We start from the raw sequence: 72,089 nt of genomic DNA, 5'->3' as shown, positions 1-72,089 counted from the left end.
GATTCCCGAGACTTCCTAGATTACTATGTTTATTCATTAATATATATATATATATATATATATATATATATATATATATATATTTTACTTATATAAGGAAAAACAATAAGCAAGAAAGACATAATTCACCCCATAGAGAAACATGACGCAAAAATCCGAGAAAACATGCAAGAGTGGAAAACGTGAATTATGTTAAACGTGGACTTAGGATCCGGTACTTACAGCCACACACTCTATAGGGAGGGCCCAGTTACCTTAATGGTGCACTCACTAATATCTGGAAATGAAAAGAATGCACCAAACACAACAAATTGAGTCATTTATAGTCAGATACTCGAGACTTTACTAAACATATGTATGAACATGTAGTTTATCATATATCAAAAACCAAAATAGTTGTGGATCATTCCATAAATAAATATCACAGAAAACATATCCAAACACAATCAAACACCAAGATTTCCTATGACGCAACCTAGTGAAATGAAAGCGAAGTCGGATAACCCTATAACGTAACCTAGCATGCACCTTCTTTTTCATTTTTGAACGAGAGGGTGTTCTAGTGAATAAGTGTGGAAAAGTAAATGGTTGTGGAGAATATGGTGGATATGGATAAGTTGTAGAAGGAAAGCATGGAAAAAATGAGGATATGGGTTTAGCACAAAACTCATTCATAGTGTAGGTAGGGACTGTTTCAAGTCTGAAAATGAAGGTGTCAAATGCTTGGTTCTTCTGAAGTATTTGTTTACTAGGTGGATTTAAAAAATTATGAACCACAGAAGAAACAAAAGGATCGAGTGCAAACTCGAGATTCCTTTGAAAGGGTGGAAGGAGGGGAGTCGAGGTGGATGTTGTGCAAAGTAGTTCTTGATAGGGTGAATCATCACCTGCTCTAAGAAACTCCTTGAATTCCTCATCTAGATTGGTCATATCCACATTACTATGGTAGTTGATAAGAGCCTAAAACTGTAGTTTTAACCCTTTAACAGTCATACTTTTAGACCAATTATGTGAATAATAATTAAGAGTTAACACTGATTACGTGTTTTTATGCATTCCAGGCTTCAAAGTCCATTATGTGCAGAAATGTGCCACTTTAGCGAGATAAAGGAGCAAAGGTCGGTTACTAAGGAATTCCGTGATTAAAGGCCAAGTTTGGAGAAGACAAAGCCTTTCTAAAAGCCCGGTCAAAAGCTGAAAAGTCGACGCGGGCAGAAACAGTGCACAAAGTCAACAGAACTTCCGAAGACCATATCTTTGGACTTAGACCTCGGAATGAGGCCTACCTTATGTCAAAACGACCGGCTCGGAAAGAGCTTTCCAATGGTCTAATCCTTGATCCAATCAGAGGAGCAGAAGTAGACGAAAAGTCTGTTGAAGCCAAGTACAGCTGAAGAGGCCTTTTTGGACTGAAAGAATTGGGTTTTGGGCCTGATTCTCTGGCCCAAAACATGGCTCCAAGCCCATGCATGATTTTTGGATCTGAATGTATAAAACCAAAAGCTTGGTAGTTAGTTAATGGTAGATAGTTAGACCTAGATTAGATTTAGATTAGTTAGCCTCCATTAATGAATTCTAGATCTAGTTTTTCATGTAGATTAATTAAGTTTAGTTCCATTTCAATTATTGTATTAGATTAAACCTTTGAATCTTGTTCTTCATTTTGATTAGATCAATAAAGTAGTATTTTTTATCAATTTCGATTTTGTCATTTCCATTCCTAGATCTAATTTCAATTCCCTCGCCTTTATTTCATTTGAGTCATTAAATTAGATTTCATTATTGTTTAATTAAGTAAATTTCAATTCTTTATATCATGTTTAGTTTAAATGTAATCGAAATGATTGCTTAATGATTCTCGCTAAACCTCCATTAGAGGGGTTGAGAAGCCTTGATGAAAGCTTGATTCGAATATCGTAGAATGATCGCCGTAATTTCCTTTCTACTCTAGAAACGATTAGTTCACCATGAGAATGGGTTTAATCGTTCACATGCTAGTTATGAATTGGTAGGAATGCCATGTGTAATTAGGGATTAGGAATAACCACTTGTTCTGAGAAGCAGTTCAATTCGGATTACGACGATTCGTCGTTAATAGGATTAAGTTGAGTTAAGGTGGAATCAATCTCCCACTAACTCCTTATCATCGAATCAACGTAGCATTCCCTTAGTTATTCCCATAGTCGACTAGTTGCATTTTTGTGGGTAGTTGCATCGTAGTCTAGTTGCCTCATTCGTAAATCTCTCATTAGACTTTAAGTTTAGAGTACTTACACTTGAGAACATAGCATACGGAAGGACTAGGAGTGGAACGAATCACTCTACTCCACTATATCTCATTGGATTGAGAGTAGAATCTTTGATAAATATAGGCACGTAAATTAGTTTTAGTTTACTTACGTTTTGAGTTTTATCGTTCATTTCGTAGGTAAACTATTCATTTTATGTTTTATCAAATGGCGCCGCTGGGTTTGATAAAATAGGTACATTCTATCATAAAATCAACCAAAAAGATACTGGGTTTGAATTAGAATCAAGGATATGAGTTGTTTCCGTTTTCGGGTTTGGAAATTTTAGGATTTCTGGAAACTGCCGTAATTAGTTTTGGCAACTTCCCGATATATTTTAGCAACTTTAAACCTATATAAACTTGATACAATCTATCCTCACAACTCACATTACACCTAAACTCCATCACTCACCTTTCACTCCCGCGATTCCCTCGTTTCGGCTCATTTTCCGAAGTTACGAACTCGAAAGACTCAAGGCCCTCTACAGAGCGCTTTTTCGGCGATATTTTTTTCTGAGTTTTTGTCGAAGCGCCGCTCGGCGCTTAAGCTGAGCGACCAGCAAAAACACGGAAATTTCAATTTCTTCAGACCACATCGACCGCGCTTCTATCGAGCGCTTTTCGGCGCCGACTTCCGTGGACCAGAAAATTTCCAGCTTTTCGCGCGTAGTATCCGGATCATTCGCAGCTATTCCAAAGCATAATTTTGAGATGACATCTCCAACATTGATACCGAACAGTCTTTGAAGATTTGTTCCAAAGCACTACTTATGGTGCTTGGTTTCGTGGCGTTCACATTCGTTTGGCCGGAGCCGCTTATGGTAAGACCGGATGCACTTTATTCTCCCGACTCTAGCATCTTATTTTTACGATAACTGCATTTTTTCTTTGAAAGACCAGATGGAGAACAAGTGTTATCCATCAACATTGATAATAAACCAATGGAAATTACCGGGTTCTTGCTAGCATTTGTTCTTGGATCAAGCTGCCCCGCTGAAATACAAGACCCATGGTACTATTGGGTCGATAATATGTATGTCTACACTTATGAGTTTTGCATGAGTCGTATGGCGGGCATTTTCCGTGATTGAGGACCAAGGGGAATATAACGTCGCGCTTTGGTAGCTTTGTCCATGAACATAGGAACTGTTATGTTTTGGATCATGCTAAACATTTTAGGGGAATGGCGTTTTCTTCGTGAATGATGCCACTTGCGCGTCTTCCTTGCTTTAGCCACGGACGACGTATGTGTCATGACCTTCCCGAACCTTGATGTCTAGTTTAGCTCGATCCCATAGCATGAGGCATAAAGTACCTTCTTATGCCCGTTCTAGTTTCTCGTGATTATGCTATGTTTCTTTCCTGTTTTTGTACCAATTCACGGATTGGATTACGGCCGATTAATCGCATGACGACCCACCAATAGTATTATTTGATCTTTCCGTGCAATGACTTGGCAAGTGTGGAGGATACAACCTCATCTGGTTGCACCCTACACCCCGTCAGACCAAGTGGCTCTTAATAGGTTAACAATCATAGATGATAAATGGCGGGAAGCCTGGCAAATTATCATTAAATGGCAGGACGCGAAGGAACCTCACTTCTTTATGAAAGAAGAGAATGAGGAAGATGACGAGTAATGCGAGGAATAAGGTAAGTTTTCATTCTAGTTAGTGTCATCTTAGTTAACCCCATTATGTCCCAAGCAATTTCATTCTTGTTAACCCCATAATGGGTAGAACTCGTATAGAGTTGTGTCAGTTTTTATTTCCTATATTAGTACGTTCTAACCTTGTTTTTTGAGGATGTTCCCCGATTTCCACGAGCTTCAATGGTATTTTTCCTACCCTCTTTATTTAAATGCTTTGAGGACAACGCATGCTTCTTGTTTGGGGGGGGCATAGAAACACGTGTAATTAAGGCATCTGTTAGGATATAGATAGAGTTAATATGCATTTTTTTTTCTAAGTTAAAATTTTAAAAATTCAAAAATATAAATAAATAAGTTCATGCTATACACTTAGGAATAGTGGTATTGTTTTCCTTCTCTATGCTCTTAACAATCTAGAAGTCTCACGTAGCTTTTGCATTAGAATAATTGTTAGAAACTTAGGTTAATATGTAGGTAATAATCTTTGCATCTATCTATAAATATATTACATGAGTATCTATGATTGTTAGCGAGAAGTTTCTAAAATCTAGGCTAGAGTACTTATTCTACAAATCCTGTGAGAATATAGCCTAAAGCCTTATATGAAATGAAAACATTTGAGAAATGACACAAGGGAGAAGTAAAATCCGGATAGAGATATCACACGTCCACTTGCTTGATCACTATGCCATATCCTAAAAAGCGAGAATTTAGGCCCTCTTTGGATCGATATAGCCAAATTCAAACCTATGAATTATTTTCCGCTAATTAAGCCCCTCGAGCCTTTCTTTAGCCTTCCATAAACCACAAATCCTTTACCCTGTTACAAAAACAAAACAAAATAAAAAAAAAAAATCAACCCACCCAATTTAGAATAAGTCTGAGAATAGAATGAGGAAGAAATAAGAAGAGAAAAACCTGTGTAAACAAAAGTTAGTTAATTGCTTCAGAAAATAAAGAAAAGAAGTTTCCATCCAAGGAAAACAAAAATAGAAATAGAAATAAAATAAAAACTCCAAAAATAGAATAAAGGGAGTCAAAAGCCAAAGGAAAAAAAAAAAAAAAAAAAAAAAAGAAAAAAAGAAAAAAAATATGGCTAAGGATGGAAATAACAAGGTTTTCTCTAGTTACATAATATGAAGACTCTATTATCTCAGACTTGTCCTTTTTGAATATCCATTTCCTTCTTTCTTAAACCATCTCCTAATCCCCGTAACACCTAATAAAGACCTCTAGCTCAATTAGGAATAGGTTAGTGTGATAGTAAGTGGCAGATGTGTTTGATCGACTCCGGCTTCCTTGTTGTCATTGAGGTTGTAAGGTAAAGTGTGCCCACTACGCACTAGAGTAGAGAAACTTGAGTGGAAAAATCAGAGTGTTGTATCTTGACTATTATTGTGAGAACCTACTTAAGGACGCTATTCCGAGTTTCAGAAACGGACCTGCTAGACATTTCATAGTATTACTCATTGTATATATGTTTATTATAGATGATTGAGTATTATGCATATATTAGCTTAGGTTTGTGACTTGGTTATTCTTGTTCATAGCTAGTGAGATGTATAGATAGTTTGGAGCATGAATAAGGAAACAATAGTTTTATTTCTTAGTCGTTGTAGTATAGATGAAGTTTGTGAGTACCTTCACTAGAAAACTCTCACGAGGCTATAACTCGTCCACTAGGGAATTCCTAGTGGTTTAAGGCCTTGTTGCATATGGTCAATGCAATCGCACTCAGCGAAACGAGAGTAGTTAGAACTCCATTTTTGGTCACTTATTCTAATTTCTCATCTTTGCTTGAGGACAAGCAAAATTCTGTTTGGGGGTGGTTTGATAAGAGCCCAAAACTGTAGTTTTAACGCTTTAACAGTCATACTTTTAGACCAATTATGTGAGTAATAATTAAGAGTTAATAATCGACATTTGTTTTTATGCATTTCAGGCTTCAAAGTCCATTATGTGCAGAAATGTGCCACTTTAGCGAGATAAAAGAGCAAAGGTCGGTTACTAAGGAATTCCGTGATTAAAGGCCAAGTTTTGAGAAGACAAAGCCTTTCTAAAAGCCCAGTCAAAAGCTGAAAAGTCGACGCGGGCAGAAACAGTGCACAAAGTCAACAGAACTTCCGAAGGCCATATCTTTGGACTCAGACCTCGGAATGAGGCCTACCTTATGTCAAAACGACCGGCTCGGAAAGAGCTTTCCAATGGTCTAAGTCTTGATCCAATCAGAGGAGCATAAGTGGACAAAAAGTCTGTTGAAGCCAACTGCAGCTGAAAAGGCCTTTTGAATTTGAAGACTGGGTTTGGGCGATTCTCTGGCCCAAAACATGGCTCCAAGCCCATGCACGATTTTTGGATCTGAATGTATAAAAACAAAAGCTTGGTAGTTAGTTAATGGTAGATAGTTAGACCTAGATTAGATTTAGATTAGTTAGCCTCCATTAATGAATTCTAGATCTAGTTTTTCATGTAGATTAATTAAGTTTAGTTCCATTTCAATTATTGTATTAGATTAAACCTTTGAATCTTGTTCTTCATTTTGATTAGATCAATAAAGTAGTATTTTTTTATCAATTTCGATTTTGTCATTTCCATTCCTAGATCTAATTTCAATTCACTGTCTTTATTTCATTTGAGTCATTAAATTAGATTTCATTATTGTTTAATTAAGTAAATTTCAATTCTTTATATCATGTTTAGTTTAAATGTAATTGGAAATGTTTATGTAATGATTCTCGGCTAAACCTCCATTAGAGGGGTTGAGAAGCCTTGATGAAAGCTTGATTCGAATATCGTAGAATCGCCGTAATTTCCTTTTCCACTCTAGAAATGATTAGTTCACCATGAGAATGGGTTTAATCGCTCACATGCTAGTTATGAATTGGTAGGAATGTCATGTGTAATTAGGGGATTAGGAAGAACCACTTGTTCTGCTGAAGCGATTCAATTCGGATTCTGACGATTAAAGTCGTTAATAGGATTAAGTCGAGTTAAGGTGGAATCAATCTCCCTCTAACTCCTTATCATCGAATCAACGTAGCATTCCCTTAGTTATTCCCATAGTCGACTAGTTGCATTTTTGTGGGTAGTTGCATCGTAGTCTAGTTGCCTCATTCATAAATCTCTCATTAGACTTTAAGTTTAGAGTACTTACACTTGAGAACATAGCATACGGAAGGACTAGGAGTGGAACAAATCACTCTACTCCACTATATCTCATAGGATTGAGAGTAGAATCTTTGATAAATATAGGCACGTAAATTAGTTTTAGTTTACTTACGTTTTGAGTTTTATCGTTCATTTCGTAGGTAAACTATTCTTTTATGTTTTATCAGTAGTCCACAATATCTTTGAGAAAGTCATCTATCTCGTCCTCATCCATAATATGTGTATCGACTAGTGTAGGGATGAAAATGTTGGAGTCTGAACTTCCAAAGGAAAGAAATTTGGGCATATGATTATCAGGGAACGTGTTGTTGAAATAATCTCGAGCGAAGCTCTCGATCATGCTAACCTCTCCATCCATAGACGAATCGGGTAAATGTGTCTTTGTTTTAAAAACATTTACTTCAACAGCAAGATGGCTAAAAGACATGGACATTGAACCATCGCGGCAATTAATGAGCGCATTGGCAGTTGCCAGGAAAGGACGCCCTAAGATGATTGGGACAGAGTCGTTAGCGACTTCTGTATCGAGGATTACAAAATCAGCCGGATAGTAGAAATCCTGAATTTTTACCAGCACATTTTCGACCACACCCTTAGGATACTTAATAGACCGATCAGCTAATTGCAACGTCATTTTAGTGGGTTGCATCTCGTCTAGACCTATTTGTTTATACAAATAAAATGGGAGTAAGTTAACACTAGCCCCCAGGTCTAATAACGCTGTCGTCGTATAAGAATCTCCTAAGGTGCATTGTACAGTAGGACGACCAGGATCCTTGTACTTAACAATTCCATTATGTTCAGATAGAGTTGGGAATTGTTCTGTTAAAAAGGCATCTTTTGGTATATTGGTCTTACGCCTAGTAGTACACAACTCCTTAAGAAACTTAGCATGGTGTGGTAGCTTTTTAATAGCTTCGAGGAAGGGAAGGTTTATAGTTAGATTCTTGAAAACGTCCCTAATCTCCTCATAATTAGTATCCCTATTTAACATGGCTAATTTTTATGGAAACGGTGACTTCTGTCTATATTTAGCAATGGTATCACCTGGATGTTTAACCTTGGCTTTCTGTTTCTTAGGTTGTGTTGTAACTGGTACCTCTATAGTGGTAGGTTCTTCAGTTTCTATTTCGGTATCTAGTAAAATAGCAGGTGTAGGGGCTACTGGTGGGGTAACTATAGGCATAGTTACTTTGTTATCAACCACTCTGCCAGAACGGAGTGGTGATGTCCTTTAGCTCACCTACATTTTCATATTCATTACTAGTATTATCGGTTACCTCAAAGGCTGTGTTTGTTGTTTTAGGATTAGGTATTGCGTGACCTGGAAACACACCTTTGGGTTGGGCTTTATCTTGGGCCAACTGTTGGCTTAAATTATTAACGGATTGTAGAAGCTGTTGGTTAGATTGAGCCATGGTTTGGAAAAGTTTTTGGCTCACTTGTATGAAGGTGTCAAGATGATCCGGTTGTGTGGGTGTAGTAGTCACGGGTGGTGTGACTGGAACTATCTCGCGTGAATTATTTATGGACAGATTTTGATAGTTATTATTTACCGGGACGATACCTCTATTAGCATTATAATTATTATAACTACCTTGACCTTGTACTTGACCTTGTCGAGGTTGCACTTGGTTGTTGTAATTATTAAAATTACCCTGACCCTGTCCTTGTCGTGGTGGAGCTTGGATAAAACTGTGCGTTGGCCTAACATATTGATTATTGTACCCTGGAGGTGTGACGTGTTGGTTATTTCTCCAACCGAAGTTAGGATTTTGTCTCCAAGGGGCGTTAGGTTCACTATTAATAGAACAAGCCTGTTCATAGGCTATAGGACAGTGGAAGTCGGGATGCTCAGGGCTCCAATAGAAACTACATGGATTTGAATTTACATTCATGACGGGGATAGGCTTTTGTTGAACAGAAATGGCCTCTACCTTTTTAGTGAGTGATTCGATTAAAGTTTTAAGCTCGGGATCGTGTTTAATTTCAAACATACCGGTGGCCTTAACTGTATTAGAAGAACTAGCGGAGCGGTGGATATTGTCACTACCCCCCCAGTTGTTATTTCGCTTCGTTTGATCCTCTAAAAATTTATAAGCCTCCGAGGCTCCTTTACTTAAGAAACTACCCCCATTCATTATGTTAAGGACTTCTTTATAGTGGTGTAGAAGTCCTTTGAAAAAGGCACAAACTAACGTGTCTTTCGCTAAGTTATGATGTGGACACTCTATAAGGAGATCGGTGAAGCGATTCCAAGCCTCAAAAATGATTCATGAGGATTTTGTCGAAAGAAATGAATCTTGGAAAGCATCTCATCCGTCTTTAGGGGTGGGTAAAAATGTTCCATAAACAGCTGAACAAGATTAGACCACGAGTCCACAAAATTAGGAGTTTGGGCAGTTAACCAAGACGCCGCCTTATCGGCTAAGGTGAAAGGGAATACCCTTAGTTTAATTTGTTCCGCACCAACCGTAGGATGATGGAATGTTGTAAGGACTTGTTCAATCCTATGCATGTGCTGATAAGGTTTTTCATGGTCTAAACTATGAAAAACGGGTAACAAATTAAAATATTTGGGGGATTCGAAATCCCCAATCGGTCCGCTAGAACGATGCAAGATTTGGGGCTATCGCTCAAGGCTTTATAAAAGTCCGAGAGAGGAGTCTCTCCTTCGTCGGGCATTGTGTCAGGTAGAGTATGTGGAATAGTAGCTAGAGGTGTAGTAGGTGGTATACTAGATAGAATTGTTTGTTGACGTTGTTGTGTAATTACGTTCGGTGTTTTTGTTCGACCAAACCTTAATCGCATACAAGGTTAAGACCAAACTTAGCTAAACACGTCAACACTCCAAACAATCCAGATATACTAGTATAAACCTCTAACAGGAGATACGAGGTGTGGAAGAAAGGAATACCTGGTTTCGTCCTTGCTTCGCTTATGAATAGCGTCTTGTTTATGCGTGTTCAGTGTATATAACTAGTTAGAACACTGAAAAACTTGAAAATAAAAGTTCGAATCAAACCTGTGGAAATCCGGCAAAATTCAGCTCAGGGCGCGGGTCACGCTCCGTGTAACTTCAAGTTACAGTGTTTTAGGGCGGATCGCGCTCGAGATGGGGGCGAGTCGCGCTCAAGGTTCTAGGCGTTTGAAGCGCGCGCCTTCGCTTTGAAGCGTGATCGGCTCGTATTTTTTCGCGGAACTTTTCAATGCTGAAACGGACAACCACAGTATGAATCAAACAAGGGTGGGTGGGTTTAATGGGACTTTAAGAAAAGTACTTATACTACGAAAACAATGCGAAAGTGAAACTAAGATGGCAGCAGCGCCATTTGATAAAACATAAAAATGATAGTTTACCTACGAAATGAACGATAAAACTCAAAACGTAAGTAAACTAAAACTATCTTATGTGCCTATATTTATCAAAGATTTCTACTCTCAATCCTATGAGATATAGTGGAGTAGATGATTCGTTCCACTCCTAGTCCTTCCGCATGCTGTGTTTTCTAACCTAATTACTCTACTCTAAGTCTAATGAGAGATTTACGAAATGGCAACTAGACTACAATGCAACTACCCACAAGATGCAACTAGTCGACTATTAGAACAACTATGGAATGCTACGTCGATTCTATGATAAGGAATTGAGGGAGATTGATTCCACCTTAACTCGACTTAATCCTACTAATCCATCTAATCGTCAGTAATCCAATTGAACTACTTCGCAGAACAATCTGGTTACTCCTAATCCCTAATTACACATGGCATTTCTACCAATTCATAACTAGCTTGTGAACGATTACACCCATTCTCATGGTGAACTAATCATTTCTAGAGTGGAAAGGAAATTACGTCAACTCTACGATAATCGGGATCAAGCTTTCATCAAGGCTTCTCAACCCCCTCATATGGAGGTTTAGCCGAGAATCATCACGCTATCATTCCCAATGGAATTCAAACAAGACATGATATAAAGATTTGAACTTTACTTGTTTAAACTCAATTCAAAACTACTCATGCAATAATTGAATTAAACTAATATTGACAAATAATTGAATCTACGAATTGAAACTAAACAATTAATGGAAATGAAACTAGATTATGGAGAACACTATTTTATTAATCTAATGAATAATAAAACTATGATTCAAATACTAAATTAAGAATCTAACTAATCTAGGTCTAGCTTTCTACGTAATAAGGGAATTTAGATCTAAACAATTGTAAATGACAAGAATCGAAATTGACAAACTAGCTATTTTATTTATCAAACTAATGAAGAACAATTATTCTAAAGATTAATCTAAAACAATAATTGGAATTGAACTAAACTTAATTTTATTAAATGAAAACTAGATCTAGAATTATCTATAGTTTTAGGTCTAACTAGCTACCATTAACAAAGAGCTAAACTTTTGTTTTTATATCTTTTCAGATCCAAAAATCGTGCATGGGCTTGGAGCCATGTTTTGGGCCAGAGAATCAGGCCCAAAACCCAATTCTTTCAGTCCAAAAAGGCCTCTTCAGCTGCAGTTGGCTTCAACAGACTTTTCGTCCACTTCTGCTCCTCTGATTGGGTCAAAGATTAGACCATTGGAAAGCTCTTTCGGAGCCGGTCGTTTTGACGTAAGGTAGGCCTAATTCCGAGGTCTGAGTCCAAAGATATGGTCTTTGGAAGTTCTGTTGACTTTGTGCACTATTTCTGCCCGCGTGGACTTTGACTTTTCATCTTTTGACCGGGCTTTACAGATGCTTTGTCTTCTTGAAAATTGTCCTTTAATCACAGAACTCCTTAGCAACCGACCTTTGCTCCTTCATCTCGCGAAAGTGGCACATTTCTGCACATAATGGACTTTGAAGCCTGAAAAGCATAAAAACACGTAATAAGTATTAACTCTTAATTATTACTCACATAATTGGTCTAAAAGTATGACTGTTACAGGGTTAAAACTACAGTTTTGGGCTCTTATCATGTAATCCAATTTGTTGTGAAATATTGTTGAATGATACATAAAGGAAAAGTCATATAAGTTGACATTATTATTGGAACCTCTTATACTTATCGTGGTAAGTGTCATTGTTATCTTTTTTCCCCACATGCATTAGTTGTAGGATTTGACTACACCAGAGTCACTACACTAGAATTTAAGAATTAGGACACACTCTTGGAACTATATACCCCATCTCTAATTAGGAACAATAATTGCCGTCTTAAATTGTTTGAACCCCCCGTCTTCGCTTTTTAGGTTGACTTAGGATTACTTTGGTTGACTGAATGACATTAGTTTTCGTCCCAAATCAGAGACTAGACATTGCGTGCTTTTCCAATTCGGTGACCGTCGTAGATGATTTTCAGAGAGAAAGTGATTCACTTGTCTTTTTCGCACTCAACATTTCGTGAATATTTGACTACCCCGCCCATTATTTCTTTCTTTCACTAACCCTAGTATAAGAAGAAAGTGAGGATTTGGTGGGAGGGCTCTGACAGTAAATCTTTGGTGGTAGTGGTTTGAGTGTTTGATAGTTGATAAGAGCCCAAAACTGTAGTTTTAACCCCTTAACAATCGTACTTTTAGACCAATTATGTGAATAATAAGTAAGAGTTAATATTGATTACGTGTTTTTATGCATTTCAGGCTTCAAAGTCCATTATGTGTAGAAATGTGCCACTTTAGCGAGATAAAGGAGCAAAGGTCGGTTGCTAATGAGTTCTATGATTAAAGGCCAATTTTCAAGAAGGAAAAGCCTTTGTAAAGCCCGGTCAAAAGCTGAAAAGTCAAAGTCCACGCGGGCAGAAACAGTGCACAAAGTCAGCAGAACTTCCGAAGACCATATCTTTGGACTCAGACCTCGGAATTAGGCCTACCTTATGTCAAAACGACCGGCTCGAAAAGAGCTTTCCAATGGTCTAAGTCTTGGCCTAATAAGAAGAGCAAAAGTGGACGAAACATCTGTTGAAGCCAACTACAGCTGAAGAGCCCATTTTAGACTAAAGAAATTGGGTTTTGGGCCCGATTTTCCGGCCCAAAACATGGCTCCAAGCCCATACACGATTTTTGGATCTGAAAGTATAAAAACAAAAGCTTGACTCTTTGTTAATGGCAGTTAGGTTAGGAAGCTAATGTTAATGGAGTTTAGGGTTCGAAAAAGATAGATCTAGATTAGTTTTTAGATCTAGATCTAGTTTTTTTACATTCATTCAATTAGTTAGTTTAGAATTATATTTTAGTTTTTAGAATAAAATATTAGTTCTTCATTTCAATTTAGATTATTGCTTAAATTCTTATTTAGATTTAGTTGTCTTAAATTCATAATTAGTTATTCACAATCTTAGTTCTAAATTAGTTTTAATTTCAGTTAATTTAATTATGTCTTATTGTTATTATTGTTCTTGTGTTGGGAATGGTAGTATAGAAATTTCACATCAAATCATTACTCTCACCATTGTTCCTTTTGGGTTTGATTAGTTGAATTCAATTTAAGTCTAGAGAGTTAAGAGTGGATGAATCCTTACTCATTATATTGCATGATTATGTTTTGAGAGTAAGAAGAATTGATTTAAACGTAAGAACGGTAGGATTACGTATTAGTGTTGTTAACATTAATATTTAGGATTCTATTATTTTTATGGGTTATCAATAGTAAGAGCTTCAAATCTCTCTCAAAATCGGCAAGAGCTTCATCTCTCTCTCTCAAGTTTTGGAAACCCACACACACTCTCTCTCTCGTCAATTTTCGTTTTTGTTAGAACCCCAATTTCTAGTCAAGGGTTGTGCAAATTTCTTAAATTTTTAGGTTTCTTATTTTCGCTTCAAATTTTGCTGTAGATCGGAGAAATTTCGGAGAAGATGGACAACAAAAATGTAATCGTCTGCAACAATGGCACCGGGGTAATAATAATAATTTTTTTGATATGGTTAGTGTTTATTACTTTGATGAATTAGATAGTTTCATATTTGTAAAGGCAGTTTGATCAAAATGTTTGCTTTTGGTTTTGATTAGTGGTGAAATTGCTTGTTTTGGAGGTTTTATGTGTTTGATTGGTCAAGTTTTAGGTGAAAGTGTGTTTTTTTATGTATTTTTTAGGCTGTCCCTTGTGATGGTGTTTCTGGTTAGATATTGATATTCTGTTAGCATGTTAAAACATGAAACCTATTTGCAGTTCAATAGTTTTTGTTCTTCTGGAGTTATTTAGTAAATGTATTTGGTTATTTGAATGCTAGTTTAATCAAAATGTGATGAAGTGACCATGAATTGTGAAGTTGTTAAATTTAGGATACATAAATAAATGAATTTATTCCAAAATTAACATAACGCCATTTGGTAGTACTACTAAATTAACATGATCTTTTTAATAATGGGATTGTTCAGAATTGGGATGATATGGGCCATGTTTGGGATCATGCATGTTTCAATGAACTAAAAGTAAATCCTTTCATTGGTCCTGACACTCTTTTATTGTGAAAGATTATAGGATTGGTTCTTATATATATATATATATATATATATATATATATATATATATATATATATATATATATATATATATATATATATTTTTTACAGATAGATCCAACAGAATGTAAGATTTTACTAACTGACCCACCTCTTAATCTTTCAAAGAATCGTGAAAAAATGGTTTAACGGTTTATCTTTAGACCAAACATCTCAGATTAGTGCAGTAGCTGGTCCAGAGTCAAGATACCTGCCCTGTTGTGGTTTTATATTTGTCAATCTTGTTCTGTTGGGTGTGTGTGGTGTGTGGTGTGTGTGTTTTTATTTTCAATATGCAAACTTAAGGTAATGTGATTATGTGAGCAGTGATTAGCTACTAATGCATGTCTAGCATATTGCGTACGAATAATTTCATCTAGTGGTGTCTTGACTGCTGCAGCTAATAACTTGTTGCATATTACATGTTTAGCGTATTCCTAACTGCTGCAGCTAATAACAGAAACTGAAAGCTTACCTGCATTTGTTTCTCTGTTTCTCTTTTAGCTAATCCATATATCCTATATAAGTTTTTTCCACCTGAAACTGAAGAAACTCTAAATGCCCCTGCTGTAGCAGCTTTGAAACTAGAGCAGATGGGTCTTGTGACAAAGAATGAATGGGTGATGGTGGGTACAATGCTTTTTGCAGTTTCATTGTGGATCTTTGGGTGAGTTTTCAGCTCCCTACTTTACGATTCTATTGCTCGTCGTGACAACATCTTTATAAACATGCATGGTTGACAATCGGATTAGTGTGTATTTGACTTTTTAAGCAATACAAGCGAGAAGCAAAAATAAGGAACGAAGTGTCAGGCTGCTGACATGTATATTTGGACCTTGTTATGTGCATGAACTTAGTGTAGACTCCCTAGAAAATCGAGTGTCTTTATTTGTTATTTAATTTTTGTGCTCCTGAAACTTAATGGTAATAAGCTTTGGCTTGGAAGTAGCCTGAGTTCGAACACATCATGGTTATTTAAATACCCTTGGAAGCATTGGCTTGGAATTTAAAAGATGAAGCTGACTTTCGGTTCACAGAAGGATCTCATTTTTGTATGAACCATAGAACTGGTAGTTATTATTCATGTGACTAAAATGATGCTATGATCTTATTCATAGCTTGCTAAAGATCCTGCTAATCCTCCCTTCCGAACTGATATAAGAATAAGCGAGTCAGACACACAACTTTTGAAAAATATTATATTCTGAGGTATTATATCTTTTTTCACTTTCGTGTTTTTATTTTCCCTCCCCTACTCAAAACTGTGTTGGATTTTTTTAATGGGAATCTCTTGTAAACAGGACACTAAGTTGCAAAAGCTATCGATGATAAATCCAGGAGGAAGATTGTGTTGTTAGAGATGTGGAGGAAGAGTATTAGGAGGCAGCTACCTTGCCTGTTCGGATATTCGCGAAACGTACTGAAGTTGCTATGTTTGCAACCAATCACATATGGGTAAGTATAAATTTTTATTTATGATTCTAAGCACAAATTCTGGGATTTGTGTCTCACATTATCTCAAATGGACTGATCAGTCATGGGATTTGAAACTTTCTATTCGATTAAAAAAAACTCTTCAACCATTAGATATCTATGATTCACTTTCAATGGAGTGATGTTCTATCATTTCTGTTTGTTGTGGGACGAGATGAGTGTAGACCACCGGTCGGTTCTTGTTAGAGAAGGTTGAGAGACCAAGAGATGAAGCTAGAAAAACTGCTAAAAAGTATGGAGTTATTGGAGTCTGGAGATACTGTAAGAGACTCTATGAACAGTTAATTGGAGGTATGAAGTTCATTTTTCTTTTTCTTTTTCTCCGTAAGTTTTTTTTTTTTTTTTTATACTCTACTGTTTTTGCATCTAAAAGTTAGCTAGTATAGGGAATCAAATCATATTTATTAACATTAATTACAGAAATCAATTTAATCACCCATTGTATGTTTGTCTGCTATACCTTTGTTTAGTTTAAGTTTATTAAAATTAATTTTGATTCTTATAATTAGTTTCTATAGTCAAGCATGTCAATGTATACAATTGAAGTCGAGGGACAGTATATGGCGTGTCCATGTAACATATGTTACGGTTTGTGTTGTGTAGTTAAGAATTTAGTTTGTAACACACTTGGGCATTATTTGGATTTCTCAATTGCAGATTTGTATATGTGTTCGACTGTTCGGCAAGAAATAAGAAAATTTATGTTTTCAACGCACAACAAGAATTAATATGCCTATTGTTTTGACGTGGGACTTAAATTTTTGTTTATAAACTTTGTGAAGGAATGAGTATATTTATATTTTAAGAAAAATGAATTGGTAATTGTAGGCATGGGAGTGTTTATATTTTAGGTTATGTAGTTGCTTATAAAATGTGTACCTAAGTTGGGTATTTACTGGGATTAATCTGCGACTAATGTTTATGAAACCAATGTTTTGTTTCATGTAAAGGAAAAACCATGGAGAACAAAGTATGAGCTGCTGTCAGTTGTAATCCAAATGTTTTTAGGTTAGTGGTTGTTTTTTAGGTTAAGTATTTAGGAGTGAAATATAATCTATTAGAGGAAAATTAGGCAATACTTTGCAACTTCGAAGGGGCAGCTTAGTTTTGATGTTCTTTGCCTTTGTCATTGACTTATTTGAGTGGGCTTTATAGACAGAGCACGAGTAGATCCCTGTTTGAATAGAATAAATAGAAGATTCCCAACATTATGTCAAATCATTGTTCTCTCTGCAAAGTCTTGCATTGTATTAAGCATGCCTAAAATGAAAAGAAATTTACCCAACCAATTATCTTATAGCAAATGTTGATATAGATTCGAAATTAATTTGGAACATTCATATAGAATACATAATTGTTTTCGGTGGTTGCTAACTTGTCCGGTTACAAATTTACAATGTTCAAGTGCCTTAATATGCTCATTGTGCTACTATTTTGTATTTAAGTGTTGGCTCATTTCCTATGCACATCTTGCAATGTTCATTTCCTTCCAAGTTTTTTTTCGTATCTTTCAACTACTAAATGATGTTGTGTTCATAAGCTTTGCTGTTAGGGCAGTTGCATATGTTTGCTTTATCATAATAAGCTAAAAGTATGTTACCTTCCCAATTTGCTCTGTTGGGCATACTTAGGTTTTCTTTTTTTATTCTTGTAAGCTGATTGATTTATTTTTTGCAGAAATCTTTGAAGAAAGAACATTTCTTATGGCAATTGTTGAACAATTGAAAAGGATATGGAGAAGGTGAACGAGGACCTTGAAGCCGAAACGAGGAGTCGCAAAGATGTTTTGAAGGAGCAAAAAGACTATGAACTTGAAGAAAGTTCTAAAAGAAGGGAACAAGCTGAATACCTAAAAGAGATCACGTTGCGCAGTAACGGAGTAGAAGCAAGCAACTTAATGTATGATCAAATCTGTCGTTGTTTGCATATTTATGGCATTCTTTGCATGTTTTCCACATATTGTAATGTACCGGCCATATTATTTGGTCGCATTTCCACAGATTGCATTGTTACTGTTGTTGTGTGGTCTCTGATAGTTCTGTAGACAATGGTTGTTAGTAGAGGAGAAACAAAATATGAGAAATTATTTTTTTTTATCAGCAGTAACCCATCAGCAACGGTTTATAACCGTTACAAACGATTTTTAAATTAATTTTTTTTTTAAATTAACTAACAACTTTGCAACGCTTAAGAACCGTTGGTAATTTTTTAACAAATTACTAACGCTTAAAAACAGTTGCAAAGGTTTTAAATTTGTCTACGGGATAGTTATAAAAAGCGTTACAAATTATTATTGCAACGGTTAATAACCGTTGGAAATTTCTGTTTGCAACGCTTATTAACCGTTGCAAAAATTTCCAACACTTTACTCACGCCATATTTGCAACACTTAAAAAGCATTGCGAAAATTATTAGCAACGGTTTTTTGCCGTTGCAAATAGCCTGTTATGGTGTAGTGTTAGGCTAACGCCAAACCACGTAAATCTCGTCTCCACTTCTATTGGTTATTCATTTTGCATTGGTAAGTATTTTAATTGATTTGTTTTTGTTAATTTCTATCATCACATTCAATCTTCTTTGTCCAATTGTCACACTTCCACATTCATTTCGTAACAGATTCTTCATCTGAAAAAGTATATATATTCATCTCGTAGCCGTTGGATCTTGCAACTGGGGTATCACTAATATTGCTAGAGGAGTTTGGAATTATTTTTGCTTGTCTGTGTTTGGAGTTAATCTTAGTGAAGTTGTTGCTGTGAAACAAGCTATGTCTCACTAGCATTTCATCTCGCGTAGAATGCACTCTACTTTCATTTGTGTTTTTCAATTTGACTTCATTTCAACTCGCGTAGAATGCACTCCGCATTCCTCAAAACACTCTTTATATATAGAGAGTATTATCCAGATGAGGAGTAAACACCGTTACTTCCCACTCCACTTTTGTGAGGATACAGGGCCATTGGACTCAGCCTAATAGAATACTCTTTTTTTCTTTTTTCTTTTTTCAGAGAAACGGCCCATACGACAATATTGAGTTTTAAGTTTGGTTTTAGTTAGGGGTCGGCATATAATTATGGCTCAATGATAGTTTTTGTTCGATAACATTTCTGCTCTCCACTTGATGATTTTGGGCAAAAACATGTCTCCATTTTGATTGACCACTTTTCTTTTTTCTTTCACTATTCATCTCTCTCCACCAATTTTTGGGAATCAAATTTAACTACAGAAAATAGACGATTCAGATTTTAGTAACGAATTTACATGCAAATAAGTGTATACATATTTTAATATACATGCATAATGGTGTGTATGTGTGATATACACATGCATAGTAGTGTTTGCATGCGTGTTATACACATATGTAATGATGTTTTCATGTTTGTTATACAAATGCATAATGGTGTGTGCATGTTTATATACACATACATAGCGGTGTTTGCATGTGTGTCAGACCATTACTCTCAAATCCCAACTTAAAAATATCATCAACGACAACAATATTGAAATTGAGATAAATCACACGGTTGATTAACATAAGATTCGAACATTTGAAGAAGAAATTCAATTGTTGTTCAATTGCTTGTCGAACCAGTGTCGAAATCGACTAAATTATTCTTCAATCAACAATAACCTAGCTAGAATTCGAAAGTGAAAAAGTATATTGCAAAGTGAGAAGAGTGTTTTTCATGAGAGAATAAGATATTTTCTTACATCTTAAACACTAATCACAATACACAAATCAACTAGCTCAAACATGAAAACAACTATATCTCAAAAAAAAATTACAAGTTTATAGTTGAAGGTTTTTTTTTTTTTTTTCCAAGATGGAGAAGAAGGTAGATGTTTGTCAAGAGAGAATAAAGAATTGATCGATAGAAGTGGAATAGAAATTTGGAGAATAAGAGTTTGCTCACATGAAAATTAGGTTGAGTCTAAAAAATATCAATTTATATTATGTTAGGAAGAGAAAGTTATTATTGGAAAAAAATAAGACAAAAATATAAATTTTTGTCCTTGTCCTATAACAATAATTACTAACACTGGCATATTGATTTGTCCTGGAACCAAAAATAAAAATACAAGAAATTGGTCCCAAGGCCCAATTTCGGGGAAAAGGAAGTCTAGAGGACACTGTTTTTTGTGAGTAACTCACAAGGACAAATTTTGGAGAAAAGTAACTCACGAACCCACTATTTCAAAATTAGGAACCCTCAAGGACAAAATAAGTTGGCCCGGCCTTTTTATATTTTTTTAAATACCAGTTATACCCTTCCGTGAAAATAACCCTCAAGGACAAATAGCTCGGATTTAAAATAAATATTTTCTGATTTTACCCTTTCTGTCATTTTACTATGAACAATGAGTGTTCATACCTTCTGCTGGTGTATGAACAATGATTGTTCATATCTAAATAGGTGAATGTACCTTATACAATATATTGATGTATGAACATTGAATATTCATACCCAAAGGACTATGAACATTCAATGTTCATACCCAATCAATGTTCATACCCAAAGACTATGAACATCGAATGTTCATACCCAAAGGACTATGAACATTGAATGTTCCAAGGACTATGACCATTGAATGTTCATACCCAAAGGACTATAAACATTCAATGTTCATACCTACCAATTGAAAAAAAAATTAAAAATAGTCATGAACAATGATTGTTCATGTTTGATGTATGAACACTGTTGATGTATGAACAGTGATTTTTCATACTCCCAAATAGGTATGAACAATCCATGTTCATAACTGGATCAATATTCATACCTATTCGATCATTGTTCATAACTCCAATAGATATGAACACTCATTGTTCATAGCTAATGTTCGTAATTGGGAGTATGAACAATGAGTGTTCACACCTGCTTAAAGGTATGAACAATGATTGTTAATACTAAATACACCGGGTCATTTTGTCTGGGCCGGGTCGTTAATTATTTCGTGTCAGGGGTATACTTGACATTTTATTTATCCGATCCGTTTTTTATTTCGCGTCAAGGGTATACTTGACCTTTCATCTGCCCAATCCTTGTGAGTTACGAAAAATAAAAGGTGTCCTTGAGAGTCACTCCTTTATAAAATAACCCCGTACTACAACCATAACTATTCGTGAACCTAATTTTGTGTTTTTTTTAGAGAATTAACTGTATGACACGTGCGCACCAATTACATTTTGTGGAGAGAGGGACGTCGAAGACTCCAGGGGCATAACACATTAACACGTCTTGTGTTAGTTGTGTTAATATTTTAAGAGCATCAAATTTTAAATATCCAATTTAAAAATGTCACAAGAACCACTTTAAAATATAGTATAGTATAAGCACGAGTATGCGAACCGTGCTACGCATCGGTGTTTTTTCAAATCTTTAAACCTGTCAGTTATAATTTAAAAAATAATATAAAAACATTAAGAGGGGTTGAATATAATTTGAGTGACGTGAATGAGGTTTTCTAAATTATTTTAAATAATATGAAATTAATTCTAATTTCAATAAAGTGAGAGAGTTTTTGGTAAATTGTTTAAAAAGGAGGGAGCTGATTAGAATAATCGAGTGAGCGGGAGCGAACGATCTTGGGAGAAGGGGGTATTCGGATAAAAACAACTTGTCGCGTTTTTGTGCATGCGTCCTCATTATCGCACTTTACAATTTCTCTTCACTTTCACTCGTTCTCTCTCGCCGGGCACTCCTTACCTATTTCTCTTTCTCTCTCCAAGAACTCACGCTCTCTTGTCTTTCTCTCACTTGATAACTCCTCACTCTCTCTCAGATCGGATCTGTGCGCCTTTTTTTTCATTTTCTCTTCTCAACTCCACTCATTTCTCATCTCAACCACTTTTGTCCTTTTTATTATTGTTCATGTTTCTCCCTTTACACCTTAGCTATTTTATTGTCTCGCAACCCACCATCTGCTCCCAAAAGGTAATCAACTGACTTTTTCTCTTTTGTTTCGTTCTTGGGGTCCCCTTTACCCCCTAATTATTTATTCGCCACAAATTGGTCCCCCCTTTGTGTTTGTTACCACATTTGCCAAGTTTACGTTGCTCAAGACGGCGACAACTACTATTTTTACAGATATTTTTTCTTCCTTTGCTTTTGTGGAATATGTTTTACCCCTTAATTGTTTATTCAACACAAATTGGTCCCCCCTTTGCGTTGGTTGATACATTTTCCATGTTTAGGTTGCTCAAGACAGTGGCAAATATTATTTTTACGGGGATTTTTTTTTTCCTTCGCTTTTGTGGAATATGCTGATTTTGCGACTTTGCGCCTCACCAAGGACTTCAGTTGAGAGAAATGAGGAGTTGGGATGTTTAGCTGGGGTTTTAGAATGAGTTAGGGATAACTTTGCGCTCGCCAAGTTTATTGGTATTTGCCAATTTTAGGTTGCTCAAGACGGTGGCAAATATTATTTTTACGGGGATTTTTTTTTCCTTCGCTTTTGTGGAATATGCTGATTTTGCGACTTTGCACTCGCCAAGGACTTCAGTTGAGAGAAATGAGGAGTTGGGATGTTTAGCTGGGGTTTTAGAAGGAGTTGTGGATAATATTTGTACTTTTGATATGTCGTCTACTGGTGGTTCGAAGATTTTAAATGGGTATAGACCGGCTTTTGATGAGTTATCTTCTCGAATGGGCCACGGGTATTTAATGAGCTAGAACTACCATAGTTGATGAGCTCCTGAGTTAGAGTCATAGCTCGAATAAGTGAAGGATCCTCCTATCTTTTGTAAGCTCGAAGTTTTATCTTTGAAAGGAAATGCCCGTAGTGTAAGGTAGTGTAAGCCTTTGTTTATGCCGACTCCTAAAGGTATGGGTGTTATGGCTAAACCAACAGGCAGTGGGAACTCCTGAATTGAGGCTTCCTGTCTTACTTAATATGTTATATCTTTCCTGTGCTCGGGTTAGAGACCTTTTGCCTTGAGAAAAGCAGTTTCTTTGTCCGGACTGCGGTTTTAGAAGGAGTTGGGGATAATATTTGTACTTTTGATATGTCGTCTACGGGTGGTTCGAAGATTCTGAATGGGTATAGACCGGCTTTTGATGCCATGGCAGTTAAGACAGTTAAGGAACTTTGGTATTTGCCAAGTTTAGGTTGCTCAAGACGGTGGCAAATATTATTTTTACGGGGATTTTTTTTTTCCTTCGCTTTTGTGGAATATGCTGATTTTGCGACTTTGCGCTCGCCAAGGACTTCATTTGAGATAAATGAAGAGTTGGGATGTTTAGCTGGGGTTTTAGAAGGAGTTAGGGATAACTTTGCGCTCGCCAAGTTTATTGGGGATTTTTTTTTTCTTTCGCTTTTGTGGAATATGCTGATTTTGAATGGGTATAGACCGGCTTTTGATCTCGCCAAGGACTTCAGTTGAGATAAATGAGGAGTTGGGATGTTTAGCTGGGGTTTTAGAAGGAGTTGGGGATAATATTTGTACTTTTGATATGTCGTCTACAGGTGGTTCGAAGATTTTAAATGGGTATAGACCGGCTTTTGATGAGTTATGTTCTCGAATGGGCCACGGGTATTTAATGAGCTAGAACTACCATAGTTGATGAGCTCCTGAGTTAGAGTCATAGCTCGAATAAGTGAAGGATCCTCCTATACTGTAAGCTCTGAGTTTTATCTTTGAAAGGAAATGCCCGTAGTGTAAGGTAGTGTAAGCCTTTGTTTATGCCGACTTCCTAAAGGTATGGGTGTTATGGCTAATCCAGCAGGCAGTGGGAACTCCTGAATTGAGGCTTCCTGTCTTCCTTAATATGTTATATATGCCATGGCAGTTAAGACAGTTAAGGAACTTTGGTATTTGCCAAGTTTAGGTTGCTCAAGACGGTGGCAAATATTATTTTTACGCGGATTTTTTTTTTCCTTCACTTTTGTGGAATATGCTGATTTTGCGTCTTTGCGCTCACCAAGGACTTCATTTGAGATAAATGAAGAGTTGGGATGTTTAGCTGGGGTTTTAGAAGGAGTTAGGGATAACTTTGCGCTCGCCAAGTTTATTGGGGATTTTTTTTCTTTTTAAACTTTTGTGGAATATCTTTGATTTTGAATGGGTATAGACCGCTTTTGATCTCGCCAAGGACTTCAGTTGAGATAAATGAGGAGTTGGGATGTTTAGCTGGGGTTTTAGAAGGAGTTGGGGATAATATTTGTACTTTTGATATGTCGTCTACGGGTGGTTCGAAGATTTTAAATGGGTATAGACCGGCTTTTGATGAGTTATGTTCTCGAATGGGCCACGGGTATTTAATGAGCTAGAACTACCATAGTTGATGAGCTCCTGAGTTAGAGTCATAGCTCGAATAAGTGAAGGATCCTCCTATACTATAAGCTCTGAGTTTTATCTTTGAAAGGAAATGCCCGTAGTGTAAGGTAGTGTAAGCCTTTGTTTATGCCGACTCCCTAAAGGTATGGGTGTTATGGCTAAACCAGTGAGTGATGGGAACTCCTGAATTGAGGCTTCCTGTCTTACTTAATATGTTATATCTTTCCTGTGCTCGGGTTAGAGACCTTTTGCCTTGAGAAAAGCAGTTTCTTTGTCCGGACTGGGGTGCTAGAGATTTCGTTTTGAATAGACAACATCTTCTTACTATCTCCTATTTCCTTGTTCTTTTCTGGTAGCCGCTGAGCCAAGGGGAGTTAACGCAGCTACCTTTTCTAGTACCAGCACGGGGAGAACCTGTTCCTCAAACTAGTTCCTATCACCTGTGTCTACCCTAAGATCCCGTTCCTGTACGGGAGTGGAAGTGAGAAAAGAAGGGGTGGTCGTAGATCAAAGGAAAGAAAAAGAAAAGAAGAAAGATATTTCTATGAGCCTGCCTGTAAAAAGAGATAAAGGGGCGGCTATCTAGCGGGAGTCGTGGCGGTTGTATGCCACGAGGTCCCTATGGACATGGGGACAAGTGAATCATCGCTTTTGGGCGCAGGCAGCCCATTGCATTCCATCGTCTCGTATTGTACTGTACCGTATAAGACCAGATAATCAATTGAGAGATTTAGAGAATTCTCTAATTCTATATTTGTATATTGATAGGGATCCCCATTCATTCCTGGATTCCCGTCACTACGGATTGATTGTACCTACCTAACTACACGGTAGTGGTCTAGGGAGCACAATTGCTAGAGCACGGGAGAATTAAGAGTAATGATTTCAGCAAGAGCCGCCGGGCGGACTACTCTAGTGAGTCTAGTGACTACTAGAGTAGAGTAAAAAGGTATGGTAGCAGCCTTTCCCCTAACAAGCCTCGGGATCTCCCCAGAAACCCCATGATGTGGTAAAGGGAGGATATTAGGGAAGCGGTGAGTGGAGATTCCCCTGCTGGGAGAGCGGATGAGGGGAGACCTTCACGTCCGGTTCGGAGGGCGAGGATATCCCGACCCTACTATCATTATGCCTTTGCAATGTTACTTGGTTCAACTCCATTTGTGACCTTTTCTCAGATGTGGGACTCTCTATCTTCTTGGGTAGATAATCGATCGTCTTTCATTTTTATAGCGAGTCGCTTTTATAATAATAAGTCAAGTCAAGAATAATAATCGAATGGAGGAGCTTGCGGGATGGCTTGGTAAGCAAGCAACCGCCATGTAGGCCAACTCCCCTTTCTCTTCTTTTTTTTATATAACTTTGAGCCACATCTTGCAGCAATCCTATTTGAAAATTCAATTTGCGTTACTGAGTTTTCTCCTAAATCACTTTCCAACCTTCCAAAATTCTCGTGGGAAGTGCCTGTTGATGAGTTAGAAAGAAGAAAATATCTTAGACATCTTTGCACATACACTTACAATTGACCCTTCTATAGCTCTTGACGATTTTTAAGAATTGGTGTACACATTGCTGATGTGTCATATTTTGTTTTACCGGATACTCCATTCATCAAAACTTATCGTTATTTTGTTATTGTCGTTTTCTTTGTTTTGCAGCAGGGAATAGGTATAAATGAAATCCTAGATGCCATTGTTAAAAAGGTTCCACCACCCCCTAATACAGCTGATAATCCTCTAAGGGGTCTAATATTCAATAGGTAATGTAAATATATTAACTTTAGTTATTTGACGTTAGCAGAGTATCTTTTCTCTTTTCTGCTGCATTCTTTGATATTTTGTTCCATAGTTATTTATGTTCGGTTCCTTGTAGTGCTATCTATCGTGAACCAAGCACTAATATTATAAGATAACACTTGTTATTAATGAAAAAGTAGAAAAAATAGCTGTAAATTCAGAAGAATGAAAAACAATATGCCATATTAATGAATTTGCTAAAGCATAAATAAATTAAGTTACCTTCTCCTCCCCCCCCCCCCCCCAAGCTTATATACTTGATGGATACTCAATTTCTCATTGAGTGACTCGTAGCACCATAATGTCTTAAGTTACATTTGGTATAGAAATCGGTTTTAAATGATGTTAAGATTTTTGAAGCTAGAGTTTCTGTACGATATAAGTCAGGCTTGTAGCTGCAGTTGAAAGATTTGCAGGAAAAAACTGGTTGGGCTTGTCCCACCAAGGGAAGCCCTACCCCCCGCTTATTTCTTGATTTGTTACCGGCAAATGGCGTAGGGGGAGTCCCCCCTCCCCCCCCCCCACCCCACCCCCACCCCCCGATTATTTCTTGATTTGTTATCGGAGTAGGGGGAGTGCCACCCCCACCCATGCAACAATGTCAGACTTTATACGAACTGTCGCTATCGGGGTTCAACATTTATACCCACTACCCGTAAATTTACCATGTCATGTCCCAATAATTGTTCTTTAATTTCTTTTTTATATATCATTCGTCCATGTTCGTTCTTTAATTGTTAACTTTTTTATATATCATTTGTCCATGTTCTTTAATTGTTAACTTTTTGATATATCATTCGTCCATATTCTACCATGTCATGTCCCAATAACCAAATAGGAGGGATGCAAGTAGACTTACGGCTAGTGGGTTACACCGCTAGGCCCGATGTCGAAAGCCCCAACCACATCACCAACTAAAGATCCATTAGTGTTTACACTTGTGGGAAGGTTTGAAGATGTGGAACCAAGCCTTATTAGATGCATAAACCAAAACTCATATGTAGAATTACTTGCTTGTCTTGTGGAACTTTATTATTTCACAATACTATTTTATTAATATAAGTATATATTGCAAAACAAAATAGATCCATTCCCTTTTAATTTATAATCGAAGATTAAGTTTTTCATAAAATATTTATTTTTATAGTCATTAGACATTTAATATAATCAACGTAGATTAATATTTTTATAAAGCAAAACCCTAATTATTTGAATATGCTTAATAATTCTTGTCTAAACGATCAAGTTTTTCATAAAATATTGATTTTTTATGAAAACATGTAGTACAATCAATATATGTAAATTTGTTTCATATTCTCATTGAACTATTTTATTTCTATAGGAGGAGGTGGACAACTTGATAATGAATACCAAAGTGCCTAATAAAAGTTTATTAGAAATCATTAAAGATGATTGGGATGATGGTGATTGGATGGATTGGAGGCAAAAGAGTGGTATGGGAAACACACTAAGTTTAGCTAAAGTCAAAATCAATTGGGCTTTCATAGAAGCACTAGTTAGATGTTGGGAGCCAAATGACATGGTTTTCAAATTTGGCTCCCATCAACTTTGTCCTACACTAGAAGAATGTTCTCATCTTCTTGGAATGACTCTCGAAGGAAGCCCTGCTTTTCCCCATCTAAAAGAAAGCTATGTAAAGGAGCTTGTCAATTTCCTACATGTCTCTAAAAAAACGCTTGAAAAGGACAAAAATGGACAAGTGAAAACTTGCTCTCTTGATTTCCTTATTGCTAGACACTTAAATATCGGTGATCCAAACAATAAAAAAGTGGCATTGGGGCGTGCCAATTCAATAGACTTAGCAATTGTAGGACATATTCTTTTTCCAAATAACACCAACAAGATTGATGCCTCCTTATGCAAAATTATTCAAGAAGTTAGAACTGGAAGCGTTACTATCGTACCTATGATATTAGCAGAACTTCTCATAGGTTTGACCAATTGTGTTAGAAATAGACATACAAAGCTTTCTGGATGTATTCCACTTCTTCAAGTTTGGGCATATGAGCACTTATCAAATTCTTTGGTGAAAATGAAAAATGTTGAAGATCGAAGATATAATCTTATCAAGACAAGCATTAGTAAGCGCCCTCGTACAATCCTTGCAGATGAAGAAGCATGGTACACAAGCTTAAATTCTTTGAAGACCGAGGACATCAAGTGGGAATGTGATTGGCCCTTGTGTAAAAGCAATATTTATCTACATATTCCAGGTCGACAAAGTCTTGTACTTGTTGGCCTTCATGGCTCCACTCCATATGTGCGTCTTCGAGTACTTCATCAATTTGGGTGTGTTGATCCATTCAATCCAACCACTAGTGATCTTGAAGATGACCGTGTTGATTTTACTTCATTCTCTGTGAAGAAAGAAATTAGTTATGTCAAGACATGGGAACAAAGTCGGCAATCTATTTCTGGGTTTGTCCAAAACAATACTTCTACCATAAGTGAACTAAATCAACTTAGTCCAAAACGTAGCAGAGAATTTGGTGGAGATTGCATTATACCTCCACCTCCACCTGAGAGATTGAATGATTGAGAATCTGAACTTGTTTACAGCAAATGCATGCATGTAAGTTGGTTGATTGTACTTATATAGTCATATTTATTTGAAAATGTATTTTAACTTTATTACTCAACCCTTTTTCAAACAATTTACAAACAAAACAATTTTTTTTAATTAATAAGTATTAATCATTTGCGAGTCCACTAGCCGTTTCCATTACAATATATTCCCAAAGCTAATCATTATTTGGTTTGTCCTTGTAGGATCAGTTATGTTGGTCTTTTTTGGTTCTAAGTCTTTATGTTTCTTGGAAAAATTTGAGTCGAAAGAGGTATGTCTTCATTCGAATTTGTTAATGATGTAAACCTTTTGATAGCTATGGGACTCGAAAATATTTATTTAATTTGTGTTTTTGGTAATGGCTTTGTACGAGGTGCTTGGATGATCTGGCATTAGTCGAGACATTCAAGTTCTTTGCTGTACTAAGTCCTAATGTTGCAGTGATCTCATTTTTTAAACTAGTTATTTAACTGCTCTGGCATTCGTCGAGACAGTTAAGTAGATGGGTTAATCAATGAAATGTATTCAAATTCTCATTTATCAAGTTCTTTGTTGTACTAAGTCCTAGTGTTGCTGGCATTTGTCGAGACGATTAAATAGATGGATTATTGAATGAAAATGAGAAGTATATTGTTTTAAATTTTCAGGTTATGACAGATTTTAGGTTTATGAAATGTCGAAAATACAGAGGAGGCTCTGTCCAAATTTTTCATAGAAGTCACGTATTTTAGGTATATATTTATTCGAGTTTTGGGGCGATAAGGTAACCATTATTTCTTACCTTCCTTGCAGGATCAGTTATGTTGGTTCTAAGTCTTTATGTTTCTTGGAAAAATTTGAGCGTCCAGTGGTATGTCTTCATTCGAATTTGATTTGCTCCTTGGTCAAATTTGTACGAATGATTGGGACTACCATATAATTCATGCATTTTTCATATAATTCATGCGCTAAAAATTCTTAACTCCTTTTTATACATTAGTTAGTATTAATGTATTTATACGTCATGTAACAATAGTACAAAGTTCACTGTTTTTTTTAGATATCACAAAATAAGTTATCATATTTATATTTCATATGTTGCAATTTTTTAACATTTAGGACCCACCGTGGTTGGGCTTGATAGATTATACAATAGGAGTAGAGACAACATTTTCTTTGTTTAGTTAGGTTACATGAAAATCAATACTACTTGGCATTTCGCAACTATACCATATTGAGGTCATGTTATTATTATCCGTTTACTAAACTTTTCCCTTAGTTAATTTCCCATTAGATAAAAGGAATAAAAACTATAAGCAAAACATAAAACTTTTTAATGGTCCAATTTGCCAAATATGTAGGTATTACAATTGAACTGACGGAAGAAGGGTTGCCACTCGTCTCTCCTTTTCTCGTCTCGGTGTTTGAATACCCAATGGAAGTGGTGGAAGGAGGTTTACTAGTACAAGTACACCAAGCAAATAGGTTTTTTGGTCAATTCTATACTCGTCGTAGTCGGCATCGAGTTGATAGGTTTTTTGGTCGATTTTATAGTCGCCGAATCGGCGTATCCACTACCAACTACTTTCGGCGGCGTCTTCATAATCATCGACCACGTGCCTCTTTTGCCCAATTTTCAGCGGACATCGAGATTAAACTGTATAGCAGATGAAATTTCATATCCAACCACTCGAAGACGTGCAGTTCGACCTAGACGTACTTCTTTTGTCTCCTTTATTATGCCAGAAACTCCTTTTCGGAATCTAAGGGTGGTGGCAGCTCAACCTGAGAATTCTATGAATATTCAGAGGAAACATGAACAGTCGGAATCCTCTATAGGTAATCAGAGAGTTGGAGCTCAACCTGGGAATTATATGCATATTCAAAGGATACATGATCGGCCAGAATGCTCTAGAGGTAATCAAAGGGTTGGAGATGATGAAGAAATCTCTTCGCAAAGGGAGAGGGTGGATGATCTAGATGAAAATTGCCCGCTCAGGAAGTGGATTCGTAATATGAGAAATGCAACTCAACCTGAAAATTCTATGTTTATTCAGAGGATACTAGGTCAAGAACAAAGTTTGTTACAAAGTCAGAGACTGGAAATTAGAAGAGGTGAAAATTCTGCTAGACGTAAAAGAGCACGTTCAAAACTAACAAATGAGCAACGTACTGTTATTCAAGATATTGACACCTCTCATCGAAAGCGAGCACGGGAAAATCAGACAATTGAGCAACGTTCTTTGTGCCGAGATATTGATACCTCCCGACGCAAGCGAGCACGAACTGGTCAAACCTTTGACCAACAACGTGTTCGGCGTCGTCTAGATAATGATCGAAGAAACTATTCCAACCAAAATGAAACGGCAGAGGTACATCGTTTCAAACTAGCTTTACATAGAGCTCGTCGAAGACTAATAGTTGAAAATCAAGACCCTGTTGAATGGGCTGTTCATAATGCACTACGTGCGTTTTATAGAAATGTAGCTCTTCGCAGAATTGCTCACCAAAGATTTTCTTGCAAAATAGTTGCTCTTTCCCGCAGGATAGTTACTCGACATGGACAAGTTCCACAACCACAATCCCATGTACAATTGAGTATTGGAGATAACAATAGATGTGAAGTGACTATTCAAACACAAATTGTGAATGATTGCTTACCTTTTACCAATGCGCAAGTTTTCCGAAAATCATGCAACGATATTGTATGGTTAAGTTGTCCAGAATGCAAACGAAGATTCCCTGATTTAAAGATATCTTCAGGTATTTGTTCTTCTTGCAAGTCTATGGTTAAGTTGTCTAGAATGCCAAAGAAGATTCCCTTATTTGAATTTTTATGCAGGTATGTGTTCTTCTTGCAAGTCAGATAAGCGAGGGAACCACCAAGCAAGCATGTTCAGTGTGGATAACTCAATGCATCCTGGTATTGTGCCTCTAGAATTGGCTCGTTTGACAGATTTAGAAAGAATTCTTATTGCTAGGGTGCACCCAATGATGTCTGTATATCGTGTGAAAGGTCAACAATACAAATATGGTGGTAATGTGATAAACTTTGCACAAGATGTCAATGCAATTGCAACCGTTTTGCCATACAAGCCTGCTGATTTATCTGCAATACTAGTTGTTAATAGGGGCGGGACACATACAAACAAGGAGTTTAGTGTTAAATTAGATGAGTTTGTACGAAGCATTAGTTTGGTTGAAAAAATATCATCGCACTATGGTGATATAATTATTGATGACGGAACTCTAGAAAGACTTCCAGTAGATGGGATATCGGAAGACATCCCAAGTGCGGGAGAAAGTTTGGGAGATCTTAACAATGGAGACAAAACAATGCAAATGCAGACAGATGAGTATGAAGGACCACCCGAGCTACATAACCAAGATTTCCACATTGATGATTTTCATGTTGCTGGTACTATTGCTATTTTTCCGCAACCTAATCAACAAGCATGTCTCTTAAGGGCATTGCAAGTTACAAATGCAGATCAGACACATGTGCATATGCCTTTCACTACAGAGATCATTAATGAGTTTTCAACTCCCGGATACATTGCTATGGCTTTTCCAACCTTGTTTCTTTGCGGCAATGCTGATTTGAGGCAAACTCGTCAAAGGAAAGTAAACCCGTTGCAATACTTTCAATATTTGATGAAGTATGATGATGGTCGTTTTGCCAAAGATTCAAGATTTCGGTATTTTGCATGGAACTCTTTATCCAGGTGGCGCGCACTTGCATTAGGTGATGTTTTCGTGAGAAAGAATCCAGGAGATGCAGAGTTGTCAATACAAGATATTCGAGATATGATTTCATCTGGTGACAAACAACTAGTTAGTTGCATTTCTTACTTTGCAAGGAATATACGTGGTACTCGTGCTTTTTGGTTTACAAGGTTGAAAGAGTTAACAGCCATGGTGAAACAGTTAGGTCCGCCAACGATATTCTTCACACTCAGTCTTTGTGACATGCAATGGCGAACTCTTTCACATTTTGGATCCATCTAATGCACTTGAAAGGTTGTCTCATTTTAATGTTGAATGATGGTGTTGTACATCATTTTAATATATCTTAGCTCTGAGTTAGGAATTATTTGAGGATCTTTATAGGTATGACATGTTGAATTATCTCGACTTACGGGTTGTCTCCTTTAGAAAAAAAGGAAGGGGCGTGCAAGGTTAGTTAACGAAAATCCAAGTGTCGCCGCATGGTTCTTTTCGGGCCGGGGTATCCAATTTCTTTTCGAGAATATTTAAGCAATGAGTTTTACGTGGTTGATCATTGGTACCGGTTTGAGTGGCGTAATCGTGGCGATGGTCATATTCATGGATTTCTTTGGCTAAGAGGTGCTCCGGATGTTAGTGGGATAGGTACAAGTCACAGAGGTTAGATCAAATGTCATTGAATATTTTGATAGGCTTGTTTCCACTGTAAATCCAGATCCTAGCATGGATAAAAATATACAAGAGCATCCTTGTGCGCGTGCTTTGCCACTTGAGTTGAATCTTGATACAGACGAAAATGACTATGCTTTATTGGTTAATTGGGTCATGCGACATAGCATATGTGGAAGTCATTGCTTACGTTTACATAAAACAACAAAACAGATGGGATGCCGCTTTAGATATCCATTTGATGTACTTGATAAGTCGAAGATTGTTGAAGAACCGCCTAACAGTAATATGTTCCGGTTTATAGGGCGTCGGAATGATGAGTTAGTCTGCTCCCATAATAGAAAAATTCTACAGACATGGCGTGCAAACATTGATTGGTCGCCCGTCCTTTCGGTCTGATCGTAGTAAATTACATTGTTAAGTATGCTTCAAAATCTGAGCTTGCATCAAAGAGTTTCACGAAACTTTACGAAAATTGTTGAAGATCTTAAATTAGTCCATGTCAGAATGCAAAATCTGCTTTCAAGCGATTGCTTATGAAAAGTGTATCTGAAAGAGATATTTCTGCCCAAGAAGTATGTCATTTGTTAATGGGGTACCCATTGGTACAATCATCAAGGAAGTTTGTCCTTTTAAATGTAAGTGAAAAGAGCATGTTAACATCAACTTTATGTCGTAGAAGAGGGGACGAAGACGAAGAGATTGTTGGAACAGACCCAAGCTTTGTAGGAAAATATATGCAGCGACCTCCTTGCTATGAAAATACATCTCTCCTCGATATGGCGAAAAGACACTACTTTAATCGGAAGGGTTGGCACACTTCTCGAGTTAGTGCAATTGTGCGTTTGGTTCCACAACTGGATGGTGACATCCTACCAAACACTGAAAAATGGGAATCATTTTGTCGTCAACAAGTCTTGATTCATCACCATTTTCGGAGTCTAGAAGAAGCAAAAGGGGATTTCATACTATGGTCAGAAAGGTACATTGACTTGGGCTTCGGAGAACACCAATCAGTAATTCTTCCTGAACCTATTGATGAAGAATTCGAAGATGATATTGAGATAGAGAATGATATGGAAGACCTATTTCGAGATGAATGGATGATGGCAGCAGCAATGGGGCCCTTGTTTGTCCCTGGGGAGAATGTCGAATTAGGAAGGCGAGACTTTGATACTTCATACAATTGGGCTAAAGGTTTATATCGATATCCAAACATGGAGAGTGAAAGAAAATTTGTGCATACTTTGCGCAGTGGAGAAGAAGTTAACGTTGAACCTCTTATTGTAACCCTTGATGAACTGTCTCATGAACAAAGAGTGGCACATGATATGGTTATTCGAGCACTAGAATGTCGAGCGTGCATTCGTATGATAGTTTGTGGTGGTGCAGGCACAGGGAAATCCACTCTCATAAATGCAATTGTGCATTCAATTAATGGATTTTTTAGATCAGCCAAAGCAGTACATGTCATGGCTCCAACTGGAGTCGCTGCTTTTAATGTTGGAGGTGCAACCATACACCATGAACTCGCCATTAGAACTGAACAAAGAACTGAACGAAATGTTTCAAAAAAATTTAAATCTTTTGAAGGTGATCAATGTCAGCGTATGCAAGAAGACTTTAAAGACACCAAACTCATCATTATTGATGAATATAGTATGGTCGGAACATCTATGCTTGCGAATATTGACCGTCGTTGTCGAGATATTTTTGGGCCTAACGAGCCATTTGGTAATGTCTCCATTCTCCTTGTTGGTGATATCGTCGCCACCTCCTGTATGCGATAGAGCATTGTATAAAGGAGGTGGGAGTCCTCAGCAACTATACGGTGGACTTATGTACTCTTTTTTTGATAAATGTGTTCGGTTATCTCATATATTTCGACAAGCAGGGGATAGGCAAGCATTGTTCCGGGAAGCATTAATAAGACTTAGTGATGGAACATCCACGATCGATGATTGGAAATTATTTCTGACTAGAGACTTTTCCTTGCTTAGTGCGGAAGAAATTAACACCTTCAAATATGCTTTGCGTCTATTTCCGACCAAACAAGCTGCATATGATTACAATCTCAATCGACTAATTGAGCTTGGAAAATCTGTTGCTCGAATTTTATCAAAAAATAATTGTGAGACCGCTTCCAGGGCTTTGTCTGATGATGCGAAAGGCTTGGAAAAAGTTTTGTGTTTATCAGTTGGTGCACGTGTTATGCTTCGATCAAACCTTGCCACACACAATGGTCTGGTTAATGGTGCAATGGGCATTATTGTGGACATTGTCTATGCAAATGGTTGCAAATCACCAAAAGATATTCCTCTTGCGGTCATGGTTGACTTTGATAACTATCGTGGTCCTAAGTTCCGTCCAGATTCCAATATAATACCAATTGCTCCACAAACAACTCATTGGAAGACAAATGATACTTCATGCCAAAGAACTCAGATTCCTCTAGTTTTGTGTTGGGCTATAACAATTCATAAAAGTCAAGGGCTCACTCTTAATCAGGCTGTGGTAGATATTGGTGAAAGAGAAAGCCTCGGTTTGACATTTGTTGCTTTGTCACGTACCAGAAAGTTGTGTGATCTGGCATTTAGCCCTATGTTTACTTTAGATAGACTGCAAAGAATTGGAAGATGTGCTGGTCTTAAAGGCCGATTGCAAGAGAAAAGCCGTTTGCTTCACATGTCCACTACAAACATTAGTTGAAACTACACTTATCTTGAGATTTTGTTTATATTCTCGGTATGTTAATTCGTGATTACATCTTATAGTTGATTCATTTGTATATACCTTTAAACATCTATAAAGTTAGACAAAATATGTTTCTTATAATATCATAATTGAATCTTAAGTGGGAGGTCGCACATATTGGTTTTCCATAGTTTGACACTTACTAATGTGTTTCATAATGATTCTTATTATCTTTTTTTTTATTTCCTAATGTAGGGACTCGGCAAATACCAACCATGAAGAACATTTTTTAACACTTGCTAGTGTATCTCGTCTGTTCCTACTGGACTTTGATTCACCTCCACCCGCATCTTCTTTAAGCTTGGTTACTAGTGTAAATCTGCACCATATATGTTTAGGTGCAACTGTATAGTGAAAGCTATGTAATAAAACAATCTGTAAAGTCTTATGCGTATTTTGTTGTATGTATTATGTTTTTGAACTTAAATTATGTAATTTGTTATATATTTTTGTTTTGGGATGATGTTTTGTAAAAGTTGAAAGCAGGTATGACGTGGAGATGTGATTTAATGTTGAAATTACAAAGGGGGCTCTGTCAAAATTTTGGATGATGTTGTACATTTTAGTTTGTTGTATGTATTATGTTTTTGGATGGTGTTTTACAGGTATAACGTGGAGATATGATTTAATGTTGAAATTACAAAAGAGGTTATGTCAAAATTTTGGATATTTTGAAAAGAATCGGGTATTATAGATTATTCATAACATAGTCCGAAAAAAAAAAAAAAAAAAAAAACTAAGAAGTAATGATGTGAAATCCAATTGAATTTTTTCATTTGCGAAGACAAAATATTAAATTTATAGCCACAAAATTGCATACTACACTACCAATACAATGACCACATTAATAATTGGTGAGAATGTTAAAGGGATTTGGGACATGATAAAATAAAATTGTCTCATTATGTATAGCTGGGTTTAATTATGCCAAAGTGGCACTCTGGACTTATGATTGTTTTTCTAATTTCAAAGCGTTTGAGTAATAGGATTACATGGTTGGACTAATTTTAATAGAACATAGTATTTCAATATTTTAACTGAACATGGGAACTTTGCCTAATCTTTAATCTGAAAATTTTAAATTTTTTTCGAAGTCTTTATAAAACAATTTATAATTAACGAAATGCTATGCTCCGCTCACGCCCTCACTGCATAGCAGTATACTAGTTAAGGGAGGTGGAGGGGTCCAGAGTTGGTCAGGAATCAGGACTTTACACTTAAACAGAGAAATTAAAAACGTTGTGAAGATGATGAGTTGTGATTGAGAAATGGTGGTCTCTCGTAGTGAAGACGATGTTGTCATTGCAGGCCTTGGAGTACCACTTCTTGGAGATACCAATTCCAATGTTGTAGTAGAAGGGGTGGTGGACTACAAAGGACATGCAGTGAGTGATAGATCAAAGTACGGTGGATGGAAATCTGCTTCTTTTGTTATAGGCATTGAGATTGCGGAGAGGTTTGCTTATTACGGAATCTCTTCAAATCTCATAACATACCTCACTGGTCCTCTTAACCAATCCACTGTCAATGCCGCGAAAAATGTCAACGTTTGGAGTGGCGTTGGGCATATTCTCCCTCTCCTTGGAGCTTTCGTTGCTGATTCGTATCTTGGTAGATATAGAACAATCGTCTTTTCTTCACTGTTCTATGTGCTGGTTGGTCTCTCTTTCTCTGTCTCTAATTTCCTACTTAAGCTTTTCTTCAGCCAAATTTGATGAAATTAAGTTTCTGTTTGTGAAAGTCATGCTTAGTTCAGTTAGTTGACCTTTGGCGGGTAAGGTTGGTTACTCAGGTTGGGCTTGGCGAGCCCAAGTTGCAGCTCTTGAAACAGAACAATCCCTATTTTTTTGTTCTGTTTTTCCTTTTTATTTGCACTTTCAAATCCTTTCCAAATTTCGTTATTGGACTAGTGTGACCATTAACATCATTTAGGTTGCATCTACTTAACACTAAAGGTAATAATCATGGAGAATACTATCTTTTTTTTTTCATAAAATTAATTGCATGATTAACAGGGCCTTGCATTATTAACCCTATCAACAATTATTCCTAAAGAAAGATCACCAGACTGCCCGGACATTGAGAAGAACAGCTCTTGCAAATCTCCTTCTTCTTTCCAAGTCGTGTTCTTCTTCTTTTCGTTGTATGTTGTAGCCATTGGACTGGCAGGACATAAATCTTGTGTGCAGGCTTTTGGTGCTGATCAATTCGATGGAAGAGACCCTGTGGAGAACAAGTCCAAGAGCTCATTCTTTAACTGGTGGTATTTTGGTTTGTGTGCTGGTGCTACCATTTCTCTCTTTATAATAAACTATATCGAAGAAAACTTGAACTGGGGTCTTGGGTTTGGTATCCCGTGCTTTTTTATGGCAGTGGCACTTCTTGTTTTCTTATTGGGAACGAAGACTTATCGATACAGTTTCAAAGATGATAAAAGAAGCCCGTTTGTGAGACTTGCTCAGGTGTTCGTTGCAGCAGCAAGGAATTGGAGATCCAGTCCTTCCTCTTCTACTGCATTAGAGCAAGCCAAACCAACTTCTCATAATAATCACCAATTCAAGTAAGAATCACTTTTATATGATTATTTTTCTTACTACTTATCCAGCTGTGTATGTATTAATTGTATAATTATCACAACACGGTTTTCACTTGCGAAAATACTGAATTCAGTTAGGCTACAACCTAAACAATTTTTGGCACCTGGAAGGTCAACAAACTACTTAATAAACCTAAATAAATTTCTATGGCAGGTTTCTTGACAAAGCAATGACTTCAGAGTTTATCATTTCAGATGATCTAAGGAATGATTGGGAAGTTTGTAGCACCAGTCAGGTAGAGGAAGCAAAGGCAGTGTTGCGGTTGGTTCCAATATGGGCTATATAACACCCCGTGTTTTTATTATACGTATTTTTCTATTTAATTAATTAATTTAATTGTTTATTTTAAAAATTCGTCGGATTGGACTCGGGATACGTGGGCTTGGTTTTGGGCCCGAGTCAGTGTTGGGCTTGGGTTTCGGACCCAAGTATATAAACACATTGTTCTAGAGAATAGGGTTTGAGAAGAGAATAAAATATAAAAAATGGAGGCACAGAAAGAAACCGGGTTTGTCTTTGAGAGGTAGAGCACAACGATTCGGGCTAGGAAAAGTTTTATTCGAGATCTAGCCGGGTTCGAGCGCGCTAAAAGGTGAGTAGAGAATGCCTCAATTCATTTAAACATGAAATTTCTTACTCTTTACAAAGATGTTTTGGGTTTACCGACAAAGTTATACCGCTATCGGTTTTACGCTTTCTTGCTCATGTTAAGTTTCGTGTTTACTCCCCTATGTATCTATGTAGAGGAATTGGAGAATACCTATTGTGTTCACATGATAAATTTTATATGGTTTAACCTAGCTGTTATCGTTGGTTCGAGATTGTCGACATTGTCGACGAAAAATCTGCCCCAATCCTTTGAAATAAAACGAATACATAATTTGTTTTGATTACTGTAAGTGGAACTAGATAAGTATCTATCGTTTCTTTGATTGGTATTGACGGCAATTTGTTGGTGTCGTCGATTTGACTGTCGAAGCTCATCACACAGACGTTAATGGCAAACACACCCGGGCGTCTTCCAAAGAAAATTCAATTCAAACCGATTCGGTTGTTTTGTGTTGGTTGTTGAGGTATGTTTGAATGTTGGTAGTTTGTGGGGGGTTGAAGCTTTGAACATATGTTAATGGCGATCGGATCTGTGATTTGAAAGCGATTTCGAAAACTAAGAATTTGGGGTTTCTTGAGGAATTAAAGTTTTGGGGTTTTACATCCTAACCAATTTCGGTTGGTTAGTTTTGGGTGGTGTGTGAAGGCTTTTGGGTGGCCGGAAATTTGGGTTGAAGTGCTGGAGAAGAAGAAGGGGATCGGCCATTACTCCTGATGCTTTGGTTGGGCTTCATTTGAGTTGGGCCGGACCACACCAGTTTGATCACTTTGGGTCGGTTTCTTATTTTTTTGTGGGCTTAAGTTTTGTGGGCTTAAGTTATTTTGGGGCTTAGGTTCTTATGTGGGATTAAGTTATTTGTTTTGACTTTAGACTTTTGGGCCTCGATTTTGGGCCTTGGTTTTTGGGGCTGGTCCATAGTATTTTAAGTGGATCTTCAAGTTGGGCCAAACCAGTGTATGGGCCGGGTTAAGGCTTAAGTTATTGAACCCGGGTCGGCTTTTAGATAAATCGGTTTGGGACTGGGTTGACCCTTAGCGTGGTCGACTTTGACCCGAGTTGACTTTTGACCGTGGTTGACTTTGACCAATTGACCCATTTGATATTTTAACTTCGGTTTATGATTCGGTTTTATTAGGATAGGTCTAGGGCTTTTAGCATGCTTGGCCTTAGGCTAGGACCTTTATATATAATGCGTGTAATGCGTATTAAATATTATGTGATTTTGCAAGATTTTATGATATGCAACGCTATAACACTTAGACATCAATCTAATTAATAACGCCAGCGTAAACCAAAAATACATTTATCAAGATACTCATTCGCTCTTTGAAATAATATATACAATAAAGTTCAATAATGCGTAAACAATTTACCGCACTCTTTTAGAACTCTCCACGCCTCAAGTTTTGGATTTGAGTTTTATGACTGTTGATGTCATATGTTAGGTGGGCATTTATTGAATGTGTCATAAATGGCCCGTTAGGCGTTATATATGGGTATTCATTGAATGTGCCATGAATGACCGGGTATTCATTAAATGTGCCATAAATGACCGTGATTGTTTGGATCCGCCCTAGAGAGGAACTAAGGTATTAAGCCTTGCGGGTTAGTTGTATTTTTTTATTATGCGAAAGTGTTTGGGTTACTTTTTGAATACATAGGATATCTATATACGCTATATGCAAGTTATAACTTTCTTTTCGGAGAGGTAGGACTTAATAACATTTTGTGCAGGGGGACGGTCCCTACCCTTATACAAACCGATGAATATCGGTAAGTTTTAATTCCGGTATTTAGATATTAAAACGAGATATTAGAATGAGTTAAGATAATAGAAGTTTTGCTTAGGAAGAACTATGCCGGTTGAGATGACGGAACTACCTGTCTTCCAAGCTGAGAATGATTAGGTTATGATAGAGTTAAAGTGTTAGTTGGATAAGAAAAGTTTTGAAATGGTTTTATGTGGTTAATCTACTCATACCAAAGAAATTCCATTTTGTCAATCCATGTTTGCTTTGTTTTGGCAACGTGGGTGTGTTCTTGGGAACATAGGTGGAAGGCAGTGGAACCGCGGAGTGTGATTGGGATTCTTGCCTGGAGCAGTCCGGAAGTTTATTCTATTAGGTCTGTTTTTTTTTTTGGAAGTATGTAATAACATAGTTTCCTTTTCATATGGAATGAGAATACGATGTTGAGGACCTGTTATTCTTAGAATTTTATATTGATGATTTTTGAATGGAAGAGAGATTTTTGGAGATTATTTTTGTTGTTAAGATTCTTTATGATGTGGGTTTTAGGTTTTGACATGTGTTGTATCCACCCCGTCATAGCCTGGATTTTTAGACAATTGAACCAAGTGATGTTTGAGATATTTATATTTCAAATATTCATTTTTTTTAATTGTTTAGAAAATCGGGCTGTGACATTTTGGTATCAGAGCCTAGGTTAGCCTAGATTTGGAAGGTCTAGGTGATCCTCGGAATGTGGTGATTGGTTGGGTGTGTTTGAGTTTAAGATGTTTGGAGTACTAATAGAAGTCCGTTTTGTTTTAAGGTGATGGCTGGAGATGACAATGACGTTACTGGTACTGGAAGTAATACCATATCTGCTGATTTGGGATCAATATTAACTCAGTTGGTGCAAACTATTCAGAGGGGTCAACATGCTAATCTAGGAGATCCTTTTGCTAAGAGAAACAAGGATTTTGTTACTTTAGGAGGCCAGAAGTTCAAGGGAGAGAAAGGGCCATTGATGCTTTGAGAAATGGGTTACTATGTGTGAGTCCGTGGTTTGCTAAGATGCAACTCACCGAGGTGCGTATGGAGTTGGCTTCTCACCGCCTGGAGGGTCACTTTATTTTGGTGGAGGTCTATCAAGGATAATGTGGATGTTGGAAATATGACTTGGGAGGATTTCCAAGTAAGATTTGAGGAAGGTTTGTTCCTAATCTTTGTTAAGAGCAATTAACCGAGGAATTCTTTCATCCGACCCAAGGGGGGAAACTGCTACGAGATGCGACTAAGTTCAATGAACTATCAAGGTATGCTCCCTATCTAGTGGATACCCAAGTAAAGAAGAACCAGAAGTTCATCCGTGGACTAGAGCCATGTCTATCGAGTTATTTGATACCCTTTGATTCAGAAACTTTTGATCGCGTGTTAGATTTGGCATTAAGATATGAACAATTGGATAATAAACCCAGAGATGAGAAGATTAAAGAGAATGCCCCAAAACAAGCCAGTTTACACCTTATTTCTAGTCAGCCACGTCAAGGGCAGAGAAAAAGTCAGCATCACCCATATAATAGGCAAACAAGTAAGCATGTGAATAAGGACGCGAGTGCTTCACTAAAGAGATTTGATGGTAATTGTTTGAACTGTGGGGAAGTTGGGCATACTATTCGAAGATGTCCTAAACCAAATGAACTAGTAGGCAAGTGTTATAAATGTGGGCAGCTGGGACACTATGCTAAGAACTGCACTGGTTAATGTTAGGTATGTTTGAATTTGTTGTTTGCTAGTTTCCTTTATTGGTACTTAGCGTGTAAGGAATTATCGCATGATTATGAAAATAAAATGCTGGTTGCTTTAATGGTTAGTTTCTTATGAAATTTATAATTGAAATTGTTCAGTATGTTATAGTGTTGTTTTCCTAACGGAGTTTTCTATTTTTTTAGTAAGTATTGACTAAAGAAGAAATGGTTATTTTAAAATTTCATATTTGCGTAATTTGGAATTTACCCAAGGAATAAGGAAAACCCTTTTTATAAAGGTTGGAGTTGAAAGTTTTATATTGTCCAAGTTATGTATATCGTTGGTGTGTGATCCAATATACATAACATCTCTCTGTATGCATCGTTGGAGTTTGATCCAGTGTATACAGGTACACCGTTGGAGTGTGATCCAGTGTGCATACCACACATTGTTGGTGTTTGATCCTATGTGATGGTAGAGAGTTAGTATGCATCGTTGGTGTGTGAACCAGTGTATACTTGCATATCGTTGGTGTGTGAGCCAGTATGCATGCATCGCATTGTAGGTGTTTGATCCTATGTGATGGTGGACATAGTGTAGGCCGTTGATAATATGAATCAGTCTATACGTTTTATTTTTTATTTTGAACATGTGGTGTTTGTGAGACACTGAGAGAAATGTCGATATATGTGTAAACACTAAGGTGGTGGATGAAACATATGAGTTTTAAACAAATAGAACTTATACGGAAGATCGTTAAAAGGAAATTATAATATGTATATTTTTAAACGCCTTGGATTAGTTGGGAAATACTAAGAGTGGAACTAACGCCTCGGTGTGAGAGGAACTACATTGCCTTCTTAGTATGATTTAACTTGAAGAATATGAGTTTTGCTAAATTGTGAAATAATGGGTTTACTTAAGTGTTGGAAATTGAAGAAATTAATTACGTTTATTCTTTTTGAGAGTTGTGTATGCTAGCGTATACACGTATTTCTTGGTTCAATACATATATAGACACTTTCAAAGTATGTGATTTGAATATTAGTATGTCTATCTATATGATATTGTATATGTGTATTCCTTTTAAGGTGTGTATACTTATGTATACGCATGTCTTATTTTACTTACTTGTTTGACGTCTCGTTTGTTTGGTTAATCTACACTCTACCTTGAATCTCGACGAGATCCTTTTAAGGTGTGTATATTATAACACCCGTGTTTTATTATAATGATTTTTCTATTTAATTAATTAATTTAATTGTTTATTTTAAAAATTCGTCGGATTGGACTCGTGATACGTGGGCTTGGTTTTGGGCCCGAGTCAGTGTTGGGCTTGGGTTTCGGACCCAAGTATATAAACACATTGTTCTAGAGAATAGGGTTTGAGAAGAGAATAAAATATAAAAAATGGAGGCACAGAAAGAAACTGGTTTGCTGGAGAGGTAGAGCACAACGATTCGGGCTAGGAAAAGTTTTATTCTGAGATCTAGCTGGTTCGGAGCGCGCTAAAGGTGAGTAGAGAAAGCCTCAATTCATTTAAACATGAAATTTCTTACTCTTACAGCATGTTTTGGGTTTACCGACAAAGTTATACTGCTATCAGTTTTCTGCTTTACTGCTCATGTTAAGTTTCTGTGTTTACTCCCTATGTATCTATGTAGAGGAATTGGAGAATACCTATTGTGTTCACATGATAAATTTTATATGGTTTAACTGCTGTTATCGTTGGTTCGAGATTGTCGACATTGTCGACAGAAAATCTGCCCCAATCCTTTGAAATAAAACGAATACATAATTTGTTTTTGATTACTGTAAGTGGAACTAGATAAGTATCTATCGCTTCTTTGATTGGTATTGACGGCAATTTGTTGGTGTCGTGCGAATCGACCGTCGAAGCTCATCCTGACGTTAATGGCAAAGACACCCGGCGCCTTCCAATGCTAAATTCAAACCGGATTCGGTTGTTTTTGTGTTGGTTGTTGAGGTATGTTTGAATGTTGGTAGTTTGTGGGGGTTGAAGCTTTGAACATATGTTAATGGCGATCGGATCTCGTGATTTGAAAGCGATTTCAAAACTAAGAATTTGGGGTTTCTTGAGGAATTAAAGTTTTGGGGTTTTACATCCCAACCAATTTCGGTTGGTTAGTTTTGGGTGGTGTGTGAAGGCTTTTGGGTGGCGGAAATTTGGGTTGAAGTCTTTGAGAGAAGAAGAAGGGATCGCCATTACTCCCGATGCTTTGGTTGGGCTTCATTTGAGTTGGGCGGACCACACCAGTTTGATCACTTTGGGTCGGTTTCTTATTTTTGTGGGCTTAAGTTTTGTGGGCTTAAGTTATTTTGGGGGCTTAGGTTCTTATGTGGGATTAAGTTATTTGTTTTGACTTTAGACTTTTGGGCCTCGATTTTGGGCCTTGGTTTTGGGGTCGGTCCATAGTATTTTAAGTGGATCTTCAAGTTGGGCCAAACCAAAGTGTATGGGCCGGTTAAGGCTTAAGTTATTGAACCCGGTCAAGCTTAGATAAATCGGTTTGGGATCAGGTTGACCCTTAGCAGTCGACTTTGACCAGAGTTGACTTTTGACCGTGGTTGACTTTGACCAATTGACCCAATTTGATATTTTAACTTCGGTTTATGATTCGGTTTATTAGGATAGGTCTAGGGCTTTTTAGCATGCTTGGCCTTAGGCTAGGACCTTTATATATAATGTTATGCGTGTATTAAATATTATGTGATTTTGCAGTATTTTATGATATGCAACGCTATAACACTTAGACATCAATCTAATTAATAACGCGTAAACCAAAAATACATTTATCAAGATACTCATTCGTTCTTTGAAATAATATATACAATAAAGTTCAATAATGCGTAAACAATTTACCGCACTCTTTTAGAACTCTCCACGCCTCAAGTTTTGGATTTGAGTTTTATGACTGTTGATGTCATATGTTAGGTGGGCATTTATTGAATGTGTCATAAATGGCCCGTTAGCGTTATATATGGGTATTCATTGAATGTGCCATGAATGACCCGGGTATTCATTGAATGTGCCATAAATGACCAGATTGTTTGGACTGCCCTAGAGAGGAACTAAGGTATTCGCCTTGCGGGTTAGTTGTATTTTTTTTATTATGCGAGTGTTTGGGTTACTTTTGAATACATAGGATATCTATATACGTTATATGCAAGTTATAACTTTCTTTTGCAGGAGGGTAGGACTTAATAACATTTTGTGCAGGGACGCGGTCCTACCCTTATACAGCAGTGAATATCGGTAAGTTTTAATTCCGGTATTTAGATATTAAAACGAGATATTAGAATGAGTTAAGATAATAGAAGTTTTGCTTAGGAAGAACTATGCCGGTTGAGATGACGGAACTACCTGTCTTCCAAGCTGAGAATGATTAGGTTATGATAGAGTTAAAGTGTTAGTTGGATAAGAAAAGTTTTGAAATGGTTTTATGTGGTTAATCTACTCATACCAAAGAAATTCCATTTTGTCAACCCATGTTTGCTTTGTTTTGGCTTAGCGTGGGTGTGTTCTTGGGAACATAGGTGGAAGGCGATGGAACCGGAGTGTGATTGGGATTCTTGCCCGGAGCAACCGGAAGTTTATTCTATTAGGTCTTTTTTTTTTTTGGTATGTAATAACATAGTTTCCTTTTCATATGGAATGAGAATACGATGTTGAGGACCTGTTATTCTTAGAATTTTATATTGATGATTTTTGAATGGAAGAGAGATTTTTTGGAGATTATTTTTGTTGTTAAGATTCTTTATGATGTGGGTTTTAGGTTTTGACATGTGTTGTATCCACCCCGTCATAGCCTGGATTTTTAGACAATTGAACCAAGTGATGTTTGAGATATTTATATTTCAAATATTCATTTTTTTTAATTGTTTAGAAAATCGGGCTGTGACAGGCTACTTGTTTGATTTATGCACTTGTCTTTGCACAGTCCTCAACCTTCTTCACAAAGCAAGGTAGTACCATGGACAGGTCAATAGGATCAAACTTTAAGATACCTGCTGCTTCACTCCAAACTTTTATTGGCCTGTCTATCGTTTTCTTCATTCCCATCTACGATAGAGTCTGTGTTCCTATTGCAAGAGCTATTACTGAGAAGCCATCAGGGATAACGATGCTGCAGAGAATTGGCTGTGGGATGTTTCTATCTGTGATGTCAATGGTGGTAGCAGCTGTTGTCGAGACAAAAAGGCTTCAAGTTGCCCTACATTCGGGGCTGGTTGATATTCCTACAGCTATAGTTCCTATGAGCGTGTGGTAGTTGGCCCCTCAATACATCTTGTTTGGAATTTCCGATGCTTTTACAATGGTTGGTCTACAAGAATTCTTCTATGATCAGATGCCCACTGACCTTAAGAGTCTAGGCCTTGCCCTTTATTTAAGCATTTTGGGATTAGGGAACTTCCTTAGTGGCTTCCTCATCTCTGCAATCGAAGTGGCAACTGGCGGGGATGGGCGAGAAAGCTGGTTTTCAAATAATCTCAGTCGGGCACATCTAGATTATTTTTATTGGCTGCTTGCAGGACTAGGTGCATTTGAGTTGGCTGCTTACATGTATTTTGCGAAGTCATATGTTTATAGCAGGGTAGGGTAAGTACAATTTAATGTCAATGTGGCTTCTGAAGTTGCTTATGATGCTCTACTAAAAAACGTATATATCACAAAATTACTAATATTGTCAATAACTAATTAACTAGTCTAATAACATTTCAAAATTGTCCTGTTTCTATTATTATTTGTAGAGTAGTAGCAGTAGAACAAATTCCCAAAATTTATAGTAACTAGTTTTCTCAATATAGTTAACTTAGACAAAAATTTATAGGGATGACGATAGTGAAATCAAATTCAAAAAGAAATGGGATACTGGAGTTGTCCTTAATGCACTTCAGAAATCTTGTAGTGATATGGAGTGGCGCCTTAAAGCACTTGCGCAGAACATCTTGGTCCAGGCATACTAAACTAGTGACATATTAAGATTTTAGTTAGTAATGAAATTTAATTTATTGAATAGAAAAAGAAGAAAATGATAGTGAAATCAAATCAAAGAAAAACGCAGGTGCATTGACGCACTTGCAGAGTACACCGACAACACTTTCTCTTGGTGCTAGGCTTGTAGCTGGGTGTATGATCTGCTATTACAACCTATAAGATTATTAGTATTATGTCACTTCCTCTTCTCTTTCTCTTCTCTCGATCTTTTCTTTTTTCTTTCTTTTTTTTTTTCTTTGGCCTCTTCTTTTTTATATCTCTCCTCCCTTTCATCCAGCGGTCCATCTCTCTCCACGTGCCGCGTCGGTTATCTTGCAGTTAGGGTTCCGCAGAATCCGATCCACTGCAACATGTCTTCTACTTCTTATACCGCATCCGGCCCACTAGCCACCAATAACCTCCCATGTCATGAATATGACCTATACAGATGCCCTCTCTCGGTCCCATTGAAAGTCAGCGGTCCAAACAATTTTCCGCAGATATACAACGGGACCGAGAACCCACTTTTCCATTTCCATCTTATTTCGCGGCATGCCACTTATACTGTCTTGTCTCTTTCTATTGTTGGCACATGTTCTATTTTTATTTCCACGTGGGAGGGCGCACGCGCATCGAACCTGTCTTTTGGAATTTCGAAAGCCCCACGCATCACCTTCCCCCTGGTCCCTTTTTCATTGATTACCCTTTTGCCCCTGTCTCTTAGAATCCCGCTCAAACATTTCTCTTTCCCCAAAACCCTCCATTCTAACATCTCACTTGCCATTTCGTCTTCTAGATTTTTCCCCTTTTTCCCATTCCTCTCTACTGTCCTTCACTTCTGATCTTCCAGCTCCGTTCGAGTGCCCTTTCATCTTACTCCGTTGCACTTTGCTGCCTTGCAACTCAGGTTTGTCTCCTCCCTTCTACCCCATCATTTTGTATTCTTGCTGTTATCATTACTTTACTATTCCCCAATCAGAAATCTGTTGATTTGCATATAATCGTTTCTCTTCGTAGCTTGTTCGCTCTTCGTTATTTCCGTTTTCCTTCTTGTATTTGAGTTATCATGTCTGAATCGGAATCAGTGGACACCTCAGCCACCAAATTTGAGGGGTCAGAGTCCTCTGCGTCCAGATATAACAGTCATACCGCTGATAGATCTGAATCCCCAGCTTCTAGCTCTGCCAGTCCTACCGCTGTACCATCTACTTCTGGAAGGAAGGCTACTCTTCCTCCCCCACCGTCATATCACTCTAGACCTAACTTAGATTCCATTAAATTTGCTTATGGTATCCCCGGCGTCCTGGTCCTAGAGCACGTGCCTGGCGTCACCCACTTTCCTCACTTGGTAAAGCCGCGGCCTGGTTGTCTAATTGTTACCGTGGGCTAGATAGCAGCTGGCTTGCGGTTTCCTTTAAGTTTTCTTGATGTCGACGTATGCAATCACTTCAATATTCCACCGTGCTATGGGATAGGTAACTTCTAGAGTGTCATGTATGTCGCGAATCATTACAATAAAAGCCATTCTCCTAGAATCCAGCTCTGCGATATAATTGCTCATTATTACATAAAGAAGAGCACTAAATTCGGTAGTGTCGGTTACCAGTCCTTCTGCACTCGTCCGCAGAAGAAGTCTTTATTCTCCACATCACAACCTCTGACAAAGTGTGGCATTATTATCCGTTGTATGTGTCTGGGAGTTTCATTTCCGTAGACCTTCCTTCAAAAGTTTCTCTGAGGCATCTCAGTTTCCTTACCAGTGGTACGTAACACCTTTGTTTTTGTTCGCGGCGCTTATGTCTAACTTTGTTTTTAACTTGTCTTTCTTTTGTGACTTAGGCTGGAAACCTGATTCGCGATCTCAAATCTACACCGGCATTTCATTAGAAATTTTCCAAGGACTCCGCGACTTGGGTAGCGCCCAGTGTGAAGTTCTTGGCATATATTGATCCCGAAAAAGGCAACCCACTGTTACTTGATCCTTCCCTAAAGAACATCAGACAATACCAAGGTCCCCTCTATCACCTTCCACCACCCGAATCCTCCCCCCTCCATAAAAGGAAAAGAAAGTCCCACAAATTCTTCAAATACACCACAAATATTTATCACTCTCAAGCTGTCACCCAACGAACCGCAGCCTCACAATGCCACACTGTCCCTCCTGACACCACACGTTCCTCCTATTCCTCTTTAGTATATTGGGAAGACGATTTTGCCAACCCCTCCTCTCCCCCTCCTTCGACTACCATGGCCACCAACAAACTTAAACTGTGGGACAATGACTCAGATGGCGATGAGCCCGTTGAAGTTGCGGCCAAGAGCCCCTCAGCGAAAAAGGCTAGGACCGCGCCTCCAGCCCCTTCAGAACCACATGTTGATCCGGCACGGCCCCTGGCTCCCGCGCGGTGTTCTGGCAAGGAACCCCACTCGCCGGTTCCCCTTTCCTCTGGTGCAGTTGAAATCTGACACCCTCAATTCAAGGCTAAAGACCGTGATGTAACTACTCGCGACTCAACCTTGGACAATTTAGTGGTCGCGGCGTCCTTGTTTTTCAGCTCTCATCTTCCCAAGGACCAGACATATGGCGATTCTGGCACGTTTGCTTCCCACCGAGCATCCATTTATACACGCTGGGAAAAGGTGTGCTCTTCTCCCCTCTTCCCCTTATATTTTGCAGCGAACTCTTGCTAACCACTATTTTTCTTCAGCTGAGCCTGGACATAGGCTATGTGGTGCATGGATTAACCAACACCCTGGAGTCTCTGGATATGGTGAGGAAGGAGATTCACGACCCAGACGGCTGGAAAGCCAAGTTTGCTAAGCTGGAGAAGGACAGGGACGATCTCCGAATCATAGCGGTGAAGGCCCAAAAAGCGCTCCAACAAGCTGAGGACAAGCACCGCGATTATGTAGCAGGGGTTGCCTCCTAAATGGAAAGCCAAAAGGAGATGGACAAGCTTGCCACTCAGGCCGCGGTGGACAAGGATGTGAAGGAGGCAGCGGAGCGATTCCGAAGCCTAGCTGAAAAGAAGATTGGCCGTGAACTTAAGCAACAGCTCGAAGAGCTTACTGCAGCCGGTCGTCTACTTCCCGTTCTACCTCCAGCTCTTGACACTGAAACTTCAATAGCAACACCGATTGTTCCCGAGGCTGTGGCGCCAGTGCCCCCCCTAGCCACTCCCAGCGCGGTCACCTCCTCGACTGAGGTGGATGGTGATCATACCACAGCTGTGGATGTGGCTGAGGTTTCTTCTGAGAAGGACGCAGCCGAAGGACAGCAGTGAAGCAGTAAAAATTTGTACTTAGTTGTTCTTTTGAAACTCACATACTCTGCACTTTTCTTTTCATGTTTGTATAATCATCTTTTAGCCTGGATTTCTGGGTATGCCTAGCAGGTCATCAATCAATCATATTTTGCCTTTCCCATCTTACACCACCTCCCACAGTTTCATAGTGTGCGAACACCACTTCATTTGTAGTGTATGTGGTTTTAAAGCTATTTCTCTTTCAATTAATCAATATTGAATTTATGTTAGAATTAATGAGATATCAGCTCCATACCCTGGCTATTACGCCTGATGGGGGAGCTAAATTTTCCTTAAAGGATAATTCTGACCACTAGTCGCGATTGTTTCATTTCCATTCTGTGTTGATCAACTGTGAAGCCTGTTGGGGGCAGCTCACTTTGCCCCATGTTGATTTGAGACGTTCAGTCCGTGAAGGGACTCATCTCCCCTGCTGTCTTTGGTTAGCTGTGAAGCCTTTTGGGGGCAGCTCACTTTGTCCCCATGTTGAATTGGACGTTCAGTCCGTGAAGGGCTCATCCCCCTGTCTTTGGTCAAATGTGAAGCCTTTTGGAGTCAGCTCACTTTGCCCCCATGTTGATTTGGACGCTCACCGCAGCGGGGCTCATCCCCCTCTTTGTCTTTGGTCAGCTGTGAAGCCTTTAGGGGGAAGCTAACTTTGCCCCCATGTTGATTTGGGACGCTCAGCCCTCTGAAGGGCTCATCCCCGCTATATTTGGTAAGTAGTGAAGCCTTTTGGGGACAACTCACTTTGCCCCCATGTTGATTTGGACGTTCAGTCCGCGAAGAGCTCATCCCCCCCGCTGTCTTTGGTCAGCTGTGAAGCCTTTAAGGAGGAGCTCAATTTGCCCCCATGTTGATTTGGACGTTCAGTCCGTGAAGGTTAATCCCCCCGCCCCCGCTGTCTTTGGTAAGCTGTGAAGCTTTTTAGAGGCATCTCACTTTGCCCCCATGTTGATTTTGACATTCAGTCCGCAAATGGCTCATCCCCCCGCTGTCTTTGGTCAGCTGGGAAGCTTTTTGGGGGCAGCTCACTTTGCCCCCACGTTGATTGGGACTTTAGTCTGCGAAGGGCTCATCCCCCCCCCCGCTGTCTTTGGTCAACTGTGATGCCTTTAGGGGGCAGCTCACTTTGCCCCCATGTTGATTTTCTTCATTCAATACCCTTGCCACCATTGGAAGAAACACGCTCTTTATTTCAAGGATATAACAATCAAAATACAAGATATCATTCCTCGTCTCACATAACTTTTATTCAAAAGCAAGTCTATTCTTACTCAACTAAATAAAAAGAAAACAAAACTAAAGAAAGCCTCCACTATGGAATTTTTTCAACATTCTGATGTTCCATGGTTTCTCTATCTTTTCTCCTGCTGAAGTCTGTAACCTATAAGTTCCAAAAGTACCCTTTTCTGTCACGACATACGGTCCCTCCCAGTTGGGACCCAGTTTACCTTCATTCTCCTTCTTGGTGGCCGGTGTAACCCGTCGCAGCACCAAATCCCCAACCTTGAAAGTTTGTGCCTTCACTCACTTATTATACTGTCTCTGCAACTTTCGATGATATTCCTCCAGCTGTATGCGCGCTATTTCTCTTTTTTCCTCTATGAGATTCAACTCAGTGGCTAAGATTCTCTCATTCATTCCCAATTCCACAGCTCTGGTTCTTGTCATTTTCTCTATCATCTCCACTGGTATGACTGCCTTTACCCCATACGCCATCGCGAATGGTGATTTATTTGTGGAGATTCGCAGTGTTGTGCGATAAGCCCACTGTACATGATTCAATTCGTCAGCCCATGTTCCTTTCCGATCCTCTAGTTTTCTCTTGAGATTATCCAGTATGATTTTATTTGACGACTCTGATTGCCCATTTCCTTCAGGACTGTAGGGGGCCGAGAACCCTTGCTTTACTTTGAATGCCTGTAGAAACTCTCGTACCTTTCCCCCAGTAAATTGAGTTCCATTATCCGCGATGATCGTATGTGGCAACCCGAACCTACATATGATGTTCTCCCACAAAAACTTCTTCACATGTTCTTCTTTAACTTGTTGTAATGCCACTCCTTCTACCTACTTGGTAAAGTAGTCAGTAGGGACCAACATAAACCTCCGTTTAACAGTCGCCATGGGCAGAGGTCTAACTATATCTAGTGCCCACATGGCGAATGGCCAAGGGCTGAACACATTATGTAACGGCTTAGCTAGTGAATGTATCAGTGGTGCAAACCTCTAGCATTTCTCACATCTCTTAGCATACCCCGTGGCATCTCTCTTCATTTGGGGCCAGAAATACCCCTACAATATCAACCTATGCGTGGTTATTCGCCCAGCTGAGTGACTTCCACAATCACCTTCGTGCACCTCGGCCAAAATTTCTTGAACCTGCTACGGCCCTATACACTTTAACATTGGTCCACTGAAATTTCTCCTATACAGATCTCCATCTAGTAATGTGTACCTCTGACTCACCTATTCCATCTTCTATCTCTCTTGTTTGTTTTCTATCTCTACTCCCATCAGAAAAGTTTTTATGGGTCTCATCCATCCTGGATCCTTCTCAGTGGTAAACCAAACCCCTTCTTCCTCTGATGTACTTGGTTTATTCAATACCCTCACTTCAATAAACCGACCCTCTGTCCCTGGCAGTATTGCAGCCACATAAGCCAAGGCGTCAGCATGTCTATTCTCTTCGCAAACTAAGTGGGCAAATTTGATCGTACTGAACTTGCTTGCTTTTCTTCGTAGAACCTCCAGGTATCTTGCCATCCTTGGGCAACGGGGCACGAACCCCCCATTCACTTGACAAATTACCAAGTTAGAATCGGAATAAACAGACAATTCACTCACTCCCAGATCCTGTGCCATATCCAATCCTGCTATCACTGCTTCATACTCAGACTCATTATTTGAAGCCGGGAATCCCAGTTTCATCGACAACTCTAGCTGAGTGTTCTCAGGCGTCACTAGGACGACACCAATTCTGTTTACTGTATCTGTAACGGAGCCATCCGCGAAAACCCTCCACCCATTCTGCGTATCCCACGAATCCAAGGGATCACGGTTAGGTTCCCCTTCTTGTTCCATGACCATTTCCTCTCCCCACGTTGGGTCCTCGGCTGGGAACTATACTAGAAACTCTGCCATTGCTTGTGCCTTTTCTGCTGTTCGGATTTGGTACTGAATCTCATAACAACTGAGCATCACCGCCCATTTTAGCATTTTGCCTGACTTCTCGGCCTTCAATGCTTGCTTGAGGGGTAGATTCGTTATTACCACCACTGAATGAGCCTTGAAGTAAGGCTTCAACTTCAAAGGAGAAAATACCAAAGCCAAAGCGCATTTTTCAATTCTGCTGTACCGGGTCTCCGCGTCCAGCATGGTTTTACTCTAAAAGTAAACTGGCTTTTCTACTTTTTCAACGACTCTCACCAGGACTAAGCTTATTGCGTATTCCAAAACTCCCAAATGTAAAAACAATTTCTCCCCCCTGTTCCGGTCGCGACAGTAGTGGTGCCTTTCCTAAATAACTTTTCAACTCCTGAAAGACTTCTTCACACTCTGCAGTCCATTGGAAATCAAGTATTTTCCTTAGCAGATGATACAGTGGTCGGCACTTGTCCGACGATTTCGAAATTTTGTTTGTTCAGTGTCGCGACCCTCCCAGCCAACCGTTGCAGTTCTTTCACATTTTGAGGGGACATCATTTCTATCAAAGATCTAATCTGATCAGGATTCACCTCTATTCCACGGTGCGTGACTATGTAACCCAAAAATTTTCCTAAAGTTACCCCAAAGGTGCATTTCTCGGGATTGAGTTTCAGCTTATGGGTCCGTAGTATGCGAAAAGTTTCTTGGAGACCTTCTAAGTGATCCTCTTCCGACATGCTTTTTTCCACCATGTCGTCAATATATATCTCCATCCCTCTCCGAATCTTGCTTTCAAACATTTTTTTTCTCCTAACTGCTAAAATGTAGCACCTGCAGTTTTTAAATCAAAGGGCATCCTGGTGTAACAATAGGTACCACCCTCCACCACGAAGGTTGTGTTTTCCTTATCTGGACCATACATTGCGATCTGATTGTACCCCATGGACGCATCCATGAAAGAAAACACTTTGAAACCTACAGTTCTGTCCACTAGCTCGTCTACTAGCGGCATAAGGTAACAATCTTTCGGACACTCTTTGTTTACATTCGTAAAGTCAACGCGCATTCTGACTTTGTCGTTCTTTTTTGGAACCGCGACCACATTAGACAACCATTCCGTGAATTCTACATCCCTTATTATTCCCGCCCCTTTCAGTCGTATAACCTCCTCGTGAATCCCCTCGGCGTACTTGGGTCTCACACTTCTCATCTTTTGTCTCACAGGCTTCGCATCTTCATTCATATGCAAGTGATGACAGGCAAACTATGGGTCTAACCCCGTGATATCCTCAATCACCCATGCAAATATATCTGTATTCTCTGCCAAAAACTGCACTAACTTACTTTTCCATTCCTCCGGCAAGTCAGATCCCATCGATGCAAATTTCTCCTCATCTCCCACCCCTAAGTTCACTACCTCAATCTCATCCAAGGTTTTCGGTCCCAGCGGAGGCTCGTATACTTCTGTCACCGCCGTCTCCTGTAATTGCTATGTTAATCCTTGTTCGCATGACGACCCCTCTCCTTTCGTTCCTCGGATCATACTCTTTACAGTTACCTAATGGATGTTCTGTGCTGCCACCTGATCCCCCCTTATTTCATACATTCCCCCATTGGTAGGGAAGCGGATCACCTGGTAATATGTTGATGGAATTGCCCTCATTTCATGGATCCACCTTCTCCTTAGAATTGCGTTATATTAGGAACTAGTGTCCACCACTATAAACCTTGTGAATATAGTCATCGGACCTGCCATTACTGGTAACACCAGCTCCCCCATTGGCTCTGTCATACTGCTGTCGAACCCATACAAGTTGGTTTGAGGGGCTTTTAACTGATCTCTGTCGATGTTCATCTCCTCCATGGCCCCTTTAAATAGCAAATCCACTGAACTTCCACAGTCTATCAACACCTTCTTTACCAGATAATTACCCATGGCTATAGTAATCACCAACGCATCCTCATGCGGTGAAGTTACTGACTCTAGGTCTTTCGGGGTGAACATTATGTTTTCCTCACCTATCGCGGTTCCACTAACTAACCGCGGTATGCTCACCACCTCATTAACCTGTTGCAAACTCGTTGTCCTTCTTATCTTGTCTTTGTGGGCATTCCTTCCCAGTGTTTCCCCACTAAAGATGACATTGATAGTACCTAAAATTCTAGCAGGCGCTAGCACTCTCTCGGCTTGACGAACCTCTATTACAAACTCCCTAGGCATCCCCTTTTCAATCATTCTTTCCACTAACCACTTTAAAGCATAACATTCATTAGTGGCATGATTCCTGATCTGATGATACGCGCAAAATGGTTTCCCTTCTATCTCACCCGGAGTACTCCGCGGACCCTCATAATATTGTTGCCCCTTAATGAGAGGCAAGATTTCCTCTAAGGGCCTATTAAAAGGAGTCTGTTCTATTTTGCGGTATGGCTTCCTCTCTCGGACATCCCTTATGCCTCGATCTCCCGTCCTCTCTAGACCTCGGTTCTCCCCCCTGTATTATCCTCTCTCTCTTTCCTCTACCCTACCTTTATCCTTTCGATCATCTCTGTGTACAGCCTGTACTGCCTTCCCTGCTTTCTTTTGCTCCTTTGCATTCCTTTGCATTATATCTTCATATTGTATGAATTTTTCTACCTTTGGGTACAAAGCATGCAAAGTAGTGATTTCGACCTTGGAAACCGACTCATGAACTCTAGTTCCCGGCCTTAAGCCATGCTGGAAGGCTATGACCGCCGTATGTTCATCTAGGTTTTCCATCCTCAATGTTTCCTCCTTGAACCTGCACAAAAACTCCCTTAAGGATTCTGCGGATCTTTGTTTAATGTTGAACAGTGCCGCGATATCGACCACCCTTCTTTTCTCGTGTATGAAGTGATCAACAAATGCGCACTCCAGCTCCTCAAACCTTTTGATGCTCCGCAAACCCAACCTGTAATACCAATCTGAGGCTCCCCACTTAAGACTAGTGGGGAACATCATGTAGCGGAGTCAATCATACTTACTCTCTTGCCATAATGGCATCTGCTGCTGAAAATGGTGCAAATGATCAGTAGGGTCTCCCTTACCATCATATCTCTCAAACCTGGGCTGGGAGAACCTCTTAGGCACTTCCGAATTCCATATTGAATTTGCCAGCAGATTTTTATTAAGACTCGCAACCTCCTTCTGCGCAGCACTCTGGTTCTCTCTTTCCGCTACGCGGTTCATTTCCCTATCTTTCTCAATCATAGCTTGTACTATCTCCAAAGTGATGCCAGCGGTTTGTTCTGCATCCAGCGGCGGATACTCTTCATTCTCCCCCTCTACTTCACTGCTCCAAGGATCCCCCCGCTCCGTTTCACCCCGTGTAGTCTCCCTCTCCTTTCTCAACTCGTCATTCTCATTCCTTAGCCTAACTATCTCTTCCTGAAGAAGTCTGGTAGCGTCGGCCGCCACGTCTGATATTTCTTCCTCTCCTACCCCTTCCATCTCAGTGCTCTCTATTTCATCGCTGCCTCTCTAACTGCTACTTTCTTGGGTCTTCCTACTCCTCTTTTCACTACAGTGGCCATTTTCTTATACAGTGTCTCCACAAACGGCGCCAAATGTATGATCTACTATTACAACCTATAAGATTACTAGTATTATGTCACTTCCTCTTCTCTTTCTCTTCTCTCGATCTTTTCTTTTTTTCTTTCTTTTTTTTTCTTTGGCCTCTTCTTCTTTATATCTCTCCTCCCTTTCATCTAGCGGTCCATCTCTCTTTCATCTAGCGGTCCATCTCTCTCCACGTGCCACGTTGGTTATCTTGCAGTTAGGGTTCTGCGGAATCCGATCCACTGCAGCATGTCTTCTCCTTCTCATACCACATCCGGCCCACTTGCCACCAATAACCTCCCATGTCATGAATATGACCTATACACTGGGCGAGCGGCATGATATTCAATTGAGCTTGTATTGTTTTGTTTTTTGTTTTTTTTTTTGATAAATAGCACTTCTATTATTAGAAATTGGTATGAAGATTTACAAGAGATAATACAATCAAAAGGAGGATGAGGGAGTATAATGACTGACTACACTCCAGAAATCGTTCAACTCCTCTAGTTACCCTAGCCACCATAGCCATCCTAAGATAGTATAGTTCTCTCTTGTAGTGAGCTTGTATTGTTTAGAAAGAACACTCAGTTTTAAGAACGGTAATAATGGTAATTCGCAACCAAAAGTCGACAACTCCCTTTAAACGTTTGCACTAATAATACAGCCCCAAGCTAAAATTTTAGATGACACTCATTTTTATCAGCTTACTTTACATTGGCTTAAAAAGTTTGAAAACGCCTAAAAATTATGAACATATATATTATTTATGATAGTAGAAAGATTGATTTTCCTTTTGTCATCATAAATCAAATAATTTTAATCTGTTAAAATAATTTAGGCTGGAAAGTAGTATCATCTTAAGTTTAGTATGAGGCATTTAAACTTTTTGAAGGGTCAACATGGGGACTCCAAAAGGGCGACCAGGAGTAACTTAAGGCAAACTTGTACTCTGATCTGCTGTACCACGAATTTACTATGAGTGGTAAGTTTTGGTAGGTAATAGTTTCTTATCTCTTTCTTCCCTCCATTTCTTTCCTGTTTAAGCAATTTCGTCTCTCCTTTTCCAAGCAATTATTTATGTGCTCTCTTTCTCTACTACTGGTTCTATGGCAAACTTACATATCAACCTAGCTAGTAACACTACATCTACTACTCCCTCTTCTTTGAGTGATCTCTTACTTTCATAGTTCTGGGGCGGTTTCAACACCCACAGCTCTTAAGAGTTTCACTCCGATTCTCACTCATAGGATTGCCATGGTTCCTGATGAATTGGTCGATCAAGGGATTCAACAATGGGATGATTACTTGATGGGTTATTTTCTGGATAAGAGACTGTTGTTTCCGTTTGTTAAAGATTTCACTACACCATAACAAGGATTTTCTAACAATTGCAATTTCACGTTTGTAACACGTACATATACATCCGTTAGTAAATTAATAACAGTTAGGCTTCCGTTACAATGTTACTTAACCATTAATGAATTACCCGAATTATTTTGTAACGTTTATCGAGATATTAGCTGACGGATGTACAAGTGTGAGTGTGTGACCAATGTTAAAATGTAAATAGAAAAATCGAGAACAAATTATAAAACACCAAAAGAAAAAGAAAATTTTAGCGGGATTTTTTCACCTCACGCTCGGTCAAGTGGTCAACTAGGTCTCGAGTAAACAAAAAGGGAAAATGGGTGAAGTGTTGGTACTGGTTCTCGCTGCCGCTGCCACTGCCGCCACCAGGAGCCAGATGAGGTATTTTTTTTCTTCATTTTCCTTCTCTTTTCTCCTCTATCTTTCTCAATTCATGACAGATGAGATTTTTTTTTTTGGTCGATTTGCTAGGGTTTTTCAAGTTAGTTGCTCGGGCATCCAAAAGGACAAACCTTTATTCATTATTTCAACACAAAATTGCTTAATCTATGGAAGAAAGATTGCTTTAACCAAGGTAACAAATATTTAGGGTTTCAATTTGGTTTTCGCTAAGCATACAAGTGTGTTATTTGTTTCATTTTAAATAGTTGTTTGTTGTTGTTATTTAACCTTATACTCGGTTATTAATTATGAGTTGAGATCATGTTTACTTCAAATTAGTTCAGTATATAATTATTATTATGCTTTTTAGTGTTTGATTTTCTGGTTTTAATGGTGTTCTTGTATTTATCCTGTAAAGCATGTAAAGAAACCAACAAAGATCGACTGGTTTGTCAGTATAATTACTGGTTTTTTTATTTTACTTTTTATTTATCTCTTGCATCACAAGATCATCAATCTTATGCAAGGTGAAAACTGTGAAGTTATGAAGGTGATGGAAGGGTGAATAGAGAAAAGCCTATAACAATGCTAGTGTCATTCTGTTGGTACTGTTCCAATGTCTCTTGCAGGGTACATATGGCCAAATTCTAAGTTTAGTGCAACACATCCTTGTAACAGCTTTTCCCATATCTTGTCTTCTACTAGCCCATTAAACTGCATAATTTAGTTTGGAATGATCCAATTTGAATTAGTTTACTGTTAAATAATGGATGTGTATAGATCTGCAAGCCAAGTTGATTTCATATACTCTAAGTAGTGCATATATAACTATACCAAGGTGAATGGCGCATGTGAAGAGTGATTGAGAAATTTTTTTGTTTGTGTGGAGGGGCTACCATCAGTTATCAATTTCTGTGTGCATTAGTGAGTTAGGAATTAGCAACTGCATAAGTTTAGAACACAGTAGATGATGTATAAGTTGCATTATTTCTTGATCATCTTTTAAAGACTTCTCTTTAATTTCCAGGTTGTTCATGGTTACATATATATGATTAGAATTTGTGCTAGATCAGTCTTTTGTGTTAGATCTTGTTGAATACTTCGCTCGAAATGGCTATTGTTTGTAGCACGTGTTGTTTGGGCAGTTTTTGGTCTTTACTAAATAATTTGTCTGTGTCTCGGAACTGGATAGGTAGTATAGCATATCACTCCTTTTTGCTCAATATCTACGCAAAATTCCTAATTATTGGGAGGCTCCTTAGACAGGTCAAGGCTAGGTTGGATCATCTACACTTGCGTTGCCTTTAGAAGGAGGAAAAGTATTGAAACAATAGTAAGTGTGAGTTTTTTGTTTCAAAGTGCTTAATTTCCTCATTTGCATCTTTTAACCATTTTTTTTTGTTTTCAACGAGCTGAATAGTTGAAAGGGCGTAAGCCGAGGTAATAAAGTTGATAGGGTTGTTTGAGGAAGGTATGATTTGGGAATGTCTCACGTGGTGCATAGTATCGTTTATTGGTGTTAGGGATTTTAATTTTGGTGTTGATTTTGTTGGTTTATGTACCCAAGTTTTATTGATGCGCTTAGCGGCTTGGATGCTTGTTTAACAATGGTGCATTTGTTTGCGGCCTAGCCTACACAAGTGTCTAAGGTATGTATATAGTCTTTTCACTTGCCCAAAGGTAAGCTACTCTTCTTAGTTCATTTTTTTTTTCACTTACATTCATTCAAGTACTTGTTTTAGCTCTTGTAGTCATTGAGTTAGATACTTACAATATATTATTACGTGTTATCCATAAACATTGGTTATAGTTTCATTCTGTTTTGTTGTGTATGCACAAAAGTTATTTGTTGAAAATCTTATCTAGAAGTTCTATTATATGAAACAAACGACTAAATAACTAAGGGACTTACAAGTTGTTTTGAATAATGAATGCTAGTGGGGGTATTTCAAACTTTGGTAGTGAAATAGGCTTTTGTTGGGTGTGTTTATATATGATTTTTAAATGACTTGACTAATGTAATTTTTTTTTGTCCAGCTCAAGTTTAAAAACTTTATTTATTCTTTGTTTATTAGATTTAACTTTAGAACTAGATGATGATTTGGTAAAGGTTGTTGCTCAGCTCCTTTGTGTTTTTAAGTGATGATAGAAGGTCCAAGATTCCAAGTGGAGTTCACTAATGATGGACAAGCTACTAGACAATATCGAGCAAGTATGCCACAATAGTCAAGAAGGTGGCTAGGACACACTGCCCACCTATATGTACAAGGACTAGGCAAATGTTCCAGAATTAATTAAAAAACGGATGATTTGTGGAAGGATGTCTAGTTAAGTATAAGTCACTCTACTTGATTTTATTTCAGTAGGCACTCTTAATTTCAGGTCTGTGTGCCCATTAACATCAGTGATCTGTGGCATGCTAATTTCAGGTCTTATGTATCTTTTCTTTATATTTATTGATTTGAAATCCTACTTAAAACCTCATATATATAATCGAAGTTTGATAGGTCAAGAATATATAAGAAAGTATATACAAAACAAGATAAAACTGTGAACGACTATGTCCCACAATATATTATATAATCTGTTTTCCCGATGATCCTTTTGACATGGAAAATAGTCAGATGGCCTTATTGTACTCCCGATAGACATGGTACAAGTAACTCTTTCTAGTTGGCTCTGTAACTAGGATAGACAATGTTCCAACATAGCCATGGTATAACCTTTCTAATGATGATATGGATTGCCCTAAGTGAATCTAACACTACCTAAACCCTTGGATATCCCGCCTTCAAACATATTTCCAACCTGCTCTGAATAGCTACCATCTCCACCTTGAGTATTGAGCTGCTTTACCCTTGAGGTACATGTAGTTAGATAATTAGAGCAGTAATTTGATGGAACTCTTCATTCACATATTCGTGTTGCTTTGGTGTACACGCCATACACTTCAAGATATGCAAGGGGGACAAGAGATCCGCATTTAAGGGTTCTATCAAGTTCTTACAAGGGAGGGTTTCATCAAATATGTATGCTAAATCAAATCGCATAAGAGAGTACGGTGAGATAGTGGGTCTCAACTCAAGTTCTTGGGCATCTTACTGAAGAATGTTGTCTAGCTAAATAGAAATATATTCGTATGTCATTTTACTCATTTAACTTAGTTTAACCTTTAGTTGAACACTCTTTTTATACATTCTTTGCTGCATTTTTATATATTTCCCATACTTCAAAAATAGACTTCGATGAGAATTGCTTTTGGTAAGCCACTAGGGACCTGTGCTAGGGTATGTATTGGACATGTTATTCTTTCAATACGAAGCAAGGATGGTAACAAATTATGTACTTTGGTGATCTATTTCTTGCATACTCTTTGTTTGTTGCAAATAGCTAGCTATAGTTTTGGTACTTTGGTCTATTTTTTGTTGTTCGATTGTTTATTCAATTTAGAGTGTATTAGAATTTGAAGTTTGCAACTTTTGGTAGTTGTCTTTGATTTTCTACCTAAAATTTGAAAAACAAGCTAAGAGTTGAATCAGACTAGTTTCAGCAATTGTTTGATATTTTTCTAGTTTTCTGGAGTTGGAACTTATCACTATAAACCTGATAAGTTTCAACAGAATTGAGTGGGACTCCAAGTTCTGGAAGTTGAAATACAGCATTAGTTTGTTTATATTATGCCTAAAAGTAGTAGTTTGGTTTGTTATGCTTCTTCTCAATACATGAAGCGATATACCATTATGGTTTATTTTAAATTCATTTTAGCTAATGCTTGCATTAGAGTGTCTAGAAACTTAATGATTTCTTTTGTATGTAATACAGAGGAGAGGATCAAGGATGATGATGTGCATCATAGTGTCGTTCTTGGATCGTGGTGTTGTTTTGAACTTTCCACTGTTCTAAGTAGGTCGGTACTAGGATTTTTATTCCCTTGTGATTTTGTCTTTGTCTTGAACTTCATTATGTCGAGGCACATTTGTCCTTCAATTTCTTGTTTGTGTTAGAATAATTGAGCATTTTCGTTATTGTTTTTTAAAGGTGAAAATGAAGAATCGACCGATTTTGAATGAGTAGATCACATGTTTTCTATAACATTTTACCGAGAAGAAATGTGTGTTAGCGTGAATGAAGTCATAGGAAGTTATGCGTTATGTTGTGCGATGGAGCTTGGTGTCGAATACTAGTAGAAAACAAATTGGTATTCATAGATGAGGCATTGGTTGTTGATATTTCTTAAGTCTTTAGAGGTTAGTGCAGAGTTTAATTATTTGTTTGGCTAAAGTGTTGATAGGCCTTGATCAATGTCGACAACTTATTTAATTTATTGTATTCTTGCTACGATACTTGTATGTTTTGGGGGTTGTTTTTATATATGTTTGGACGTGGCGAAAATCCCCACTATTTATTTTTGAAGCTCTTCTTTATATTTATTGAGAAAAGGTATATTGCATTTGTGATTGTGCAATGTTGGAAATGGTGTTGTGACTAGTGGTAGGGATTGTTAATGGCTGAATAGAAGAATTTGGCTTGATATATTATTGAGTGAACAGGTGCAGGTGGCCAGACTAGAAAAATGCCTAGAGAATTATTTTTTTAATACAACAAACTATTAGTAACGGATATAACTGTTACAAATATTTGAACCTTCCATTTGGCAACAGTTAATAGAAGAATACTAACGGTTATATCCGTTAGAAATGGATAATTGCCAACAATTAATCAATTGCATACAAATTATTAACCGTTACTAATATATTGTAACGGTTGATATCCATTACTGAAATTAATTTTAGTAATACTTATTAACCGTGAGTAAATTTTGTAATGAATAATAAGTGTTACTAATTTCCGTTACTATTTATTTGTCACACTTTTGTGTCAACGCAAGACAACCGCTACTAATATTTTTTGTAACGGATATATATCCGTTACAAATTGACAGTTATGGTGTAGTGTTTTCTTACAAAAATTTGGAAGCTTAAAGCAAGTTTTGAGATAACCACTAATAAAGAGTTATTCTATATAAGTTTTACCAGTAATGAAGATAGACAGATGGTACTGGAATCTGGACCAGTGTTTATTGCAGGAAGAATATTTGTTCTTAAGTCGTGTAGTGTTGAGATTGATTGTCAGAGAAGCAAGCTCACAACGGTTCCAGTATGGGTGAAGCTCCATGACCTCCCAAAAGAAATGTTGACACTGGATGGTTTATCTTATGTTGCCAGCTTAATAGCAAGGATAATGTTCATGGATGATGCAACGGCTAAAAGGAAGAGGTTGTCTTTTGCTAGGGTCTGTGTTGAGGTCCCTGCAAGCCATAAATATGAGCCATCAGTTCGGCTTAAGGTGAAAGGGCTGAGAGAAGTAGTGGTGGGAGTGGAATATACATGGAAACCTTTATCATGTGAGAAGTGTAACAAGTTTGGGCACTCTACAAATAGATGTGGGGCTAGAACTGTGAGGAGCTGGAATGTACGTAATACAGAGAGGGTGAAACTAGTGGTTCCTTGAACATAGATGCTAATGATGGTGAGAATGGGAATCAGAGGAACAACAACAGCTTGGGGGATAACACACAAGATATGATGAGCCAGCAGGAAAACAATGTGGTTCAGAATAATGCATTAGTTCCCTATGTATATATGTCAGGAAGTGGATACAAAGACAAATCGTGTGAGTGAGGAAGAAACAGTTTCAACTGCTATGGTGATTCACAGTAGTCATGTTCAAACCCCAATCTATCAAGATTTGCTTAGAGTGAGTTTAGCGTGCTCCTCAGCCTCGAACTCCAAAGGACAATGAACCAATTAGATTGAGTAGAGCACAATCTGTGGACTCTGCTCCCCATTTGCAGAGAGCCGTAATTGAGAGTAACTTTCATTTGATCTCACCAGGTGTAGTGGTATGTACACATACCGAAACTGATATTGCATAGGTGCAAGGTGGTGTTATTAGGGACCAAAGAGATCTTGAGGAGAGCATTATGGTTACACCTATCCAGAGTCACCAAGATAGAATTACTTCTCTTCCCCAACTACCCAATAGCAGAGAAAGAAATATGTATGAAGGGTTAGTTGCTGAAAATGAAGAGGTAGATGATATGGATGATCTATCAGATTATGAGGAAGAAATATTTAATGACCACTTGCCTAAAAACAGGTCGAGGCATGAAATATCTTTAGAGGATTGGTAAACTGTAAAACCAAAAAGAAACAAAATAATCCAAGAGAGTTCTTCTGGAGAAATTGAATCTACTCTCGTAATGATGAAGAAGGTAAAGTCACTAACCAAAAACAAAAAGAGGTATCTTGAGGATTATTATACGAAAGAGTTTTGGGACGACACTATGGGACTCACATACGTGTGTTGTGCTTGCGGGTGTTTTTTCTGTAACTATGAGAAAACGCAACTTCATCTTAGGAAAGATTATCCTAAGATAGTAAAGCAATTGAAGGCTAAAAACTAGGAGATCAAATGAGATGATTCCTATGAATACTTGCTTGTGGTATGTGTAATGATTAATCTCATTTGTGTGAGGGCTTCATGCCTGTTGTAGTCTTTGTATGCTCCCTTTGTTTTTGTTTGGGGTTTGTGGATTGAAGGCAGATGGTCCCTTAGGCTATGGTTGATGGGGTTGCTGATTGTGGTTTTCTTACCAGTGTTTGTTCCTTCGAGATTGTACGTGTAGGGAGAAATCCCAAGTGTTTTAGGTTTGATGTCTTATGTTATGTGTACCTCCTTCTAATGACCATATTCTTAGGGAGGGTATGTAATGTTTCTCTATGTGCAATAAACAGGTGGGGGTTTGCCTTAACCCCAACAAACTTTTCAAAAAAAAAAATTCTTAAGTTTAGTCAAGTGTTCCATAGCTCCTAGGTGCAACTATTTCATCTCAAGATTGTTTTAAGCATAAAGAAATTAAGAATGTTTATACTGTATTCTAAGTTGGGGGTGGGGTGGGGTGCTTCGTGGTTGGTCCAAAATTGGCCAATATTTAGGATAAGAGAAATGAAAAACGTTGTTTGACTCACTACTAAAAAAATGACATATTATGACGCTTGTTTTTTATCTATCTTGACGGCTTTGCTAAAAACCGTCAAGATAGGTGTTTTAGTAATATTTTTATGACGGCTATTGCAACATTATGTCGTATGACACACACAAGCGCCAAGAAAATATAATAAATTTATGACGGCTGTAGTAACATTATGTCGTGTATGACACAAGCGTCAAGAAAATATAATAAATTTATGACAGTTGTTGCAATATTATGTCATGTATGACATAAGCGTCAAGAAATATAATAAATTTATGACGGCCGTTACAATATTATGTCGTGTATGAGACAAGCATCAAGAAAATATAATAATTTTATGACGGCTGTTGCAACATTATGTCATATATAACACAAGCGTCAAGAAAGTATGATGGTGTTTCTAAAACAGTCAAATTAGCAATAGAATAAATCATCGTGAACCTTCTCAAAAAAAAAATTGGGCACCAGCTGGGTTGGAACATTTTCGCTTTCACTTAAACCGTTACCAACTTAAGAAATAAAAATGGCATTCAATTAAGGTATGGTAGCCGTTAGGTAGACTCCACTTATTTAGACTCCAATCTCACTCCAAATCCATATCGTTAGATTCTATTAGCATTTACGGTTACATTATTATTTCCACGCCTTCTACAAATCCTAAAAGGGTATTTTCGGTAGATAGATTCGGTTGAGAAAATTAAAACTTACGAGACAGAGAAAAACCCAAAACCTTTCTTCTCCAATGACCAGACCCTTCTTCATCCTCCCTCAACGCTGCACAGTGAGTCTATGGTTACCTATTGAACCGAAGTTCTCTATCCTTCTTATCTCATCTGAAAAAAAATTATTTTTTAATGTATTTTTTTTTTAAATTTTTTCGCTATTGTTTTATGTTTCATCAAATATTTTAATTGACGACATAATCCTTCTTATTCACCTTTGCATTGGGCACTGGTTTTCCACAAAATAGAGGTGACTATTTTCACAAACCCCCCATTTTCACCTGCATTGGGAATGCTCTAAGTATTAGAAATATCAAATCACTTTATGAGTGGTGTTAAAACTAGATGAAGCTAATCACTTTGAAAGTGATTTCCCCATATTTCTAATTAGCCCAATTACCTTTAAAAAAAGTTCAAAACTGAACTTAATATCGAAAAGAAAACCGAAAATTTAAAAAGAAAATCGACAAACTGCCTACGAAATTTTCAGCGGAATATTTATTTCTCCAGAAGCAGGTTAGGTCAAGGAGGAAAAAATATATCTCCTGCTCAAGTCGATTCAGATAGGTATGCTACACTCTCTCAACTCTTCTTCCCTCTCCCAATTCTATCTCACTTTACATTTCAATTTCACTTTTCTTTCTTGGTGTAATGTATTTTGGAGAAAAAGCACAATCTTTTTCGGTGAATTTTGGAGTATGGGAAATAACAACAAAAATAGGTTTGTCTCTCTCATTGTCTCCCTTTCAAATATAGGATTAAACCGCGATTTTCCTGTTTTACTATTGTATTATGATTTTTTAATTTTGTTGTTTGAGTTATCACATTTTTCGTATTCTTAAATTGGGTATTTAGGGTATGTCTCATATCGAATAAGAAGGGTGGGGTATTTTGGTTGTCAAAATGTACTGTGTTGAATCTGATCTCCCCCTAGCTTAATAAAAAAAGATATTTCATCTTTGTTTTTTGAAATGGTTATTTTCAAAAAGATGCTAATATCATGTTTGACGAGATGCATGAATGAAATGTGGTCTTAGTTAACAAAACTATTACAGGCTTAACTCAAAATGGGTATTTGCAAATCGTTAATGGTGTTTAAGATTGTTTGTTTCGAAGGGTTTTGACCATATTATGTTACTTTATTTATTGGCTAGTTGTTGGGAGGGTTTGGACCAAATTATTTCCCTTGTTCTTTTTTATCTGTAATTTATAGAACTTAATTGTCATTGATAAAGTGACAACAAATATAGTGTTGATTGCATGTACATCAACGTCCCCAATGCATGGTTAAATCTGATGGAGTTAATTCTAGGTGCATTCGACTTTGTCTTTTGTTTGTTTCTGCTATATAGTTGGCTTGCATCTAACTTACCATTATGTGTTTATAGTTCTTGTAAGAACAAAGTTTCACAAAGTTCAATTTTAAATTTTCATTTGGTTCACATGTGAAATAAATGTGTTTGATCTATATCATATCTTGTTTTCCATCTTCTGATTTCTTGTGCTACTAAACTTCTTTGTAACTATCTCCTTTGCTGCCATGTTATGTTTTAAGTTAAATTTTAATCTCAATTAAATTAGAAATTGGACCGTTTGAAGCTATATGATTCTAATTGGGCTCAATTGTTTATCTGAAGATCTTGTGGTTTTATAGCTCATATTATCTCTTAAGTTTTCTATTCGATGTTTTGATACTGAAGTCTTTGGGATTATTGAGTTGGCTTGCACATGATACTGTAGGTATATATCTAGATTTAGTGGTCATAGTTTTTTCCAGTTTTGGCTCGCATAGTTCTAGAGTCTAGATTCAAGGACAGTGTGGTGTGCACATGAACTAATTCGGATCAAGTATTGAATGGTACTAGGCATTAGCAAGCAATTAATGTCTAATCTATCTTTTGCTAAAGGAGGAGAGGAGAATGACACTTAGAAGTATGTTCTGATGGTACACAAGAATCAGACATGGTAATGTTTCAATTGTGACTTCTCATTATTGTTTAGATTTTCTCAAGTTAGCTTTAAACTTTTGTTTTTACTGTCTTCTCTTAGGGATTATGTTTTAGGTTTTCTATTCTCATAGAAGCTTAGACCAAGGGATGTTATTAAAAGACTGAATATAAGCTTGTTTTGTGTGGCCCCTTGCTTTCCTGCCAAAGCAATTGCATCTTGAAGCCAGCCTAATGAAATAAGTCAACATTGTTGAGGCCGTTTTTCAAGCTTTAAATAAGGTATCTGTCTAATTATCTATAATATGTTCTATCTCCTTCCCTAATGGCCGGTCATTGCATGTTATACATCTCGCTTGTATCTTTGTATATAGTATGGATCGACTAGCTCTAAATAAGTGTTGTCCCTAATTAGATGAACTTTAGTTTTTTTTAATCATGCTAGATGTGTGTTGTACAAGATGGGGTGTCCAATCGTAAGCCTTTATTGTTCTAGTGTTAACAACATTCAGTGTAAGTGAATTGGCAAAGTAGGGACTGCTCTTGCACTAGGTGATGGACTGATTTTTTATTCATGTTGGTGGGCATTCTGAGCATTTTCTAGTGGCATTTCTAGCAGTTGTGATTTTTCATTCTGAAAATAGCTCTGACCAACTAAAGATTACCCATCTTTTCTTTTCTTTAATAAGTTATCTTGGATTTTAGTTTAAGCAATAAAATTTTCTGATAAATGGTTCCAATCTTTGCACAGCTGGAACTACAGGGTTGAGCTTAAAGACAATTCGAGTTTATATCGATATATGCAGTCTCCATCACAATCTGTATTGTGGTAAGCTTTCTGGTAGTCTTATGATGGTTAATCAATTGCATCATTTGAGTTCTGTATAATCTAGAAAAAGATAAGCATACTAGATAGGAGCCTTTTTGGACTTGGATCTACTGACATGAAGTTGTTTGGTTATTCTTCTCTTCTCACCTTGATTTTCTTCTTGACATACAACTTGGTTTCATGTTGCTCGCTCTTCTGTGGAAGTTTGATTTTCCTCCACAAAGAAAGAATTGTTATTGATGTTGTTTGGGACCCAACTCTTTCTAACAAATGAAAAGAAGAGATAGATTATGCATGGCTGGAAAGATAAAGACAATGTGACAAATGTATTGTAAGTGTAAGGCATAGTAACTTTGTGTTTATTTGTAGTTTTGTAAACGCATAGAAAACAGGTGTTAGATGTTGAATTGTCTATATTGTTGAAGTGGAAATGTAATACATTTGAATGGAATTTCTTGTTACTTATTTGCAATGTAATTCATCGAAGGATATGAATGGCGTGAAATGATTTTTTTTTTTTTTTTTTTTTTATTTTTTTTTTTTTTGAAAATTAGACATCACTTTTAGAGTGATTTGGAATGACATTTAACATCACAATTTCGTATCACTTACAAAAGTGATGTTGAACCAATTAATATTCATCACCTAAAAACTGACGTCTATTCTAATAGCATCACTTTTAGGCATCACTTTATTAAGTGATGTGATTTCTTCGCCCCTATGTCATCATTTCAAAAGTGACTTTGAACGACTTACAACAATACTTAACCAAATTATTTTTAAGAGTGATGTCAAAACTTTCGACTTTCAATTCTACGACACCGCTATTGTCATCACTTGCAAAAGTGGTATCATAGTATTTTGACATCACTTTTCGAGTGATGTCAAATCTCATTTTTGTTGTAGATACTACTACAACAAAGATTTCTGAAATCTAAAAGTAAGTGTTTTTTTTGTTTATCTCCTTTTTCAACACTTGGGTATAAAACATCAAAAAGTTACATTGTTTCAACATTTATGTCAATCGCTTGTTTAGATGTGGCTTGGCCTTGACTTGACTTTGTTGTGTTTGTTTATCTTGTTGACTCCTTTTTATTTTTATTTTTTGCTTGAATGATTTAGGTACACCAGTAGCATCCTGAATGTTAATTTAGTTTGTTAATACGACATAATTTTTTATATTGGTATATATCATAAAGTTTTTATACCAGTCATAGTGGTTGAAATTTGGTGCAGGTCCACCTGAAACCAAGTTAGCAATGGTTGCATATCTTGGTGAGCTGGTTCTTAGCAATGATGTAAAGGCTGTTGTTGCTAGAATGGTAGGTTCTTCATTGGTGAACATCATGAGAAGTGGCAACATGCAGTCAAGAGAAGCTGGACTGAAGGCTTTGAATCAAATATCGTCTTTTGATGCCAGTGCAAAGGTGTTAATAGAAGCAGGGATTCTACCCCCACTTGTCAAGGAATTTTTCATTGTTGGTGCAAATCAGCTTCCCACGCAGCTGAAAGAGGTCTATGCAACAATCCTTGCTAATCTTCTCTTGTAGAAGTCGTTATATGATTATATTTTTAGTTTACTTATTAAACAAGCTAACACATTCTTCTGTATATTATTTTTTAGGTTATAAGTGAGATAACATGGTAGCTCAATTAAGTTTGTATGAGATGGATCAGCTGATTAGCAATTTGTTGGATGGGTTATGTAAATTGCATTGTTGTTGGATTATGATACTTGATTTTGAATCAAGTGCTTGAGTTATTTAATTTTTTGTATCCGTGAATAAATCATGTAATATGAACAAGTTCTTGGAATGATTTATGTTGGTAATAAAAGTATTATTCTTGTTTTCGTAATAGACTTCAGTTGCCAGGTGTCTGAATGTATTGGTTTAGAGGAATTTCAAATTTACAGGAATTTATTTTCAGATTTATAGGGGAAAAAAGAAGAAGTTATGACTGCTTCCAAAGAATTGTCATGCTACATACCAATTCTTGACAGTTTTTAGTGTTAATTTTTTGACGCTTTTGTTTCTCAAGGTGACGCTTAAATAAAAACAATCATAAACGAAGGTTTAGTTCTTGACGCTTTTTCTAATAAACTATGACGGTTAAGTAAAACATGTCATGTAAAAGGATCCAGTTATGACGTTTATAAATGAATTTTTGTCATATTAAATTCGAGCTTTGATGTCAGCTTCTCTAGAACC

The 72,089-nt window shown here is 37.7% G+C and overlaps 4 protein-coding genes across 4 annotated transcripts; 2 read left to right on the top strand and 2 right to left on the bottom strand.

The window, feature by feature from the left end:
- Nucleotides 1-30,473: 30,473 nt before the first annotated feature.
- Nucleotides 30,474-35,838, top strand: LOC147475653 (uncharacterized). Its single transcript, XM_086585489.1, has 5 exons — nt 30,474-31,497; nt 31,577-32,660; nt 33,153-33,273; nt 33,636-34,908; nt 35,024-35,838. Exons 1-5 carry the CDS (start codon nt 30,474-30,476, stop codon nt 35,836-35,838), a joined length of 4,317 nt encoding a protein of 1,438 aa, XP_086441615.1.
- A 1,201-nt stretch (nt 35,839-37,039) lies between these two features.
- On the top strand, nt 37,040-47,309 carry LOC147475652 (protein NRT1/ PTR FAMILY 5.10-like). Its single transcript, XM_086583911.1, has 4 exons — nt 37,040-37,538; nt 37,899-38,443; nt 38,634-38,757; nt 46,490-47,309. Exons 1-4 carry the CDS (start codon nt 37,152-37,154, stop codon nt 46,853-46,855), a joined length of 1,422 nt encoding a protein of 473 aa, XP_086440037.1. The 5' UTR covers nt 37,040-37,151; the 3' UTR covers nt 46,856-47,309.
- Nucleotides 47,310-52,397: 5,088 nt separating this feature from the next.
- LOC147475651 (uncharacterized) lies at nt 52,398-53,960 on the bottom strand. Its single transcript, XM_086585488.1, has 2 exons — nt 53,445-53,960; nt 52,398-52,940 (listed from the first exon to the last, which is right to left on the bottom strand). The coding sequence occupies exons 1-2, from the start codon at nt 53,958-53,960 to the stop codon at nt 52,398-52,400; spliced, it is 1,059 nt and encodes a 352-aa protein (XP_086441614.1).
- Nucleotides 53,961-55,716: 1,756 nt separating this feature from the next.
- LOC147475650 (uncharacterized) lies at nt 55,717-56,253 on the bottom strand. The gene has a single exon (XM_086585487.1). The coding sequence runs from the start codon at nt 56,251-56,253 to the stop codon at nt 55,717-55,719; it is 537 nt and encodes a 178-aa protein (XP_086441613.1).
- Nucleotides 56,254-72,089: the final 15,836 nt, after the last annotated feature.

Source organism: Coptis chinensis, chromosome 9, assembly GCF_015680905.1.
Source record: "Coptis chinensis isolate HL-2020 chromosome 9, ASM1568090v1, whole genome shotgun sequence".
NCBI classification, from domain to species: Eukaryota; Viridiplantae; Streptophyta; class Magnoliopsida; order Ranunculales; family Ranunculaceae; genus Coptis; species Coptis chinensis.
The sequence above is the reverse complement of the archived record's forward strand: the minus strand, read 5'-3'. Positions and strand labels throughout refer to the sequence as shown.

Bases quoted from the DNA above. Each gene is read 5' to 3' on its own strand.
- LOC147475653 (XM_086585489.1), top strand. From the start codon at position 30,474: ATGCCAGAAACTCCTTTTCGGAATCTAAGGGTGGTGGCAGCTCAACCT. The intron at 31,498-31,576 runs GTATTTGTTCTT...ATTTTTATGCAG, and splicing joins TGATTTAAAGATATCTTCAG to GTATGTGTTCTTCTTGCAAG. The intron at 33,274-33,635 runs GTTAATTGGGTC...AGTCCATGTCAG, and splicing joins AAAATGACTATGCTTTATTG to AATGCAAAATCTGCTTTCAA.
- LOC147475652 (XM_086583911.1), top strand. From the start codon at position 37,152: ATGGTGGTCTCTCGTAGTGAAGACGATGTTGTCATTGCAGGCCTTGGA. The intron at 37,539-37,898 runs GTTGGTCTCTCT...CATGATTAACAG, and splicing joins CTTCACTGTTCTATGTGCTG to GGCCTTGCATTATTAACCCT. The intron at 38,444-38,633 runs GTAAGAATCACT...TTTCTATGGCAG, and splicing joins CATAATAATCACCAATTCAA to GTTTCTTGACAAAGCAATGA.
- LOC147475651 (XM_086585488.1), bottom strand. From the start codon at position 53,960: ATGGTCATGGAACAAGAAGGGGAACCTAACCGTGATCCCTTGGATTCG. The intron at 52,941-53,444 runs GTTTGGTTTACC...TTTACCAAGTAG, and splicing joins GTACATCAGAGGAAGAAGGG to GTAGAAGGAGTGGCATTACA.
- LOC147475650 (XM_086585487.1), bottom strand. From the start codon at position 56,253: ATGATTGAAAAGGGGATGCCTAGGGAGTTTGTAATAGAGGTTCGTCAA.